General features: G+C 31.3%; 5 protein-coding genes across 7 annotated transcripts in view; 2 read left to right on the top strand and 3 right to left on the bottom strand.

The window, feature by feature from the left end:
- Positions 1 to 12,053, bottom strand: part of LOC134721230 (bestrophin-4-like) — a 19,969-nt gene extending 7,916 nt beyond the window's left edge. Inside the window, exons 1-8 of one of the 2 annotated variants that reach the window (XM_063584043.1) lie at positions 11,965 to 12,053; positions 10,867 to 11,129; positions 8,316 to 8,450; positions 5,181 to 5,347; positions 3,570 to 3,724; positions 2,626 to 2,703; positions 1,730 to 1,882; positions 864 to 944 (exon numbers count right to left, since the gene is read on the bottom strand). In XM_063584043.1, coding sequence (XP_063440113.1) covers positions 864 to 944; positions 1,730 to 1,882; positions 2,626 to 2,703; positions 3,570 to 3,724; positions 5,181 to 5,347; positions 8,316 to 8,450; positions 10,867 to 11,045 — 948 coding nt within the window. In that variant the 5' untranslated portion in view covers positions 11,046 to 11,129; positions 11,965 to 12,053. Of the gene's footprint in view, positions 1 to 863; positions 945 to 1,729; positions 1,883 to 2,625; positions 2,704 to 3,569; positions 3,725 to 5,180; positions 5,348 to 8,315; positions 8,451 to 10,866; positions 11,130 to 11,964 lie in introns of those variants that run through there. The other variant, XM_063584044.1, reaches the window with a different exon arrangement.
- A 13,992-nt stretch (positions 12,054 to 26,045) lies between these two features.
- On the bottom strand, positions 26,046 to 26,489 carry LOC134722684 (helix-loop-helix protein 1-like). Its single transcript, XM_063586304.1, has one exon. It carries the CDS (start codon positions 26,487 to 26,489, stop codon positions 26,046 to 26,048), a length of 444 nt encoding a protein of 147 aa, XP_063442374.1.
- Positions 26,490 to 45,323: 18,834 nt separating this feature from the next.
- On the top strand, positions 45,324 to 51,375 carry LOC134721229 (radial spoke head 1 homolog). The gene is made up of 7 exons (XM_063584042.1): positions 45,324 to 45,554; positions 45,874 to 45,998; positions 46,887 to 46,981; positions 47,658 to 47,884; positions 48,175 to 48,246; positions 48,790 to 48,919; positions 50,938 to 51,375. Exons 1-7 carry the CDS (start codon positions 45,501 to 45,503, stop codon positions 51,156 to 51,158), a joined length of 924 nt encoding a protein of 307 aa, XP_063440112.1. The 5' UTR covers positions 45,324 to 45,500; the 3' UTR covers positions 51,159 to 51,375.
- Positions 51,376 to 54,299: 2,924 nt separating this feature from the next.
- Positions 54,300 to 64,947, bottom strand: LOC134721228 (uncharacterized protein NKAPD1-like). Its single transcript, XM_063584040.1, has 5 exons — positions 64,870 to 64,947; positions 58,326 to 58,412; positions 57,346 to 57,560; positions 56,332 to 56,424; positions 54,300 to 55,854 (listed from the first exon to the last, which is right to left on the bottom strand). Exons 2-5 carry the CDS (start codon positions 58,389 to 58,391, stop codon positions 55,203 to 55,205), a joined length of 1,026 nt encoding a protein of 341 aa, XP_063440110.1. The 5' UTR covers positions 58,392 to 58,412; positions 64,870 to 64,947; the 3' UTR covers positions 54,300 to 55,202.
- On the top strand, positions 64,690 to 70,164 carry LOC134721227 (PIH1 domain-containing protein 2-like). 2 transcript variants are annotated; one of them, XM_063584039.1, is made up of 5 exons: positions 64,690 to 64,802; positions 66,287 to 66,477; positions 67,673 to 67,796; positions 68,821 to 69,404; positions 70,011 to 70,164. In XM_063584039.1, exons 2-5 carry the CDS (start codon positions 66,289 to 66,291, stop codon positions 70,146 to 70,148), a joined length of 1,035 nt encoding a protein of 344 aa, XP_063440109.1. In that variant the 5' UTR covers positions 64,690 to 64,802; positions 66,287 to 66,288; the 3' UTR covers positions 70,149 to 70,164. The 2 variants fall into 2 exon arrangements, with proteins under 2 accessions (XP_063440109.1, XP_063440108.1); XM_063584038.1 differs by lacking the exon at positions 64,690 to 64,802 and adding an exon at positions 64,915 to 65,022.
- The last annotated feature ends 1,925 nt before the right edge of the window (positions 70,165 to 72,089 follow it).

Here is a 72,089-nt window from a genome sequence, read left to right as displayed (position 1 = left end):
GTTTACTTAATGTATAACTTTCTTTTAGTAACGGGTTTATGTTTTCAGTATTTAATCTAGCCCAATAAAGAATTGCTTGTGTTTTTATATATTTTTCTATTGTTAATGAATACTAAAACAAGTCCTCTATAATTTTATAATTTACCAAAACATATGGTAAACAATTCAACAACTTAAATAAAATATTGAAAACAGGAAAATGTTTTTTGAAGGGACATATCTCTAAACAGAGGTCATTAACAGAGAAACCACGCCCAAGTGGTCATTAACAGATGGCAACCACACCACGCACCAACGGTCAAAAACAGCAGGAAACCACGCCCCATCGGTCATTATCATGGGAAAATCCGTTAACGACCGGTTTTCTAGTCCGTTTCGTTCTGTTAATGACCGATGGAATTTATTACTGAAGAATAATGAATGTCATGTGGTCCCTTTTTATCCAATAAGAGAAGCTTATTATCAACCGATATAAAATTATCAATATTAACACCATTTTATAATTATATCAACTGTTTAGTTTTCCTATGCTAAAAAGTAAAATCACAAAAATACTGAACTCAGAGGAAAATCAATTTGGAAAGTCCATAATCACATGGCAAAATCAAAAAACAAAACGCATCAAAAACGAATGGACAAGAACTGTCATATTCCTGACTTGGTACAGGCATTTTCAAATGTAGAAAATGGTGGATTAAACCTGGTTCTATAGCGCTAACCCTCTCACTTTAATAACAACCCGTCTTTTTTATGCTTTAACTTGAAAATCTACTGACGCCTGTAAAATTCAGAAACTACATTTGTGAGCCAAAAATAACTACAGCTCATGGAAACAACGAGAAATAGAAAGTAGCATTACATACAGCAGCGTGTCTATCAATCAACCAGTTTATATCAAAGTCATCGTCATCTTCTCCAAACGGATTAATTAACTGTTCTGCTACCTCAAAAGAAAGAAATAATAATCTACGAATAATCTATATTCATTCTCCTATGTGGTGAATTTTACATGAAATAAAAATCACTCCATTATTTTCATTGGTAGAGACAATCGCGTATTTTGTAAGTGGTAAAGGTCCATATGAAAGGCATGACCTCCATAATTAATTCATAACAAAGCATATATAGCGTTAATCTTTCGAGAAAAAAAATATCCAACTTATTTTTAAAAGTTATAAACTTACGCTGTACTTTGATATTCGAATTATGTCTTTATCTGTTCTAAAATGGATTCTATTTTCAGTAGTCTTCTATTTTGGCATTTCACAAGATCATGCTTTTTCACAGACATCTTACAGATTTGGTTCTATAAGTCCGTATGGTGACATTTATTTGTTTTCATTCGTGTGTTTTGGACTTCATTTGGGTATTAGTATCATTGGCTGTCACATCAAAGCTCATTGGTTTTATATAGGAATGCCAAATTTTGAATTTCCTGGTTTTAGCATAACAAGGTTAAAATAGTTAAATGCTTTTTATTTGTGTGCTTAATACAAAAGTTTTTACACCTAATAAAAGACAAACACAAAAATCAGTCTAATTTTCTTCATTACTTGTACATAAGTAATGAGACTATGGTAACATTGAGTCTGTCTCCTGGCAAATTACGAATTTTTGGACCGTCTTTCAAATATTTTATTAATTTACAATGAAAACAAGAAATTCAAATGTCAATTTTTTTTTATTTACGATAAAACTTATATAATAACAGTCTGTATCAACAACTTACCTTTAGCCACCCCATATAGAAGAAAAATTGCAGCAATGTGAATATAGGAATATAAAAATCCATTCCATATCCTTTGTAGTTCTTCGAAGGATCAAGGAACTGTTGACTTATCAATGTTGTTGCAAAAAATGTGTACACGGCTAACGTTACAACCTATAATATAGTAATGATAAACTAATTCCTTTACATAATACAATCGTAGAATTAATTCCACAAGAAAAGAGGAACACGACACGTTTAAGAATTGCATGCGGTGTTGCATGTACAACACTTGTGTGTTTTGTTATCTATAATACCGTTATTTAAGTGATACGTTAATTTTCTGTACATTTTTCCTTGTTTTTTTACAATTTTTTTTTAGGAGATTGAAGTATTGAAGGTAGTTTTTGTTTTGTGTATGAACATTTTAGAACGTGGGACAATGTAGGGCTTGTACAGAAACCTTTCCATTGTCGAGGACTTTTGTTGTTCTCCTGATGTAATTTTGTCGATAAGATGCTATCTCGTTTTACGTTATCCCAAATACTTACATTTTTCTCACACTTTAACTCTATCCACACTTGGAATTTAATTGGTTCATAATATTTCATTTGTATTTAACACTTACTGTTTGGGCCTCGGTTTACAAACATAGGAATTCCACATTTTTAAAATGCTTTACAACAATAGAATAGGAGGGTTCCAGATGAAGGTAAATCCAGAAAAGCACTACGGACGCAAGTTTAGTTATATTTGTTTTCATTGTTTTCAAGACAATATAAGTATTAGTCTGAGGCAATGTAAGATGCCATGCATGTATAATTAATTTCAAAATGTAAAACAAGAGACAACCCTTATGAACATGAATAATGAAGGATTTAAATGTCGGACTAACGCTAACTGAGTAATATAGTCACCTGGGTGTATACCAAAGGTATTGTTATCCAGTCGTATACAAAACACTTCGAACAAGTATCTCTAATGTCTGCAAGAGGCTGAAACAGAAAGTTTGCCATAAAAACATCTGGGATTACAATGGTAATCTCTCATTAGTTTAAACATATTTATTTATAGTGGATTGGGAAACAAGGAATCGAACCAGGAACCATTGTGTTAGTAGTCCGATGCACTAACCACTACACCACGGGCAACGTTGCACGAGACAATGAAATTAAAGTCCTAACATAGACTGGACATGGCTTCGTATTCATACAGCCAAACCAACGCCCTTTGTACTATGGGTTTATATTTTTTGCCCGAATCAAGAGTTGTTGCGAGGGCCCTTGTGCATCTTTACAGCATGTTTTATTCCCACACATTTGTATAATTATATTCTCCGAATTTGAATGTAAATGACCGGTATTTATTCACGATCATTTATCCCTAAGTAGTCTAAAACGAAAGCTTCATGGCAAAATATGTTGCTTATTTTGTGTTGATATCAATGTATTTAGGCGTCCCTGTTTGTTTACCTCACCAGCTAACGAAACTCTATTTTTTCATTGCATTTACCATGTGCTGCATAAATCATAATCCAACTTACTGACTTTACTACCTCAGCCATAGATTACTTAAACTAGCGGTATTTTGCAAAACTTTTAGGAATTTTGGTCATCAATCCTCTTCAACTTCGTACTTTTTTTGGCATTTTAAACTTTTTTGGATTCGAGCGTCACTGCGCGGTGAGTCTTTTTTAGACGAAACGCGCGTCTGGCGTATATATTAAATTTAGTCCTGGTATCTATGATGAGTTTATTTACCCACATCATTGTTTTATTTATAGTTCTGACACAGTACTATGTACCTGTTATACTATTAAGTGTTTTATTTAAGTGGTAAAGACTATCATTATATAACATACCTCTATTATCATTCTGAGTCCCCATTCAGTTTGTATAAGACCTTCTTTTCTTGCGGTTACAAGAACACTATTGATCCACATGAAGGGAACCCAAAACTTGTTGTATCTGCAATCAATGTTTTCATACATCATTGCTTCCTCTTTTGTAATGAATCCTAAAGAAGTAAACAAAAATACAGATTGCTGACGTATAAAGGATACAGACCAACCATTTTGGAGCAATTTAAGTCTTTTTCTATTTTCGGTACATAAATGTGTTCCATTGTTCTTTATAGTACTTATTGTTTGTTGCTTATTTATATCAACCTTTATATTATCTTCTTTCTTTTTTTTATATAATCAAGAGGGTTTGTGTTACTTTGTGTCTGGTTTTCTAGGTTGTGTTTTGTATACTATTGATTTTCTGTTTGCCTTTTTCTTTTATACCAATAGCATTGTCAGTTTATTTTCATATCGTAGAATAAATTTGTCTACACAACTATATTTGACTGATGAATCTACTAGTATTTGATTGTTCTTTGCTTTTTTTCCAGGAAAAAATAGTTCATACATCCTCAAGTCGAAACAAGTATTCGCAAATGATTCTGCTAAAATCTTCACTAGGAAATTGATATAATAGTATAAGAAAAATGCAAACTGATCGGAGTCTGATAGCGTATCAATTTGGTATAGTATGTGCCATTTAATTGAATCAAATATATTTGATGCGTTTCCCTCATTTTTTGTTTGTAACCCGGATTTGTTTTATTCTCAATCGATTTATGAGTTTCGAACAGCGGTATACTACTGTTGTCTTTATTGGAACCTGCTATAAAGGATCTGAACATGTTTTAAGCATTTTCAATTACCCAGTGCTAATGGTGAGTAGGAGTTATCTCTCTTTCACCTCGTAGAGATGACCAGAAATAATATACATACTCGTTAGTTACAAGAATGTACAAAACTATGTTTTATTCATTAACAAACTGATTCATTCAGTTATGAATGATATTATTGTACTGCACTTATCAATACACCAACACGTGCACGATTGGAATAATAAAATATGCTAAGTTTATTTCACCATGCACGAACTTCACCCATTCGTAAAAAACAGCCATTTTAGACTTTAGTTTGATTGTGTGGGATGTATAAATACGCAAGCACGTCACGTCGATAGAGGCCAGGTGCTAATAGCTAAGCTCATCTTACGTTCGAGAACTCCTGCAACAAATTATTTGCCACTTGACGGTTAAACAATCGACAGTCAATCAATCTTAATTACTATGTAAAGTTTGAAAAGTATTCGTTTGTCTTTTATAAAATTAAATAAATTAAACAAGGTTATGTTAATAGTACAATAAAATTATCATGTTTCTATGTTCAGTGGACCGGTGTTTTTTTTGGGTCAAAACTATAATTGGGCATTAAAATTAGAAAGATCATATCGTAGGGAACATGTGTACTAAGTTTTAGGTTGATTGGAATTCAACTTATTCAAAAACTACCTTGACCAAAATTCTATACTTGAACCGGGACAGACGGACTAACGGACGCACACACCGCAATACATAATGTTCCTAGGTGGAGCACAGAAACTTTTTCTTTTTATAATAAGAACTTGTTTGTTACCTGCTTCTACTATGTGGTCCAGCGTAGGAAATCTTTTCATGACAGCTACACTTATTGAACGAGCTATTAGTATAATTCCAAACATCAGATATCTTGCAACAGTTCTTCTGAGTACCCGCTTCCTGTCTGTTTGTCCGGGAAGATAACAACACAACATGAATACGGTCCTATAATTGTTTTTCAAAAGCTGTTACACATAATTCTTGACCACTAATCACTAGTAATGAGTCTTAAAATATCAAATTAGACGAGAATTAAGCAAAGCGGTTTTCTGAATTTTCTCTCTCGTAGTAATGAGTTATATATATATAAAAAAAGAAGATGAGGTACGATTGTCAATGAGACAACTCTCCACAAGAGACCAAAATGACACAGAAATTAACAACTTGAGTCACCGTACGGACTTTAACAATGAGCAAAGCCCATACCGCAGTCAGCTATAAAAGGCCCCGAAATGACAATGTTAAACAATTTAAACGTGAAAAATAACAGTCTTACTTATTTTAAGAAAAAAATAAACGAAAAACAAATATGTAACTCATAAACAAACGACAACCACTGAATTTACTGTTTACAATTTTTTGATTTTTTTGAAATACTTAGGCTTTTCTACCTCGGGCATAGATTACCTTAAGTTAGCTATATATGGCAAAACTTTTAGGAATTTGCTCTTCAACTTCGTACTTTATTTGGCCTTTTTAACTTTTTTGGATTCGAGCGTCACTGATAAGTCTTTTGTAGAAAAAAAACGCGCGTCTGATGTATACTAAATTTAGTCGGGGTATCTATGATGAGTTTATTTACAGGCACATACATACACAATGTGGCGGGGTCCCAACTCTCTCGCTAACCTGAGACAGTGGTATAACAGTACAAAATAAGACCGAACGAGAAAACTCAGTTGAAAAAAAATACAAGTGGACGTGGCCGGGTACTTCTACATCCCAACATCAAAAAGACACTATGGACAGATCTGAGAGTACTCGCAGTTAGCTGACAGCTAGTTCAAAGCCACTACCAACTGATAAAAAAATATGCATCTAAGACCAAATTTTCAATCCGTACACTTCCAACATACAATGGATTTAGTGTAAGGACGTCCTAAACGGTCAGAGAAAAACATGACTTTGTACAATGCCAAGATACAGCGTTCGACATATTGTAGGTCCATGAATGTGTTTATGTACATGTATATAACATACTAGTAATATTTAGTTTGCTTTTAATTTACTGATAACAAAATCAATATTTATACCAATGAAAACAATTTTCAATGATCTTATTACAGTGTCGAATTGTTAACCTTTCAGAATAAGTTTTTTTTTTAAAGGAACGATAAGTTTACAAGGATCATCTCTAAATTTCCGGGCACGTTTAATAATATTTCCGGGAAAATGAGGTTTCTACAGGTACAATCAAACTTGAAAACCAAATCTTTAAATGTATGGACAAATTTAGTAAAAGGTTTGAGTAATTTATGGTAACGATATCCCTGGTTTAATAATCTACCAGTAATACATAGATTACGTTCGTTAAAATCGAAAACGTCACAACAGAAACGGGCATAGTGAACGAGATGTGAAATATAAACACCATAAGATGGTGCCAAAGGAACATCACCATCTAAAAATGGAAAATAAACAATTTGAACGAAAAAATGTCCCTTTTGTCGTTAATTTTGTTTGTGGAGTTTCCCGTTTAAAACCGAAATATCTAAATCTAGAAAAGGACAGTTATTACCGTTTTAATTTGATTTATTTAAAGTAAGTTCATTGGGTTAAATAATCAAGAATATTTTTAATAAAGTGCTGAAATTTACCCCAATGAGCGTTGTTGAATTTATCAATCAAATGCGATTTCGACGAGTCTCTCTGAGTTTAGTCATAAACTATACATATTGAAATATGAATTAAAATGTCTGCAAGAAGGTTTCTTCAGGTACATCAAAACTTCGAAACTATTAATCTAACTATGAATTAATAAACTCTGGTTTTTAAGTAATTGGTGGAAACGATATCCCCGACTAGTTTACCATTGGTACAGACAAAGCCTTATTGAACGAGTTTGAATATATAAACATCGTAAGATTGGACCAAACAAAGAGCAAAATTATTGGAAATTGTGGATATATATAGCATTTCATTCAAAACTAAATTCAGGAACATTTGTTATAAAGAGGCGCATTTGGTGTCAATGGTAATCCATACAACCTCTATATACAGTTTTAGGCAGACATTGGTGTTGTCAAGGAGAAAACAATACAACTTTAATTTCTCATAACATTTGATTTCAAGTCAGTTTATTTACCATATTCATGAATCTGTTATCAACACTAATACCCATACATCCTATCAATACTCTAGTTTTGGAATTTCACTGACTGATTATGATGTCTTTATACTTAATTCCTTGGAGGTATTCTGGTTGACAGTCCAACTGATTTTTATGGTTTGTTCTTATGTTGTACTGTCACACCTCTGTCCTAGGTTAGGGATGGATGTGTGTCCCGATAACATGATTAAACAACATGTATGTGTTTGTCCCAAGTCAGGAGCCTGTAATTCAGTGGTTGTCGTTTGTTGATGTGTTACATATTTGTTTTTTTTGTTCATTTTTTGTACGTTAATTATGCCGTTAGTTTTCTCGTTTGAATTGTTCTACATTTTTTCATTTCGGGGCCTATAACAGCCGACTATGCGGTATGGGGTTTGTTCCTTGTTGAAGGTTGTACGACGACATATAGTTTATTTTTGTGTCATTTGGTCTGTTACTGAGTGTTGTCTCATTGGCAATCATACCTTAACTTCTTTTTAAATTAAGTATTGGAAGAAATTGTTTCTGAACAAGTGCGAGGCCGAAGTTTTTCCTTTGAAATGCTTCACATTTTTTAATGCTGGAAACTTTTAAATATATAGCTGACTAATTTTGTTTTGTCCTTTAGGGTTTAAGGATATCTTTATCATTAACAATCAAACCACATCTCCTTAAACAAGTATAGTGATGCTCAACCATCCCGGATATAATTTTGTTTAAAGTATTATGTCATCAAATTGTATTTACATATGTATCACTTAAATATGCGAAATATTCTTTTTTTTATGAAAGCAGTAAAAACAACTTATGTTATAGAATTACCTGTCTGGCCAAGGAAAATTCTGGAATTGTCTCCACCATCTTGAAACTACCATGGAAACATAAAATCCGAGAACAAATGACAGAGGAATATAGGAAGTATACTGATTACATGATATCACAACCTTTTCAAATAATCTGACAGAAAAGAAAAGGAAACATTTTAGTTACTATATATTTCTGTTCATTATATAACATTATAATGTTTAACAAAACAAAAAAAGTAATGTCGTAATCAGGATTTTAACTGCGGAATAAAAATATTATCACTTTGGTCTTCTTTCGAGAGGCAGTAAAACCATCACCAAAGTAGAAAGCTGTTTCACTGTATAGGATGTAAAAGTACGCTGCCACGTTCGACTAGAATTGTGACGTTAAATCGAGTGCCTCGTATAATGATAGCGTCAGGCTCTCTGCACTGTAAGAACTCTTTCAAAATATCTATTAGAGATCCGCGTATCTGGCCTCTTGCAAAGCAAAATTTCTGTCCCTTGTCAAATTACCCTTTTTTCAAGTGGCAGCCAAAATTTCCCAACCATATATGCCGGACAGGCTTCATACCACTAGCTAATGGTTATATGCATTGTTAATTTGTTCTCATCTTTAAAAAGGAACAAAATATTTGCCACTGGACGGAAATCAACCAATAATTAACCATATATGTATATTGTGCAATGTCCCCAAGGACACACATATTTAAAATGGTTCATGATCCTCGGTCTTTTTTTTTTGTCGGTGCTATTTGTTTGTTTCGTGAACTATGTTTTTGCCCCCTAATACATATCTACAGCATCTGTATTTCCATTTTATGCTCAAAAGATTTTTCTAAAATTTAAGATATATATTCTTATTATTTTAGCTCCATCCAGATAACGTATATGAACAACTTGACATATTTGAAATATTTCACTCATATACGCCATATACTTGCATAAGACTTTCACTTTAACAGTACAAATCTACTGTGTTTACGTATGTTAATAGAAGATGTCAAAAAATGAAGCATATACTAGGTCAGTAAGTTTGACAAGTTATTAATAAAACCGACAGTATGTTTTTTTTATACTTATAAATATAACTGACTTAATAAATATAATGTTAAAAAGATATTTTAGGTAAAATATTAAAGTAGCATACACGTGTTTAAACATTTCACTTATAAGCTATAAAATAGACAACGATTGCAAAGTTTAAGGTAGTTGTACGAATTCTAAGCTTTTTGGGTCAACGACAATAACATAGAAAACAAGTAATAATGTCAGATTGACACATTGAACGAAGACATCATAAGATTTGTAACAAGATTTAGTATATTACGAGTTTAAACCCGGTAATGAGTCTAATTCGGTAGGTCACATTGGAAAAGAGGAAGTAATTTTAGTTACGACATTAAGAACATGCACATCCACTATCACCTGTGAGACGGATATTTCGAAATGTTCTATAGCAAATCTTGATGGCGTCCGTAAAATTTACGAAGTTGTAATTTCAACTTCGGGACTTGGAACTCTTGGATTTCACCCCAGCGAGACGAAGTTTCCCAACGTTTAGATGCTATATCAGTCGATATGGATAGAAGTCTTAATCTGATTGCAAATGGTACTGTTGCTTGTCAAGAGTGTGAACTTGACAATAGGAAAACTGATTATAGTTAATAAATAATCCTAGTGAAGTGGGGTCTTGAATTTTTTTCCCGCTGACAAACCGTGCCTTGATAAATTACATGCTCTTTATGCCAATTGGTCTAAGAATCTGAATATAAAGCATTAGTAATCTTCAATAACAGAACACATCCATAGTGCTAAGGTAATAGGTATATGATGTCCAAAAATATTAGGTCAAATTTCAAGAATTCCAAATAGCGACAAAGATCTACAGTGTCAATATAGAGAACCAAAGATCCTACTGTAAACCAGATATTAAAATAAAAACCCAGTGACAACCCATTAAGAGTTATCATTTTAATAATGGTTACACAATGATGTGGCGGGGTTTTACTTATTATGTGTAGACTCAACCTGTACCTTGTATCTGGATCAATTTATACGGGGTGGGGTAGGGTGAAAAATGAATACCTTTCTAATAGAGCGGAATATTCCGTCTATGGGCGACAATTTATTTGACAAGAGAAGTCGGAGTTCCCCATATGTAAAATCTATAAACAGTTATATTTGTATCACCAAAAAGTCTACTGCATATATTGACATACATATGCACATTGACAACATGGTCGTTCTGGAAATTAAATGTCACGGTATTACATTATCCGTCCGATTTTTCTCGACTGTTTTTTAAAATCCCTAAAGTATCATCTTATTGATACTTGCCATGAGAAACAATGAGATGCTACGAATGGAGCAGGAATTGCTTACCCTCCCGGAGTACTCGAGTTCGTCCTCATAGTTATGTTTAAGGGGTTTGTGTTGCTTTTGGTTTAGTATAATTTGCTCATTAATTTATCAATATTTCCGATGTTTCTGTTGGTATTAATCTTCTCAAAATTATTATTCTCATTTAAAATCATATTTAAATTCATTAGGTTTAAAGTACTTACGTTCTCTGGTCATCATTTAGTACCAACCGATAAATTAAAGCGATAACGGTATAAAGAGCGGAATATATTAGCATTTCTTTATATAGTAACTTATACACACTACCCCTCCATCTTGCTAACAGTTTTGTAAATGTTCCTAGTCCAGTAGTTGCTACTTTATATTGATAAATTATTGTCATGGTAACACAATTTTGTTTAAATCCGTGTATTCCTGTTATAAAGATATGATGCTTCTTGTAACTTTGCAATGTCTGCTAAATTCTCTAAAAAGTAAAATTCAAATGTTAGACGACAGTATTGTGAAAGCATATTAAATAATTCCATTTACTTCGTAGTTACTACTCGAAAATTCGTTTCCCTTATAATTATGTCTACTTAATTATGAGAATCTTTTTGTACGAAGAAACAAATCATTTGCAGCATTACGGAATCGATCAATTAGATTGGATGATAAATACCAAATAAGGTGTTGGTCCTATTTTTATTTCAGTGTTTTTTTATTTAGATTATATATCTCCAGAATAAACACGGCATAATTCTATCTCAGATATTTGTTCAATCAATAAGGAAAAAAATATACTGTACTCTCTGAAACCTTTTACTCAATAATTTTCATTTTAAAAATGAAAGAATGAAAGAAAACATATTCTGGAAACAGTTGTCCGCATCAATAGAGAGAAAAGGGAACTTAAAAATCGTAAGTACAATAGGAATGAAGAATAAAATACTTAGTTGAATTTTAGGTAATCCTATGAATAGACTAAAGCATGATCGTGGAAATGAATACTATATGGTAAAAATTGTGCAACTAAAATACAGTCTTCCTATTTGTAAACTTTAAAAATGTTTATTTTCTTTTTCGTAGAAAGATTTTATCTGATATATTTTCAAGTAGTAGCCACGTACTAGTTTATGACAGATTACCAATTTCTATGCATACTTGCGTTAACTTAAAGTTGACATAGGGGTAGTATAGAACACATGCGTAGTATTACGTTTCATAAACTATACAACTTTGATTCAACAAAACAATTGCAAAAAAGTAAAAATGCTTAGAATTTTAATAAGACTTTTAAATCTATCATTTAAAACACTTACCTGTAAAATTTTCCTTTGATAGATCTAGTAATAACAACAGGTTGACAAATGGAGCTGTTAAAATATTAACTATGACGCTAGCTGATTTGTCATTTGACAGGAAAAGATTGTAAAACACGTCCTTTACCTGTCCTACGTCTTAAAACTAGTAAGACCCAGTTCTAAAAAATCAACATACAAAAAAAAATAATGTAAAAAATATGAATTAAAATGTTATTTAAAGTTTTTTAATTATTTATTTTTAAAGAAGACTTCACAAAGCATAACCTTGTCTTACCGGGCTATGAGAGATTTTGCTACATTCCTCTTTTAGCCTTATCCGGAAATCATGTGCTCTGAAATTTATATAATATTAGAACACACCCGTGATATCGCGGGTCCGTGACTGAATTAATGTATATAACTATGCGCAAGCCTTATTTTAGTATAAGTATTGTCATCTGATAAAGTCATGCCGATTATAAGATACACAGTTTTTCTCTGCTTTCAAATCTTTCTGTTCGAACCCGTCAAACTGGAACTTGTCAAGTATTGGTAATATTAATTATATGGAAAACAAAAGGTCCTGGAATGGAGTATTTTTTAATCAACAACATTGTCCTATATTAGTTATAAATAAAGATGAATTCTTTGATTCGCTGTTTTACGTCATGTATGCCCACTAACAAATTGAAAACTGTTCCTCATTTTTAGTCTTGTATCTTAGAAAGTCTTACTGATTAAAATACTACAATAGGTAGCTTTTTGACAATCTAGTAGTGTCAACCCTGTGATTATGACCCGTGTATATAACATATTAACCCTGAATACACCGTTTGGTGGTGAGCCTGTCAGATGCTGATGGTACAGATTAGGTAATAGGTAACAGGTGAATATACTTTTGGTATCGGTATCGGACTCGACCCGGAACTTCTTTATTATTGGCAATATTAATTACGTGGAAAACGAAAGGGCCTGGAGTGGTGTAATTTTCAATATGCACCTTTGTACTATATTAGTGATATATAAAGTTGAATTCTTTGATTCGTCGTTTTTACGTGATGACGGCGGAAAAATTGGACTTCGTAATTTTAGTATTATAGATACATTTGTATATAATATATGATATTATAACCATTGGTTAATTGACTGTCAGTTCTGCCAGTTTTCGTCCGGTAATCAACGCATGGCATGTGATATAATTAAGAAAGTACCATTCACACAAGTAGCGAGTGCTACAGTGGCTAGACAAAAATCTGAGGTTCCTTAGGACTGGTTAGCTGGATTTTTTTTATCTCAATTTTTAATGTATTTTTTTTCAACTTTTCACTTGACTCTAATCTTAATTGGCTAGGATTGTCAGTTTTTTCTGCAGATGGTTCTCTTTTTGGCACTCCGTCATCCTCCACAAATATCACTGGCCGCGAAAAATGTCACAATAGTGTTGAAAGTGGCGTTACGCACCTAACAAGTTTTTGACCAAGATTTCGAGGTTTCAACACTGAGGGGTTAACAAATTTTGTTTTATATAGGTTAATGTTTGGTTGATGGCAGTATACCATGAAGTTGTAGTCATACTAACTTTAAACTCAGCGAAAATCTATACTATTAAACGAGAAGACCTCATTTGTGGTGTCGCTTCTCTTCCTTCCACAATAAATCAATCATCATGCCTCTGTGTCCAATAGGTAACATGCATAGTCGCATTTGTCATCTATTCTTATGATTATTCAGATTGAGTTATTTTGGGAGAAAAACGACAAAAAAGGAGTCCGGATATGATTCCGTCATCAGACTGACTTTTAGTCATAGATAAGACTTCCTGTTTGAAACATGCACACATACAACCAATCGTATGATAGATAACAAAAATGAAAAATAGATAAGCCAATAAGTGCGTTCTCCATATCATGGTGTTTAGATCGCAAGAACCACAACTATTATACCTCCTTAGAGAGGACAATTATTTGTCGCGTTTACCTACATGTAAACAACGATTATACTACTTTAATATATAGAGACTCTCTGTATTCTGTCTACTGTTTTTCTTTAAATGTTTACTATTTAAGGGGTCATACCAGTTGCATTTATATTAAAAAAAGTAAAACATGTGACACAAGTACGTTCTCCATATCATGGTGTTTAGATCGCAAAAATACTTCCTTTGAGAGAACAAATATTTTTGGCGTTTATCTACATGTAAACTACGATTATACTACTTAAATATATGGAGACTCTCTGTATTCTGTTAGGGAATTTCTATGTTAGTATAGAAAGTCCCTGATTCTGTTTACTGTTTTCTTTGAAATGTTTTTTATTTAAGGGGTCATGCCACTTGCATATATATTAAAGTAAACAAAACATGCTCAACTTCATCTAAATCTACCTCGACCAAAAACTTTTACCTGAAGTGGGACAGACGGAAGGACGACCGAACAAACGAAAACGAACGCACGGATGCACAGACTAGAAAACATAATGCCCATAATTGGGGCATAACAATTTATTGTTAAAAGTTAAAATAGTGATTTGGCAAAAATAAAAGTAATGTAGAGATTAGAGGGAGGGAGGACCTTTATCGGGTCGTCGGGATCGGGTGTTTTTAAGCTCGGGATTTGGGGATTGATCATTACGAGATCCGGGAATATATTTTTCGATTTCGGTATATTAATTTCTTTAAATTCTGCATCTCGTGATTTCATGGTTTTAAGTCCGGGATTTCGGGATCAGGACCCCACCGATCGACAACCCCTCAAATTAGCCTTAGTCGGTATTAGTCATTTATACATGATTCAAATCCTACCATTGGCATGTTAATAAGGCTCTCCAAAAAAAAGTACTGATGGATTGTCATAGACGCATATTTTTTTTAGACTAATTAGGGTATATATATATAAGCAGTTACATTTATTTCATGTTTGAAACGGTGCAAATTTTTAATTTGATTTGACTTTTACCAAAAGAAGCATTGTTGCAAAGGAGAAGAATTGTGGTCGTAGGCCAGAAACACGAATATAATTGAATTTAAAAGAAAGGAAACAAATATCGGACTTTGGAAAAAGGGAGATTCTCCATACATAATATCTTTTACAAAAAATCATCCTACAACAGTTCACAAGTTCCCTGTATATGCCCGCGATTTCGCGGGTGTGTTCTAGTGCTTATTATGGTGCGATATTTGAAAATTATATGCCAAATTGATTTGTGGACACATCCTTCCGGTTCACAGAAAAACAGAAATACGATGATTGGAGCTGAACACGGAGTTCTCAGAACACGTAGCAGGGGCGTAGCTAAACTAAGATGATATGTATGCTGGAATAGTGTCGAGCGGAGCGAGACTAAATATATGTTTGACCTCGTATATTTCTTCAGGTATTTTTACGGTTTTCGGTCACAGAAGGGTTAATAAAGGTGCTACATAGGAATTATAGACTATTTAGACAATTCATGAACGCAAAACTCTTCAGAATTCTTTTGAAAAGGTTAAATCATGATCAATTGAATACACTTGTAACAAATTTTTTTCGAGACAGAATTAATAGTACATATGTTTTCAACCGACGTAGTAAACTGAATGACCCTCCAGTGTGTAGCATTTGTTACAGACATTTACTCAAAATAGTATCTACAGAAGGATACAGCTTGCACTGGGCTTCCTGCGTCGAGAGTCTCACACAGCGAAGTTGACATCTGTTGCGCATTGTTAACATATAATGTGTTTCCTTTAAACATGGTATTCGTATTAATTTTTTGTTTACCTTTTTTCAGAATGCAGTTGCTGGTGTACACATCCCTGTTGTTTCATGTTTACAGAACAGAACACGAATTATTTAATTGTATTTATCAAAACTTCACGCTGCAAAAGTTGACCTTAGACATTTTCCTAACCCTGTTAGGGCCCATTTGATTTTGATGCACCTAGTTAAGACTCTATGATACGTTTATATACATGTATATAGAAATGTGAAACAACCGCTGCTTGTGAACTGTAAGGCGCTTCCTATCCACCAGTTACCGGGTTGTTTAGCATAATTTGAATAATACTTTTGATTTTGAATCGTCAGTCCGACAAATAGTATTTTGATTCTCCTTTTTTTACTTTTTCGTTTATTTAGATTTCGAAACTGGTTCGATCTGGGGCTAACTTCCTCAATGGTTTTAAGATGTTTAGAAATATTGTCACCCATTGACTTCCCCTCAGCCGGAAGTAAAATCTTTGTTTAAAAGAAAGGTCCGTTTGTAAAGTGTTGTTTGTATGAAATGTAGAGACTAAATTAGTTTACCAATTATATTTATTCATATCCATGGTGTATAAGCAGAATAAACGTTACTTTGCTTTTTTACAGGCAAAATATGAAATCATTTTAATTATTTCCATGTGGAACTAGAGAATTATAAAAACAACACCCACCGCTTCCTCTGCTTCATTTTTATACTTATACCTCAGTATTTGACACAAACGGTCATCTCTGTTCCAGAATCTATGACCACCGGGACGGTTTTAGTTTTGAAATTATCAATTTTCTCACAAATTCAGCTGCAAATGGAATATGCTTTTCCCCGACTCAATCTATAGTCAAGACCTACTCAGACTTTGTAAAACGCCACCAGTGTGTGAGCAGAAAGTTGATGAACCAGGGGTATGTCAAAGAAAATCTCGTATTTTTTTCTCAAAAATTTTATCGGAAGATAATCAGACCTTGTTGATAAGTATTCCCTTTTAACTTCACAAATAATACATAATGGTCTTGGAGTAAAGATTATATGGACTGACGTTGTTAATCATCTGAATAACGTGTTATAGTATTCTTTTGTTTGTCTTTGTAAATCATTATTTTCATTGTTTAGTCATTTTGGTAATATCCATTTGAAGTGGCTCCTGTCATTGTGTTACGGTTATTTTTTGTATTCTTTTCGTTGGTTTTTTCTATATGTCTTTTTGTTTTTCTTTGTTGACATATTTGTTTGTTTTTTATCTTTATTAAGATTATTACACAACGTTGACTTCTGTACCCCTGAATTTGACATTTCTATCTATTATGTCTGTTTGTTTTGTTCACACATCGTTGTCAAAATACTAGTAATGGAATTTTAAGCGAATTTCATACAAGTGAGAGGTTTAGCCAGCTATAAATACAGGTTTAATTTTTGCAAGCAGTTAATCGGCTTTGCACTGACTAATCTAGTACTTGGTTCTTCATTTGTTAACTATCAATGTGTGGTTTCGTGAAAAATCGCGCAATTGTATAGTTCACTTGGCCGTTGAAAAACTGCATTGCTCCTTTAAATTAAAAGAAAAATGATAACTGAAAATAGAGTTAGCAAATTCATTACACAACAAAATTGATTAAAGTTTTTTTTATTGGGAACGGACAGTCGAATTTGAATCCGAAAAGCAATAGGAAAATATCGTTGGTGAACGTATGTTCTTCTTAAAGAGATTTTTAAAATACAAGTCGTTCGAGAATTCATTGTTTTAAGCTTAAGAAAAGTCTAATGGATTTTTTAAAAGCACAAAGAGTTGACTAGAGTATAAGAATTTAGTCATCCTTAACCTTGGACTTCTCCCATCCGATAGTAAAACTATTACGATTGGTTGCTCATCAACACAGCAGGGCTAAAGTTAAAGGGAGGGGTGTCAAAGAACGGTTTGCAAGCACTATCTGAGGGATGCGTAGGTCGCATGTTGCAAGGAAAGGTTTCTGTTCATTTCCTACCTACCCTCATTTTCTTATGGCTTCTTTAACTTTCCGCTCTTTGTCCTATTCCTGTCTTGTAGATCCTACCTTGTATTGATTGTTGATTTGTTCTTTTCTGAAAATTCATAACATACTGGCCACTGGTTGTTTAACAAGCGACAGTCAATCAATCAACAAATTAATCAATAATATAATAATGCATACGATGGAAAGCTTCAAAATATACAATTGGTACATGCATTGCATAACAGAACGCAAGAATTTATTTGCTTTTTCTTGATCTGATTTTTACTAATCGGTTTGCATGTTCATACTTTACTGTTTATTTGTGTTTCAAATTGAGCCCTGCTAGGGACATGCAAAGAAAAAAAAATATATTGTGCGCACAACTTAAATAAATTGTGCGCACAAAATAATATAGTGTGCGCACAATATAATATATTGTGCGCACAACTTAAATATATTGTGCGCACAACTTAAATATATTGTGCACACAAAATAATATAGTGTGCGTTAAATTCTTTGACCTTACACATGGTACAGGTATTCAATGTCTCCTTTTTAAAGTGACAGAATGGAGAAATGCATAACTTTTTCTTTTGAAATGGGGCTAGAATATATGGAAATATTCATCACTGCATTTGTATCAACTCCTGACAGGAATACTGAAGAAGTAACGGTTATTTCGTCTGACACTTGGTTTACCAACAAGTGCGTTGATAGCCTCCACTTTATATCAGAGTTTATTGGAACGGTTTGAAACAGATTTGGTAAAAGAGCGAGGAAACTATCGAACTTATGTACACTTTGATACTATAGCTTTACCTGTTTTCTTGTAACAAATATGAAAACAAGTACTTTTTGCACTTATACTCAATTCATGACTTTGATTTTGTTACCCTGTTCGACGACAGAGATGGTCATTACATTGTGTATATTTAAAAGTCTTTACGTCTATTCATCCGTCCGTCTCTGTTTATTGTAAATGTTTTGGTGATAGTTTATGATGAAGTTTTAGTGTCACCAACTTCAATGCGGTTTCTAAGAAGGTATCATTGTAAAAGTGTAGAGTAAGTCAAATCCACTGAAAACTGAATACACGTACAAGATGTTTTGTTGTTGTTGTTGTTTTTTTGTTTTTTTTTTTATCAAAGATGACTATGTTTGATCATGGTTAAGTAAGGTTCTCATCCAAAATGTACTGTTCGTTATTGAAATATGACGGTGTGTTCAGTCTACGAAATTCACCATGAAGTTGTGATCAAATAAAGATAAAACTGGGTACACATATAAAGCAGAAGATGCAATATGAGTGCCAATGAGACAGCTCTCCATCCAAGTCATAATTTATTAAAGGTTAACAATTATTGGTTATAATACGGTCTTCATCATGGAGCGTTGGCTCACACCAAACCGCAAACTTTACGGCCCAAAATGACTATAACAAAACGATAAACAGATATGAACCACACCAATAAACGACAATCACTGAATAACAAGCTCCCGACATTGAACAGTATGCTTATTATGATTTAAATTTTTAAGCGTTGAATACAAATGTTTCAGGTCAAGTTATAGTTTCATTCTGTTTAATGGTCTTTAATAAAAGAGAGGGTAAGAGGTCACTTATAGTATCTATTTTTGATCGATTTCATTATAAAATTTTACAGTATGTTGTTCGTATTCATTTTGAAACAAAAATGTTACAAAACAATTTAGGAATAGCCAATGAAATTCCTCAGTGGAATATTTTGAAAATAAACGAAACAGTTATGTTTCATTTTTTCCAAATATGGTCCGTTTTTGGGGTATCATTTATTCAAAACTTTGTGACCCTCGATGCGATTGCCAAAGAGACAACTATATATATACAACATAGCTCACACAAATACGGGTTATATTCTTCTCATATATTTTTATGATGGCATGATACTCAACCCCTAACGGTAAGGATTTTGCTTGATATTCATATGATTGAAACATAATCTTTCAATCAGTTTAGTTGAGGTGTGGAGCTGGCATGTCAGTAACTGCTACATGTGCTAGTAGTCCTTGTTATTTTATGTATCATTGTCATTTTGTTAAGGTTCATTTGTTACCTATTCTGACAACGGACACGTGCTTCTTTACTGTCGGTATTGCTGTGTGGTTTTTTTTAATCTGCATTGGCAAGAGGTATAAAAGGAGGGTTGAGATCTCACAAAACATGTTTAACTCAGCCGCATTTTTGTGCCTGTCCAAGGTCAGGAGCCTCTGGCCTTTATTGATTTTGTTGGATTTTTTATTTAAGTTTTTTGTATACACTAAGGATAGATAAAGGAGGAGATAGTATGAGTGCAGATGAGACAACTCTCCATCTAAGTCACAATTTATAAAAGTAAACCATTATAGGTCAAGGTACGGTCTTCACAAGTCTCTTAGGCTCACAACAAACAGTAAGCTATAAAGGATCCCCAAAATTACTAGTGTAAAACCTTTCAAACGGGAAAACCAACGGTCTAATCTATATACAAAACGAGAAACGAGAAACAACTGTAAAGTTTAGTATGACGTCCATTTTCAATGAACTAGTCCATATTTTTGTTTATAAGCCAGCTGAAGCACGCATTTGGGTGCAGGATTTTTTCTTGTTGTATTGAAGAACCAAATATATCTGAGAAACAACCCTTATATGATTTGCGCGCCTTATAATTATTTTGTACATTAATTCCAGTTTAACTGTACCATGTATACCTTTAAAAAAATAGACCAATTCTGAGATATGACGATACCGACCAGCCAAATATATATACATTACAATCATTCTATAAAACAAATATTGTTAATTTATTCCTTATAGTATCTGAAAATCATACCAAACAAGAATCAAATAACATGCACCAATGAACCATGAATATAAAATCAAGGTCATATTAATATAATTGCAAGATAGACAATTTCACCATACAAACATTCCATATTCCAAAAATACATCTGACTAAATGCTTAAAGTATCCGAGAAATACACCAAAACACAAACATTTTACTGTGCCGGACCACTTAACCCTGAAAATGATGTCAAGGTCAGATGACACCTGTGAAGTGGACATTTAGACATTAAAATCGTTCAATACAACCAACTTGTAAAAACCATTGCATTTGGTACCTTAGATTTTGTCTAAACCACGAACACATAACACGAACACGTAAAATGAGGTCATGGTCAAGTGAAAACTGTTTTCCTAATGTTGGGAGCACACCATACTATTTAAGTGCGCACGGTATATTATAATGTGCGTACAATATGTTTAAGTTGTGCGCACAATATATTTAAGTTGTGCGCACAACATATTTAAGTTGTGCGCACAATATATTTAAGTTGTGCGCACAATATATTTAAGTTGTGCGCACAATATATTATTTTGTGCGCACAATATATTTAAGTTGTGCGCACAATATATTTAAGTTGTGCGCACAATATATTATTTTGTGCGCACAATATATTTTTTTTTCTTGCATGTCCCTAGCGGGGCTCCGTTGTAACATGCATAGAGAAACATTGCATGTATAATTGACCATATGACTGATTTTTACTTAAATTACGCATGTAAGGAGACCACCTACATATCTAACCGGTTGTCGCTTGATAATGTTTATCAAATTTATTTTTCGTTTATCGTTATATACATTAACCAGTCCGTTAGTTTTCTCGTATGAGTTGTCATTTCAAACCTTATAGGTTGCTATGCGATCGTAGGGAGTTGCCTTATTGGCAATTATACCAAATCTTCTTATTTGTATGATTTTTTCTTTCAATAAACTTTTCTATGCAGTACTTACAATCCTTTTCTCGTGGAATTTCTAAGTGCAACCCAGATGATTTATTTTTCAAACTTGAATTTCACAAAAGAAGCTATTATATAACATGATAATCAATTCATGTTATTCATAACTTTTATTGATGACATGAATATTTGCATACATGTACATGTATATCAGTCATTTTTTTTTTTGCTTTAACATACAGTTTTAATGTTTATAATTCGTTCCATATGTTATCTGATATTTATTTTCATAAAATTGACTTTTAAAATTTTACAAATATCCTACATCTATATTTAATGGGAAATTTTTTTACTTATCATCTTATTATGTTCGTCTTAACATAAAAAACACATTTGCAAAGTTTTAAATTTATATTCCTTTTAGTAACGGAGAAAATCAAGTATTTGTAACTTTTTTGGTTGACCTTCTCAAGTGGGTTGTGACGTTTTAGCCCGATTTGTTGAATTCTGGGAATAAAAATAAATCTGTTTAATGATATTTTACAAATGAAATTGATGTGTTTTATTGTGAAATGTTTAAAGACTATCTGTGCAATAGTACCATATATAGTTAATGTTTCCCTTTGATGGGCGCCTATAAAAAGGGGGAAGTGTTATATTAAAATTTTGTCTTTTGCAATTCATAATTGTGTTTTAGTAAAATTATGAATTATCAAAGACAAAATTTTAATAGAACATAAGTTAGAAGATGTGGTATATTTGCCTATGAGACAACGTAGAACCGGAATTACGTAAAAGTTAACCACTATAGGTCACCATATGGTATTCAATGAGTAAACCCATACCACATAGTTATTAAGTTATAAATGGCCCGAAATAAAAAAAAAAAAAAAGGTAAAAATAATCAATCTAGAAAATATATATTTTTTCGAGATTCATCTATGAACTTCAGACTTGAATTTCATATAAATACTGTTTTATTTCTGTTGGAATCCAAATATTTCAATGTTGGTATCATCAATCATAAGGGCACATGTTATATAATGTGTTATGGCACTCTTTTTAAAAACAACAAACCGCCAATCATTGTTGAAAGCCGTACGATGACCTTTAGTTGTTAATAGCTGTGTAATTTTGTTCTCAGAGCGGTCCTGTGGAGAGTCTCATTGGCAATCATACCACATCTTCTTTTTTTTTAAATATACGTTTATCCTTTCATAATTGCTTGAAAATCAATGTTCTTGTATAGTGGTTTTATAAATAGCCTAATAAGATACTATAATCAGCAATATGACGCACAACTACAAAGAAATATCAAATCTGGAGCTGTGGGTAGTAAACTGATGCTTTTCAGTAATAGTTTTTATTCCAATTGTGTTTCCTTCTATCTTCAAATCTTACCAAAAAAAATAACAACTAAATTACACAACTACATGTACGTAATAGTGCTCATCGTTTAAATATAGAACGGAGAAGATATATTTATCTCTACATTCCAAGAGAAGGACTTTTTAAGTCTGCGCTGAAGTAATCTGAAGAACCATAATCATTATTTTTCAGTTTTTAAACTTATAAATTCACACAGTATTGTTGAATATAATTATTTATACAAATTTATTACAGATGAATTTAAAAATAAGAAAAAAATCTTTAGATTATCTGTAGGCCTACAATCATATTATTATATACTACACGTAAAGTTTTGAAATGTTGTTTTGGGCGTATGACATTTGCGCCGATTTTTGAAATCATTTCATTCTTTCATTTGCGCCGATTTTATAATTGCTCCGAATTGCATTTACAGTTTAACATAGATGTATAAATACTGGCCATACATATAGGAAGGTCAGTCCAAATGATAGCGAGAAATGTATACTTATTTTTTCTACACACCTCAATCTTCAATGTCTTTGCAATGATATAGCTCTAATATTTATAGATGAGACGTTTAAGTACAGCTGTCCGAAATACTTTTTTGATATCATTTATTTACTTTACACGGAAGTAAAATTGGAAACTGCCGTACCTCTAATTTACGCCCTCTTCCACGCACATTTTGTTATGAAGTTGTTGAAAAATAATTTGCGATCTCGATCTGCCGTCAAAAACATCTTTCCTTTGTGGCCGAGGTTATGCAGGCTCAGAACTTGAGAAGAAAAATCCAGTCTGTTGGGCTGAGCACAGAGTATATTCATTGGTTTCTTTTATAAATAAGGCAGTTAGTTTCTCGGATTAATTGTTTTACATTGTCGTTTCGTGGCATTTTATAGCTGACTATGCGGTATGGGATTTGCTCATTGTTGAAGGCCGTACAGTTACCTATAATTGTTAATTTCTGTGTCATGTTTGTCTCTTGTGGAGAGTTGTCCCATTGGCAATCATATACCACATCTTCTTTTTTATTAAGTGACATTGGTAAAAGGCTATCCGAATTGACTGACAAATCATAACATTTGTACAATTGCTAACGGAAGAGGTTATGATGATACATGAAAAATAGCATTCATCAGTAATTTACCTAGAAAAAAATCGGCGCAATTGAAAGAAAAAATCGGCGCAAATGCTAAACGCCGTTTGTTTTGTATTATTATCATATGATTTGTAATGTCTACGAACACTTATGTACTTTTAGTTATCTAAATAATAATCTGGATCTTTATAAAATAGCAAAACGGGTAATTAAATTTGCAACATTCATACCGTTAAAAGTTTCTTAATATACTAAAGAATAAGAACACATTAAGAAGTAATGTTTTTGCTTTCAACACGAATAAAAATAGTAATTATATTTCCTTTCATCTTTGCAAAGTTCAACGTGTATTTCATTTACCCATAACTATTGTGTTTATCTAAACCATTAAATGGTCGCAATAAGATTTGTTTGTCTGATTAGCTTTCATTATAGGATTACAAATTTGTGGCACACGCACCGACAAATTGCCATCTTTGGAATTGAAATAACGGAAATATGATATTTTCCGTCAAGCTTAACGAGGAATAAATATCCGCTACGGTAAAATGTTTCTAAATAAAAGAAAGGACATTGAAAATCATTTCAGTGAAATCGACCATATGGTCGCCCAAATGTATCATTACTATAAAACTAATTAATAGCTGTAGTTGTGAGAATTAAATGAAACAAGTGAAAATCTTAAACCAGCTTATTTGGAGATAATTGCTAGTCTTGAGTTTCAGCTTCTTATAAGAATTCGGTTTTATAGTAATACTATAAATTTATATATCTCAAAACGAACTTCTGTTTGGTTAAATATCACATTTATTTCAACAAGGATTGTCAGAGTAGCATATATAACATACAATATATTACATTGGATTAATCTGAAATATAATAAAATTGTGAACAAAATAATGTCATGGTCCATAAGGGAGCTACCATTTGATTTTTATGGGGGGGGATACAAAAATAAAAAGGCAGGACAGAGATTACAAAAAATAGCAGGACCGGATAGAGTGAAGAATAAAAAGGCAGGACAGAGATTACAACTAAAAAAAATGCAGGACAATTTTTTTCATCATAGCCCCCCCCCCATAAAAATCAAATGGTAGCTCCCTAAACGAGGATCTGGACCTCCACTTCTATAGTCTTTATTTTTTTAAGCCGTTATCTCTTCTTTATGAATTGTGCTGTAATTTTCTATTCTTTTTTTTTTATTCTTTTTTTTTCTTTTGCCTTTGCGGTTCTTCATTCTTTATATTTTGGTTTTTTTATTCTTCACATTTGGTATAAAAATTATCTATACTTGATAAACACCTTCCAGACCCTCGTAAGCATGTACACATTTGTACAATACAAGACAATCATTCGGTTGCCCTACAAATAAGTTGACCGAATTGTATAAACATTAAACTACAAAATCATTATGATTGAGTACACGTCCTCAATTTTTTATTCGCAATCATGTTATCATTTATGCATAATAAGTAAACTTTATTTGAAATATTGAGATTCATATGTAAACGACAAAGAAAGAAAGAAAAACAGTTTAACGTGTAATTAACGCAGCATTTCTTTCTATTAATGTGTAACAACGATTAAATCTCACACTCATTTTTTTATAAAATGACTAAACCGAGTTCCTTTTCAAAAGAATACAAAAAATCAAGTCCACTAAAAATAAAACCACGAAAATCTGTACTTGGTAAATTAGGCAATAATGTAAGTTCACTATTGAGGCATTTTAAATAATACACCAAACGAGCGAATTTTCAAATAAGTACAAATAACAAACACCCTATACATACATTAATTTTTTTTTAGGGGGCGGGGGGTAAATAATTTTAGCTAATTATTATTCATATAAGAATCTTCAATTTTTTTTTTTTATTTCATAAAGTGAGGTTTTTGATATTTATTATAGTTACGTGCGCGTATTCCAGAATTCTGTTGGAAGCTAAACGGTATGGAATGTCTAAATTAAAAAGACGAGATCTAAACTTAACATTTTATCAAATGCAAATAAGAATATAACGGATATGAAGTAACTAATTAAAATTAATAAATAAAAGTATGTAAAAAATAAGGAATAAATAATATTTCATAATGCAATGCTTGACTATCAATTTGTTAGGTGTACATGTAGTATTAAAGTCCATGGATATAAAAAAAAAAAATCTTTCACCCTAGGTCTAAAACGTGAGTCATATAAGATATATAACAAATAGCTAATCTTAAAATTTCAATTTTAGATAATTTTTTATCTGGAGGTAGTGTTGGTAATAATTTTCGGAGCTCAGAAAATGCTACATTAAAAGCCTCTACACGAATCCTTTCCCTAGTAGCATGAGCCGTTCTGTATTTTTGTGTTGCCCTTCTCCTGCGTCTGCGCTCTTCTCGGCTTAAACCTTGTTCATGTGACCCGTCGCCATTTTGATCATGATTATCGAGTCCGTCCGTACAACTCGAATTCTTCATAAAACAAAAATCGTCCATGCTTTTCTCTTCCATATTAGGTGTTATTCCACAGTCTGATTCGTGGAAATCTGATTTTGGTGATAAGTTGTCAAAATTATGTTCTTTGATATATCCATATTCAAACATTTCTCTTTGGTAGTTCTTCATATTTTCTGTAAGTAAACGATAATTTTGTAATTAAAAGCATCCATTATTCTAATGATAACTCCATAGTTCTACATTAATTTTGTTTCCCTAGCTATAGATTTTTCCAAAATGGTACACCTAAAAGGACTTTTGTACATTAGTCGACAAAGGTATTGATACATATATCTGAACTCAAAATTATGATCAAATTTGATATTGATAAATATGAAAAACTGTTATTTCATCAAAAATAAAACACCCTTTCGCAAACTTGGCAAACACAACAAGTTGGATAGGGAAAAAATATAGTAAATTTATGGAAACATTGGGATCAAAACTAGTATGTTGATGACAAAATATATACCCAATTTCAAAGATGAGAATTCTTTATTCAAATACCTGTGAAGTCTGTGAAGGCATTCAAAAGTTGAATCAGACCTTGCATATATGTTCCAAATTTTTAGTTTAAATTTTTTAAATAGCACTGACCATCGCGCTGTAGCGTATGCCATCGCGTTTAGAGTCATATAAAATATATTTTTTACTCTTTCGGAACGAACAAATAGATATTTTACTTCCACAAGGTCGGAAACCTATAAACTCGATAGTACAATCAGCCCAATAGATAGTACTTCGATCCTGGCAGGATTTTGTCAGGAACTTTCCAGGAAAAAATAATCGGTCAATTGTATATACAAAAGAAATAAATTTGAAAGTTGACTTTGGACGGTTTTAGCTCGTAAATATGTAGCATTTTGGTTTTCCTGAATGTAGTCTCCAGTATATCTGTATAATAAAGGTATTTATCGAGCAGTTTTTATCCACACAGAAATTAGTATGGCATAGTCTAATTGAAGCAGACGAGAGGGAAAAGACAAATAAAAAGCCTGTTCGATCACATTTTAATTTAAAAAAAAACCCTTATCGTCTATTAACTTTGATGGAAAAGAACAGATTTGTTGTTTATTGGTTTTTTTTTCATTTTATTTGATTTGTCATAAATCAGACCGTTTGTTTTTTCGTTTGGACTGATCACATTTTGTCATGTCGGTGACGTTTATATTGTATGTAATGTTGACGACCGTACGTTTGGTGACCTCTAGTCTCTGACATCATCGTCGTTTAGTGTTGAAGGATAATAGTCTCATTGGAAATCATATCAAGTTCTATGGTTTGCCGATGAACCCGTACGGATCCGTTCAGGTCTAGTAAATCTATAGGGTTCAGGCCGTAGGACCATGCCTGTACCAAGTCAGGAGTATGTCAGTTGTTGTCCATTCGTTGATGTGTTTTCTCGTTTGATTTATACTAGGAGTAAATAGAATGTTTAGCACATTTGTGAGCTGGGATTTTGATTTATGGTTATTCTGAAACTAAATTAAACACAAAAATTTCAATTGTAAATCCTTAATTAAAATTTTATATATGTTAAATTTAAATGATTTTTCACTTTTGAATCAGGCCGTGTATTTTAAAATAAACCATGCATATGTTACCCGAAATGTAACTTTTATAGTATGAAAAGGCAGTTTCTATTAACATTCGTTGATAATTCGATTTGCTGAATTTCAATTTTAAAGCATGGTATATCTAATCTTGTTTCTGTACCAGCTGAGCTATTCCTAGTGATATATTAGAAGAGTTTCACTTTTGTTTCCCAATATCTAGTATTTTCTATCTGACATAATTACTAGTAGTTCCCTAGTCAGGAATTCCTAGATTAAGAAAAGTTGGAAAAGCAAAGGCTCTATAAAAGTCAAAAATACTTAGAAAGGTCAAACTTTCATGTTTGTACAGTGCATTTTTATTGTTGTCTCTTTATTCGGCAATACTAACTATAATAACACACAAAGCTCTATAGCACCCTGTTGTCTCAGTCTGTACGAAATTTCCATGCAATATGATTTGCGGAAAATTCAGTGGAGTAAAGATAATATACGGTCAATGAATTGCCACGTGTACATAAAGGTATAGTATACTATAAAACTCCTATTTGATAAGAAGTAAAGGATAAAAGATATCGCGGTGAACATCCTGGGAAAAAAGATCGGTTGGAAAAGTAATTGTCCAAAAAGGGAATATTTTCGAGGAACACAGTCAACCAGAGGTGATGTCAAGTTAATGTAACAAATCATGACATTCGTACGAACCATGCTTAGTTTGAAGCGAATAACACCAGACAGTTGTTTTAGTTTTTAATTATGGAAATACAAGCAATTTTGAAGGTCCAGATACATTTTAAAAAGAGGGGGAAAAAAAGATAAACGAGGGAGTGGGTGTTCACTGGTCAGTGTTTACATACTTGTCCTGTGTTTATGTGTCCCATTAAGGGGCATTATGCTTTTCAGTCCGTTTGTGTGTCTGTTCATCTGTGCATCTGTCCTGCTTCATGCTAAATCTCATGACCGTCAAGGCCGCTTTAGTTTACAGTTTTTGGTCAAGGTACTTTTTGATGGAGTTGAAGTCCAATCAACTTGAAACTTAGTACACATGTTCCCTGTGATATGATCTTTCGAATTGTGATGTTAAATATGTGTTTTGAGACCCACTTTCAAGGTCCACTGAGCATAGAATATGTAAGTGCAAGTGGGGCATCCATGTAATACAGACGGATTCTTGTTTATGATTTTATTTTCTCTTATTTCAATATTTACTAAAAGTTTTTATAAGTTTAAACTTAAGTTTTTTTTTGTGTGAGTTATATCCTACATGCATATAATTCTAATTTTAAATCTCTAATGTAATTTGTAATTAGTAAATTATGCTGGCGTTTCAAATAACTGAAAAGTTTTATTTTTTACCCTCATATTTCAAATAGATGAAATATAAAATGAAGATGACGGCCAGTGTGTGTATAACGAATCTTCATTGTAATTTTATTATTTCATGAGAAACCTACCACGATATAATTCCCTAAATGAACTCATTTAGATGTAAAAAGACATCATTTTCTGTCTTTTCATCAAGTCTTATCAATGACTGAAGGAAATAAATTCCTCTATTATTGCGTTAAAGGGAACCACTTTGGAAATGTTAGATGTGTTAACGGGGGAATAATTCGATTATTGAAATAGTCATACCCATTAATATCCCTACGCCGACCTCGCGTGTTTATTGAATACGACAGGTCTCGTGAGAATGTACGTTAATTCAATGACAGGCAAAATAATTCCTTAACAAGATGTTAACTGGTTATATATGTTTAGAGATGAGGGTACTTCTACAAATATTTTATTACACTAGACTAAAGGATGTTAATTTTGGTACGATAGGGTTTTGCGACGAAACATATTGTTATATGTCAATAAAAGCGACACAATAATTTCCCGTCACGAATAAAGTTAAATTATTGCAATTGATAACTTTGCAAAGTTTGTGTTCGTATTGGATTAGAATAATATCCCTATATGGTTCCAATGAAAATTGTTGAAGCTATCATGCCGTTTGTTATACTTTTAAGAAACATCAAATGCACAGCTGAAGTGGTCTCTTTAACAGGATCTATACCTATTGTACTTACTGTTAATTTGTGTCTGTTCTGAACACCTGTACATGCATGAAATATTCGCCACTGGATTTTAAGCAACCAACAGTCAATCAACTGTTTTCGTTGTAGCTTATATTTTGCATTAAGATACATTTATATTATTTTGGTTTTGTATTTGTATAGTTACTTATATAGGAGTCGCAACACAACATGCGAACGAAACGTTAAATTGCTTTTGATGTAAACTTAAAAATATATAATAAAACAAATAAAGGTTGTGACCTAAAATGTGTGGTTCACTGAACACAGAAATGGTAATATGATAGTGCGATGTTGTCGTATTGGCATATATTCTTGTTAATATGTAATTCTATGATTGTTATTTCTCTAATTGCTTTGTATGTGTTATGAATCTTTATGGTTTTTGGATTTGTAAAATGTTGAAGTTTTAAGATTATTATACTTTTTGTCTCATTATAAACAATTTGCGGTATATATACACGAAAACAAACTGATAGACAGATTAACCATATTAACTGTAATATTTCAATTAAACTGAAATTATATTTATTTATATATTTGCACTTGAGTCACACGAACACAAAGTTTAGAAAAAATAAGACAATGCATATGTCGCTTTAAACTCTAGAGGCTTACCTTACAATATCATGCAAAGTCTGACAAAATATTAAGAAAAGTACTTAAATTTATATAAAACTAAATAGTTCTTAAGCATGCTACCATAACACATTATATTCTCAGTTAATCTCTTATTTCAACAATCCTATTAACTTTTCTTGATATCTGCTTAAACCTTATACCATTGTTTTCAGTAGCAATTACTGTTCAAATGACCACCAGATATACCGCTTGGAGATGTTTAAGGCTCTTGTAAAATTTTTATTTCGTTTATAAGCTGTTTATTCCCCGGGAAAGAAGAAGATTAAATGGAATTCCAGAATGTCTTGCCTTAAAGCTTTGTTCATTATTAGACATTCTATGCCAAAAGCAGATATAATTTTGAACAAAGCTTCGTTTTGCTCCTTTGTTTGTCTTTTACAATGAGAATGATACATTAGTTATTAACTGTACATTAAACGACTTATTTAGTGTTTCCAATTTCAAAAGACTTTAGTTGTAATAAAGGAAAAGATATAATTCCAGAAAGCTGCATCTTCTAATATTCTCTAGGTTGTAGAAGAAAAGTTAAGCAAATAATCTTCATGAACTGTTTGCATAAATGTCACTATTAGAACTTTTCGCTTATTCCTGTATTTTTATTTTTATGAAGTAAGAACGAAATTGTGTGTATATTTCTTTTACAATAATTGCATTTTCATATAATTTAAAAAGTATAACAAACGCTCTGAAGACACATTTCATGATGTTCCAATGTTGTCAAGAAATCATTTTAGGAAATTACTACTGGTATTTATATATTCTCTGTGAAATTGGAAACTACTCCGTTGAGCTTTGTTATACCCGTAAAAATCTGAATAAATAAACAATACAACGAAATATAATAAGGCCGTGCATAACAGTACGAAAAGTAATCTTAATTAAAGATTGCACGATACATAATCCTGTAAAACATGGACTCATGTAAATGTCTGACCGGTAGACTCTACAGTAGTTCTACCAAAACTTGAAACAATATAGGCCAAGACCTTCAACAATGAGAAAAATCGATATCGTAATTATAGGCTTGTACATTCAAAATATGAAACAATTCAATTGACACACCTATCGATCTAATTCATTACATAACAATTTACTTAAAACAACTATGATAGACATGCACCAATGACAACTACTGAACTACATTCTTACATGGGTGTATTTTATGTGCTATGTTTGACCCTTATGGGTGTAATTTGTAATAAAGATTATTATTTTTATGTCAAAAGAGCCAACTGCATGTCGTATATTACTTTCTGTAATAACGCATGTAATGACTAACCTTTGTGCATAGACTGAAAGAATCATGATCCCTTTGACAGTTGTACTGCTTTTTAAAGATATATTTAATACCAAAAAAAACCTTCATAAAAAAAGTTAAAAAAGAATGCCATTACATTGATGTGTCTTTTTACAAATAGGATGTCAACGTAATCGACCATTTGAAAAAGACGTGCTTCAAGAAATCCTAATTGAAATAAGCCTTTTTTTAACGTTTTTCTTGAAGGTTTTTATATAAATTAAAACTTCATATTATTCCTTAAATTATCAGAAAAAAAATGAAGAATTTCAAAACATAAATAACTATTTCTACTAGCATAATATTGCGAAACATTTTCTTTGGATTATAGATCAACTAAACAGATGGAGACTCTCGTGTAGCAGAGAAGTGATGAATTAAAGAAGAAAATTGAATTTACAAGGCAAATGAAACATCTAGATCCGTAGGGATAAATCAACTTATTAGTCTTGCGATGCCAAAGATCAGCATTAGACGACTTTCTAATTTGTCAACAACCTGACCTGTCAATCTTGATGTGGTATAGCTGGTAAAAGGCCACCATTTATTAATATATTTTATTCTCCATTCATTAACAATATGATGTTTACGTAGAGACATGTGGATGATGTTTGTGTTTGATTTAAATAAAAGGAAATACAATTATTTCATTTTATTAGCATACACTTCAGCAAGAAGTCTATCAAAGGGTTCGAGGTCTCTACAAAAAAATGATGTGACATTATTCGCTTCACCTTAGTACACAAATTTGTTCTCATGTGTAAGGACTTTTTGTTGTTTTTATGAAGTAATCCAGACAAGCACTTAATGGTGCCCTAACACTTATGCAACTATAGGGTCATTTAGTAAAACGTTATTTCAAGAATAAGGACTAAAGATGCCTTATACCTTATAGACAATGCAATTAGATACTAAAACACAATAAAGCATTTTAAAATAAATTCAACATGTCTCATGAAATCTGAATCGAAGGAGGCATTATGCATTTGAGTCAAATTCTACAAGCCCTCTAGTGCACATCGAACATAATAATTTGTTTTTATAACTTTCTGGATAGGGCGATATCTTAAGGACAGGACAGTATCTTTGATTAGGGCAGTATCTTTGGATAGTACAATATGTTTTGGATAGTACAATATGTTTTGGATAGGACAGTATCTTTGAATAGTACAATATGTTTTGGATAGGGCAGTATCTTTGGATTGTACAATATGTTTTGAATAGTACAATATGTTTTGGATAGGGCAGTATCTTTGAATAGTACAATATGTTTTGGATAGGGCAGTATCTTTGGATTGTACAATATGTTTTCGATAGGACAGTATCTTTGGATAGTACAATATGTTTTGGATAGTACAATATGTTTTGGATAGTACCATATGTTTTGGATAGGGCAGTATCTTTGAATAGTACAATATGTTTTGGATAGGGCAGTATCTTTGGATAGTACAATATGTTCTGGTTAGATCCATATCTTCTGGAAAGGGCAATATCTTCTGGATAGGGCAATATCTTCTGGATATAGCCATATCGTCTGGATATAGCCATATCTTCTGGATATAGCCATATCTTCTGGATAGATCCATATTTTCTGGGTAGGGCAGAATCATTCTGGATAGATCCATGTCTTCTAGAGAGGACAATCTTTTTTTCTGCAAATGACTTAAATGTGGATTTAGTATGACGGGTGTCGTAAAACGCGTATCCTACCACACTCATATTTATCGTGCAGTGACATCAACAATTTATCGTCACTTTAAAAATTTTATGTTTATAAAAGTTTGAACCTAAACATAAAGTCGAAGTTTTATAAATTCGGTTCCTTTAGTTTTTTTTCAAATGGAACAACCTGTGATTAATGTATCATAGTAGGTTATTTTCTAATGGAAGTAATTAATTACTTGACATTTGCAAATATATTATTTTGTTATATTAAGAAATTCAAGTAATGTTTCGCCACTAAGACTAATCTGATCAAAGTAATCCTTTAAAATAGACAAAATTAAAGATTTATCAATGTATGTGATACGTTGATGGATTGTGGATAAAGACTTATTTTTATTTTTTTTTTAGAAATTCCTTTCTGTACGCTAAAATATATTTTCAAACAGTAAAACTTTAATTCTAACTGATAAAATGGAGAAAGAAAATGGGGAATGTTTTAAAGCGAATGTTAACAACCCGACCATAGAGCAGAAAACAGCCGACGGCCACCAATGTGCCTTCAATGTAGCGAGAAACTCCCGCACCCGTAGGTGTCCTTAAGCTGGCCATTTAAGAGCTCATTCGTATTTAAAAAAAATAAGGATATGACAAATCTTTAAACGTAGTTAAAGCGCATTCATTCATATTTATTTTGTGTTTTTAAGTTATAAGGAAATCATAATATCAAACAACGCTGGTTTTATTCTCACCGAAAAAAATCTTTGAAGAAACTATACCTAAACGACTATATTCGGATCGTTCTCTGTATGTTCATTAGAAGCGTATAGAACCACACAATTGAAAAAGCAAGAAACAGTAGCTGCATAATAATAAAAAGAAGAATAAATTGCCCCCTTTTTGGCATCATTAAAAGCCTTATAAGATCCCAAGCCCCACCCGCAATTATTTTATAAACGGGCGCATTACAATAGCGTGTACATTAACGATAGTGCGCAATATATTATTACACTAGAATTTAAATGTGACATACATGTACATGGAAATTAACATTGGAAGGGGAGATAACTCTTGCATAAATGAGTCTTTTTTGATGGGGTAATAAGTTTGTATTTGACTAAATTATACATGTATAATCTTCTGCTCATAAAATGTTCAAAACCGAAGTGTTATGGGTATTTTTATTTTTTCGTGCATTTTTCATTCAAGAAAGTGCAAATTTGAAGCTTTGTAACCATTTTGAAAAAAAATAATGTGAAAATTTGGTATTGTTTATATCTGTATATTTTATTTTTTCAGCAACTTACTTATCTATAGAAACTTTAAACCACAAAAAGAAGAATAAATGCTTAATTATTTTTATTAAATTTTAGATTCTTTACCTTAACATGTGGAAAAATTCAATAAATGGTCAAATAATAAAATACGAATTCTAAATTATAGCTTGATAAAATATATGAAAACACCTTTAGAGTTGTTTCTTATACTCTAAAGACTGCTAAAAATTCAAAAATCAATACATTCTGATGAATAGAAGCGGTAAAGTTACTATTTTGTTTCAATTTTTATTGATATTTTTGCCTTTTTTGCAAGAGTTATCTCCCTTTTCAATGCTAATCTCCATAGGAATTTTAAATAGAGATTTTTTTTAGTCTTCCTCAAGTTAGATTTTATGAAACTTTTTTCTGTGTATATTTGAAGTATAATGCTAAAGATTAAAACTTAAAAATCTTCTGTTGCAATTACTTTCGGGTTAGGGTCAAATTTATGCTAGATTGACTGGACTAATATTTATTCTAATATGACGTCCTTATTACGCTTTGTAAACAAATCCGTATTCTAATGAGCATAAAAAACATGTTTGACACATGCGCACGACCTATAAAAATACTGCATTTGTCCTATTAGAATCGAAATAATGCTAACGCTCATTGTAAAATATCGACAAATATAATGCATACCCATGTTAAAATGAGTATAGAGCATGACATGAAGGAATTATTTCTTAAATATTAAATAAATTGTGTTTAATAATCTACATATAAATCAGCATCATTTGATTAATTAGATCATAAAGTTTCAGATCATAATGCATGACACATGTAAGTTAATTTTGAATATTGAAGAATGAACAATTACATGTTTCTTCAGAATTTTATTCAGGACACCCATCATCAGCTTCTTACTTTCTTTACACAATCGTGATTTTGTTTTGACAAACTCTTATATGTTAAATAAATAGAGGGCTTGAAACACCATGTATAGGAAATTATACGAAGTGTGAAGGAGAAAATGAGTAAACTTGTTGGAACAGTTTCGAAAACTTCGAAAATGAGTGCGCTCAAATGTACATTTTGTAATGCAACGTTAGAAAATATGATAGTGATTCCATATACATTTAATATATTTGCGGTAAATGCAGTATGGAATTTAATCTCAATAATAATTGCCAGCACGAATTCCGGATAAGGGTGCAAAAGAACATCTCATTTGTTTTTCTCTTTAGTTTGCTAATTGCTTCTCGGTGTTGAGGTGACTTAATTAATTCATTATAAACACTATTGAAATTATTCAGTCTTTGTATAACCTGTTTTTATATTCAGTTCCATTTTCATTAAAATTATTCTTTTCATTTTTTTTTCGTTTTCGCTTTCATTTCTTTGTTTTGTTTTCTTATACCTTTGGTTCGCTCTGATGAAGGATTGTCAAGGGCTTGATTTTGTCTAATCTTACCGGGTTACCATATCAATGCTTTTATGTTTCTTCAAAACATAAAATTATTTATTTTATGTACTTTTATATAATATATATGTAATTTTGACGCATACGCATTTAGTTAACGAAAATATTTTCCTCGTATAATAGTAAAATCAAGAGGAAGTAAGGCCAATGTCCACCTAAAACTATTTCACACAAGTGACATTTGTGAAATTCTTTCATTTTACTTATCTTCACAGTATCACAACCCATTGTGCACTTCAAGCTTTTAAACAATTTTTTTTTTAAAGATTTCTACATCAAGTATGAACGTCAGAAATAGCCAATGCGGGTGCAGCCTAAATCTGTCCAAAGTTAAGTTGTTGTCCCAAAATAAAAAAAATAAAATACATCGTCATACAAAACCAAAGAACTTTTGGTAGTATTGATATCATTTATGTATTAGTCTTTCGAGTTAAAACTTTTAGTGAAATTTGGTTAGCGACGACGTTCTTGGAAATGCAAATTTGAAAAGGATATACTAGTATTTAAAATTTGCAGTTTTGTACCATGCAGAATGCCTTCAACAGCTTGAAACACATTCACGCCAATTTTGAGGATTGAGGGGCAACTATCTGTTCATAGTGTCTTTTTTATGTCGGGATGTACAAGTACCCGGCCACGTCAACTTGCATTTTTGTCCATCTGATGAGTTAAGCCTTTTTCAACTGATTTTTATAGTTCGTTCTTATGTTGTACTGTTGTACCACTGTCCCAGGTTAGGGGGAGGGTTGGGATCCCGCTAACATGTTTAACTCCGCCACATTATTTATGTAGGAGCCTGTAATTCAGTGGTTGTAGTTTGTTTATGTGTAACATATTTGTTTTTCGTTCATTTTTTTTTTACATAAATGAGGCCGTTAGTTTTATCGTTTGGATAGTTTTACATTGTTTTATCGGGGCCTTTTATAGCTGACTATGCGGTATAGGCTTTGCTCATTCTTGAAGTCCGTACGGTTACCTATAGTTGTTAATGTCTGTGTCATTTTGATCTTTTATGGATAGTTGTCTCATTGGCAATCATGCCACATCTTCTTTTTTTATATATAAGAAAAAATTTAAAGCACTTCACATAGTTGCCTACATCGTTTAAAGTATCTATTTCCGAGAATCCTGGAACTAATTGAACAATTAATGTGATTTTTAAATTGGCAAAGAAAAAAAGAAACTGTTTCGTTTTGAGAGATATTCATATAAAATAAGTCTCCGTCTTAAATATGGTTCAATGTTGGACTTGCGTGCATATGCATTCGTATTCTAATTTACTTGTTATGGTTTTGCATCTTTTCATGAATAACCTCCGAGTCTTACATATTATCATTACTTACCAAAATTAGTCAAAGTTGCAATTGCCAAAATGACATAAAGAATTAGTTCCTTAAAGTAAGCACTTTATATATCGCCTGTTGACTTGTTCTGCTTTAAATATCAAATTTAAGGTTTCCTGGCGCTGTTACACAGTTTGGTCCTCATAGAACTTTGAAGCATCCCAGATACTTAAACCATCCTCATTCAAGTAAAGTTTGAAATTTTTCCCGACTTTTTGATAATTTGCAGAATATATGATGATAATTGTAATGATAGAGCTGCTGAAACAAAATTTCTTAATTATAGGGGAAAGTTTTTCTATATTTGTCTTGTTACTGATTGGTGCGCCATCTGTCAACTCTGTTATTTCTGTGACAATGTCTTCATCGATCTTAGAAATCTGCCAATCCGGATTAATCTTTTGAAAATAAAAAAAAGTTTTGAAAAAGATATTACAGAATAATTTATATACAATTTGAGTACGTAAATGTTCATGTATATAATACATATACATGTATATGTATATAATTTAAAAGTATAGTAAACAAAATATATATGGAAAGTGACGGTAAGATCGGAGAAGACAAAAAAAAAGAAAATCTGAAAAATAAAATAAAATATAGATAATAAAAGGGATAAAGATAAATCAAGTTATACTTGTATTTTCCAAACCTCAAGTCATTGTAAAATGTAAAATGTTGAAAGAGTAGTATAATAATGATATTTGTAAATATTTGTTCATATAGATAAGGCATGCGGGATCGAAATTAAGTGTTTAATAAGTTAGAAAGATAGTAGGACTTATTATTGAAATTTTAAAAAAGCGTAAGGGCAAATCAAGTTTGTAACATTTCAAATATAACACTGACGTCCCTGCTTTACATTTATAAAGATTTTATTCCCAACAACCCATGCAGGCACATGTGTGCAACATAAGCAAACGCACACCAAAAAAATATTATATTTCTGACAAAGAGTAAATATACAAGTTACAAGACTTTGGAAAACATATTTCATTTTTGATTTTATTATATGATCAATTCTATGATACTGAAAGATTTTATTATTTGTCAGCCTTTTTTTTATTGACTATATGTGTCTTCCTACCTTCTTACGTACAATCTCCTCAACATGGCCGAATAAGACACTAGGTTTCTACAAGAGTATGAAAGTATAAGACATATAAGGGTCAAACCGAACAGGACAGCCAGAAGTTAAGTTTTGGCTGCTGGAGTTAACATCTTTGTTCAACCGTACATAAAAATAATACACGTTATATTATGTATGTCATCATTGTTTTATTTTGACTCGTGTGCATTAATTAAATGGATTTGTTCTTCTCATATTATTATAAAATACAATAAAAAGGCCAGTTTCCCCTGAATTTATTTCACATCAGGACCATTTTCATTTTTGTTTTAATCTTTACTTTTAGATTCACAAACCATTGTTCATATTTTGCAGGGTACCACATGTTGAACAGGATTTCGGCACACCTGATATCCGTGACCCCAGTTATGGCGTGTTCGTGTCTTTTAGTTTTCTAACTTGTGTTTTGTGTGCATGCTGTCGTTTCTCTGCTTGTCTTCCTTTTTTACCATGTTGTTGTCACTTTATTTTTGAGTAATATGTTTGGATGTCTCTTTGGTATCTTTCGCATCTCCTTTATCGGAAACTTCAATGTAAGTTACAGTCTTAACATGACCCTATGACAACAACATTAGAAACATGACAGTTGCTGTTCGCTGAAACAAAAGTAAAAAAAAAAAAAAGAAGAGTAGAACTAATAATCGGCAAAACAAATCTTCTTCAGACAATTTACAGTTAAATTAATACTAAAATTTAAAGAAAGTGACAAAACTCAATCCAAAGTCTTAATGTCTGCATTTTATTATAATAGCCACCTTGAACTTGCTATGGCTGTAATTTGTGCTTATTATATAGGTCACTTCGATTAACCGAAAAAGGTGTAGTTTGTCCGGAACTAAATTCAAACGTCGGTTTTCCTTGGTCCCGATAAATGTAACAAAAAAATGCAGAAGTTGCAATTGTGTGCCAAAATTCATTCAACAGCAACATGTGTATCCATGAAGAAATTTTTAATGTTTAAGAAGTATATAAAATTATGAAACATATTTTAAGTACTAGTATATATAATAGTTCTCAATGTTTCCAGTAGGGCTTGATATGTTTTAGATTTATATTCATGGTGTCAAACAAAAAGGGAAATAATAAAGTTTATTAATTCCATTCATTCTGTGATATTTCTTTTTTTTAAGCAATACTTTATACACATTGCTTCTGTTAATATATTCTTATTTTTTCATTTAATGTTTTACTTCAATATAAAAAACTTTGTTTATATAATTCATATAATTCAGGAATACTTTTTCAAAATTATATCCATCGAAGTGGAACAAAATCATTAATGGGTGATTTTCCCGGCATTAGAATGGTTCATCCGTTTTTCATTTAATTTTAAATAATGGAAAATCTTTTAAGTATTTTTAGACTCTTTAACCCTACAATTCTACTGGGTTCGATAAATTTATATTATCCATACTGACGCTGCAAGTGTAAGAATAGCAATAAAAAGTAGGGATATTTTTTAAAATAATGATAATGTAAAGGGTAATAAAAAGAAGAAACAAATAAAATTGGAGATGTCAAAATGTCTTTTGGTAGAGGCTTATTTAAATCCGCGGTCAAATTACACTCTATTCTTTATACAATAACTTTTAACTTGTCAGACAATTAAACGGAATTTCTTGTATCAAATAGATAATCCAAACATAACGGCTAATTCTGAAATGGATCAATGTCTTTTGGTCGCGTGACCTACCGGAGTAATGACCTTTAGCACGTGTCGAGTTTATGCCATTTATTAACTCTTAACAAAATGTTCAAATTATTAATCATGACTATTTTCACACAATAACAAAACCATACGGTGACTTCGTCTTGTAATTGTCTGTCGGCTGTATTCAATTTCCATATTTGTAAAACGGAAAGCATAACAATTCCATTTTCAATGAAAGGGGCGTGGTATCTTTTGTAAACGAATGGTAACGTCTTTCGCCATAATTAGCGTTGAATTACAAATTAATAAGAAGCACAATCTGCCAAGTTTGAGCTATTAGAACATTGATTTACAATTAATTTATTTCACCAAAGAAACAATTTCATATTTAAAATGCTTTTAAATGTATATAATTCAGATAGATTTGCACAGTGCAATTATATATTGTCATAGATTGTTCAGTGCACATTGTTTTGGACTCCAATCCTAGATTTTCTTATATTTATGCTGCAGAAATATACCTTTATTTTGAAATAAAACAAAATTGCAGCACTCCTGCATATGTGTATTTGTCTATATTTTCCTTAAATCGTTCGACTCTTATTAAGTCGTGCAATTGTATCTTATCACTCATAATTATTGTAGTTTCAGATTCAATATTTAATTTACGTCGGCTGAAATTATTCGAATACTTATACAGACAAGACAATATTTTATTAAAGTATTTATATAACAAAACCAAAACAAGTGTCATTATGTTAATAATCACGAGAGACCATCACAGAACCTAGAGTCAAAACAAAAATATTCGATCTATAACAATGTAAATACTTTGCAATTTTTAATCAACAAGGGATTTGAATTTAAAATATAATCAAACTGTAAGACATGTTCAGTTAAGCTTATTGTGAGCCATGTATATATGTATACCTATTTGTTCTTATGAGTCTGGCAAGTATAGGTTGGAAGAGGGGATTTACGGAAACGAACGGCTGTTAAATGTTCATTTCAAAATTAAATATATTTTCAGAACAATGATATATTATATAACATGCTTAATGCACAATGAATATAAACCATGTTTTGTATAAATATACTAGACGGACACGGCGAGCTGGATTACTACCAAGCTTGGTTATAAGTTGACAGTCATCAGGGATCATCAGGAAGAGTAGACACATAAGTCCGATACAATATTCTGACTCCGTGTCGACCAGTTGTTGGTTCTTAGAGAATCAGTAAATGCTTTTGAATTGATAAGGCTTTGGTTTTACCCGACTGGATATGATATCATCACTCTACCACTCTACAAAGGAGGTAATAGTTACATTGACCACATACAAAAATGATAATAATTATAAAAAATATCAAAAATGTTCTTGCATCAGATTAAAGAAATTTGTAGTTGCAAATGAGACATAGATTAACTCAATTATTCACTATAAAAAGAAATAAAGAAAGAAATATAGAAAAAGAAAACTAGAGACGTCTAGCGGTTAATGTACAGTATTCAACAATAAACAAGTTAACTCATACCATGTCAAGCTCTCAGTCTAGAAAGAAATATAAGAGACCACAAATCTTACATATATGATTAACAACACATACCAAAGAAAGAAAAACTAGACAGCCTTGGATAAATTGCTGGTATGTGACTGGCATATGACCACATGGCGATGTCAAGATAGTCTGAGTGTTTAGGTATTTTTTAGTCCAATCATCCCTTGTTGATCTATGGATCAATGGAATCAAACAGTTGTACAGAAAAATATCAAAAATATCAAGAATGCTTGTATTTATTGAAAGCAGGCTCAAATTCTAGCTATATAATTCATGATAATGGACACAAGCACTTAAATTGTGTAGTAGCTGGACTACCGTAATAGGTATACGTATACACCGTACGCGTACACATACTAACCCAGTTTTAATCAGACTTATAAAATGAAGAAAAAAAATTAATTGTTTGAAAACAAAAATAATCGCTTTTGCCAAGGAGACATTTTGTTTAAACATCAAAGGTGTACGTCAAGATATGAAACAGACCATCAATCATTAAAAACAATCACGTCTTCGATTTATATTAAAAAGAAATATTAAAATAATTACCATAAAGTCTCAGACACGTCTGTCTTTGCAATACAGAACAAATGTAAAAAGAAAATTTATATACTTTAATACTATTGTGAGACTCAGGTGGCTGAACTAGACTTGTTAATGTTAAGAAATACCTTTAATACACAGAACACCTGCTAACGGCTGTGTTTTCAGATTTCTAGTAACGAATCAATATTGTATACAAAAACACAAAAATATTTTTCTTTTTCCAAGAATATGGATATAGAGGACAGTCATGAACTCTATCCGTGTAAAAGTTATACATTGCAAAATATTTTCGAGTTATTTATATTTTTCTTTCAAAATAATAGACAAAAGTTATGTGCGGTCATGAAAAAAATAATATTTTTTTTACAATTGTTTTTCTTAAATTTAAAATGAAAAAAGATACAAGATACCTAGCGGCATCATTCTCGTCCGTAGTATTTTAAGAGGTTGTCAGAGAACGAAATGTCTTCCGAGTCGCGGATGTTCCTTTAGCATCGGTGCTTTACTAATTAACTCCCCTGAGTGTCTTATAAGGATTAGAGAACCATATGCTACCATCTTTAATGAATTAACAATATTCATTGAAGTTATAGCTCGATTTTAATTAGCTAGTTGACAAATTGGGTGTCATTCTTGGTAATCGGAATATCTGAAAAATTGTTATATTCATATTTATTTGTCATGACTATTTGACAACATTGGCTATGTGTTTCAAACAGAATGATTATAAATGACGAAATTTTCATTTAGTAAAGACGGACTAGACGAGTTAAAAATAAAGCGTGAAAGCAATAGATATATTGCTGAGAATTGCATTATGTACACGAGTCCTTTCGAGTTTGATGATGGCTTTACAGAAAATTTACTATTTGCTTAATTTTTATCGAGTACCTATTATTTTACTGTTCCCTGTTATTCTATCAGATCTAATGAAATTCAGATTACACTTTATTTACACCACTATTAAAAGGGCAACAAACTTTAACATTTTATCACAATGCTATCAAAGATTGGAAATAAATGCCAAATTGCAGCCAAAAAAAATAACCTTTTAAATCTGATGTCAAAGATTTTCTGTCAGAAAAGCGGGAAAGCAGCTTTTTATTTTTATTTATTTTTTAAGTTAAATGTTCAAGGTAATGTCAGTGTCAACTACTTTCTGAATATAACAATATATTTAAATAATGCAACATTTTGGGGGAAACCCCGAAAGGCTTTAATGGACAATAATGGGCGAGCCTTTAAGTATTAACACTTAGTTTTGAATTTTATGATTTTAGCATGTTTTAGCTAGCATAGCTTATATTGTTTTATAGCATTGCCTACACGAAATTATAAGGTTGATATTTGTTTGAATTTATCTTTTTATATTTGTCTACAGAACGCAACACAGTATATTCCAAGCACCCTTTTGTCTATTTTTGAATAAAAAAAACCTAAAATTTATGTCAATGTATTTTTCTAACATTCGGTTTCAAAAAAAAGTAATTTTGATCAAACTTTTAATTACACGGTAGCATATAACTTTAAAAATGACAATAATTGATGACTGTTAAACGTCCAGTGGCCAATTAAATGCACATTCAAGATGAGAACATGGTAATGCCATATGATTTTCATAGTGTACATAACCCTTGTTTGTACTAAACCGACTCCTAGCCGGCTTTAACGTGTTTGTTTACAGGAAGATATGTCCTACCAATACACATTTTCTGACTTGGAGCCTATATCATACTTTTTTGTTAATCCTTAAAGAAAACCGGTACTACATGCTTAGCGAAGAAGCAACAGACACACATTTCTAAGCCTTTGGTTTGATTCGACCCAGTGGAGATCAATTAACCCAAATCTTCCGCACTCAAGTCGAACATAATATTAAATGGAACATGAAGGTGATCGAGACTGAGTGCCAATGGAAACGACACTTTTGCTCATTATTTTCCATCTATACATGTAATAAAAAATCAAACTGACAGATCTTTGGGACTCTATAATTGACAATCGGTCTTGAATTTTGAAAACGCTTAAGAATACAGAGAATTTTCACAGCTTCGCCAATTTCAGAATGTAACGTTTTTAAATGTTACATATTTTCAACAACAAAATATAAATATACAATTTGAATAGAATATTTCCACGTATCCCAGGTCATCAGAGGTACGTGTAATGCAGATTTTTAGTTTTCTCTTATTTGAGTTTAGTCATTATTGGCAACAAATAATAGACATAAAACATTACATCTCCAATTTCACTGAATTTTTGGTGGGGTTGGTTTTGCTTATACTTTAGTTTTCTATGTTGTGTTGTTTTATTTGTTTTGTTTTCAGCCATGGCGTTGTCTTCATAATTTCGATCTATGCGTTTGAATGTTTGAATGTCCTCTGGCATCTTTCTTTTTAGGCAAAACTTTTAGGAATTTTGGTCCTTAATGCTCTTCAACTTTGTTCTTTATTTGCCCTTTTTAACTTTTTGGATTCGAGCGTCACTGATGAGTCTTTTGTAGACGAAACGCGCGTCTGGCGTTTATACAAAATTTAGTCCTAGTATCTATGATGAGTTTATTCTCATACTAAATAACTATCAAAATAATGTGTTCCAAGGGGAGTAAGTCTAGTATAATAAAAAGAAATTTTAAGACAAGTTAAGCATCGATATTTAACGAGTGAACTGTTCAATCTGCAAATGTTATAATTTCAGTTCAATACAAAAATGAATTGTGATATTTACACACACACTAAAATAAAGGGACGGTTAATCACTGCACTTTACGGTTCAATGAATGTAGCAAGTCAGTGCGTGAAAATGGGGAGATAATTTCCGCTAGGTGGCACCTCCTTGGCAACAACTGTTTACTTCCGTTTTAGCTGCGTTTGGAGAACAACACATTTGGTCGCATTTATTTTATTCTTACACCTGCTAATAGAAACCAACAAGATGTCAGACTTAGGATCAGATGAAATGGAGGATGAGCAGCACCCATATATTGGGGTTTGTACATTTCCGATTTCGAATGATGCAAAAATACCATTTGTTCATTAAATTAATCGAAAATATTATTTTGTACTGATCTGATCTTCTTGTACTTGGCGAAAATTTTATTCAAGTTAAGTACACAAAATTCCTGCCCCAATACTGTATATGAAAAGATGATTACATTGTTACATATTTTGTGTAGTTAGAATAAAAATAGAATAAGCAGAAAATATGTGTTTACAAAAATAAACAATACGCAAGACAAGTCTGTCAAGAGTTATAATATAAAAAGTAGTAGGGTAATATTTATAAGAATTTTTAACATTTCTTCCAGGAGTATGAGGGAGGACGAAATGAAAATGATGAACGTCATGGATTTGGTAAAGCCACTCTAGCAAATCAAGACACATATGAAGGAATGTATGAAAAAGGAAAACGAAATGGACAGGGAACATACAGGTATTATATCATAAAAAAATTATTATTGGCAGTTTTACTAGAGTAGGGATTGGTAGTTTTCTTAATACATGTACATATGTACCATCACAGTGACCATGTTGTCGTTGACAAATCACAACCTGCTTGTTGACTTTAAACGAAACTTAAGCATGTTAAGAAGACAACTAGTTCAGGACAAAATTACATTTTCATGGCCATGGTAGAAGCTAAAGCTGCTTTACTTAAACACTAAATAAAATAATAAAGACAACAACACCTATCAATTACCGCATGGTTAGACTTTATTTGGGTTGACGTGTTTCGCCAACAAGTGTGGCGTCTTCAGGACAATATAACACATGGAATCAGACAGTGATATACAAATTTTGCAGTTGTGTGGTTCGCTGAACAACAGAGGTTGTCATGACGAAGTTGTACATTTGTAGATATAAATAGAAAGTGAAAGTAAAATAAGAATATTATAGTATAGTTAAAAGTATAAGTAAGTCAATAAAGTTATTAACGATGTGGTTAGCTGCTATTCTTACACATCTGTGCAGTTGGGTCATTTCACCGTCATGTGGTAATATTGCAGAAATGATGAAAGTAGATCATTAAATGTCAGTTCATTTCCAAATTGAACAATACTCCACTGGCCAAACACTAAATGTCAAACATATTCCTGGCTGTATATATATGTCTTAAGGTTGCTGTCAGTCTCATTTACAAACATGAAGGCTTTAATCTAATAACATTTCTTCTTATATTGAATACATTTTGTAATTTAAAAATTCCTGACTCTTTTCATCATGTATTTTGTGTTTGATTTTTGTTATAAATTTCTTTTTGATAAAGCTAATTAGTTGAAGAGACTATGTATGTATTTAAATTAAATAAAATCTTTTTCAGATTTAGAAACGGTGCAAGATATATTGGTGAATATGCACAGAATCAAAAACATGGCCAGGGAACATTTATTTATCCAGATGGTTCAAAATATGAAGGTAGGTCAGGGTTTTAATTTATTGGTTTCTTAACAACTAGCAAAAAAGAGAGACTACGACATGCTTTCTCCAATACTATATCAAACAGTCACATTGTCATCAACAATGTATTAGTTTGTGATAAGGTCAGTTTGAAGTGGAACCACTAATGGTAACTTATTGCTATTTGTTGGGCAGTTGTATTAGCATAAATTTGTACATTTATATCAATGTCATGAATGTGGGTTATTCCTTTTTAAGACATGTAATATTTATATATATAAAATTTTGCATACTGTAAATTCAGAAATTATTGTGAAAATTATGTATTAAAGGGTTATAATTTAAACTCACATTTAAAAAAAAAATTATATGACTTAATAGGATTTTTCTCAATATCACAAAAAATTCAAATAACATTTTAGTCTGTTAAAACAAAATCACAAAAAAATCTGAATTTACAGTAGTTGAAATGTTCAAGTTCATGAAGTTGTGAAGCACTCAAGATCAGAAATTTGAAAAGCTTAAATATAAAACATTTCAGGGTCTTTAGGGGTGGATGAAATAATAAAAGTTAAGAGTACTGTTTACTGTACATTTACAAGAAGATCAAAATGTTATTTCTATTATATGTCATGTGATGTTTTCATGGTGTAGTAATATTACTTCATCATATTAATTATACTTTTTCTTGCAGGAAATTGGGTTAAAGATCAAAGGTGTGGTTTTGGTAAATACACATACGTAAATGCTGATACTTATGAAGGAGAATGGCAAGATCATTTACGACATGGTCAAGGAACTTATACATATGCTCAAACTGGAACAAAATATGTTGGCCGATGGGTGAGAGGAAAGCGGGAAGGACATGGAGAACTTATTCATGCAAATCATAAATATGTTGGTGTGTTTAAAGAAGACAAGGTAACATACATTTTATTTACCAGTTTTTGAGTTTGGCTATATGGTTAATTTCTTGTCATGATGTATTTGAATGAGGTGTGAAACCTATAAATGCCATTTTGTATTTTATCATCTGTCTTTCAAATTTTTTTCAATGAATATGAGAATAACCAGATCCTTTATTTTGCATACTTGTTTCTTTGTTTAGAAATTAAATAATACATTAATTTATACCATTGTGAAATTTTAATATCTTTTTATACCATCTAGTTATATATAAAAATAAAAAAATATTTTATTTTGAATTTCAGCCACTAGGAAAAGGAAAATATGTTTTTGATATTGGCTGTGAACAACATGGAGAATACATACACATTGAACAGGTAATTAATTGTGACTAGAGTTATCTCCCTGGATAATCGACTACCCTCATCCCTAAAAAATGAAAAATTTATTATCTCCACTAAAAAAAGTCCTTCAAAAGAAATATAATCATTTTCTGTATTCAAATGGATGAGTTTTTCATACCTAGTAATAACAAAGATGTTTAATAGCAGATACAAGTACATTTTGTTATACCATATTTTACACGATATAAACAAACTAATACTAGATGTTCCTCTGATTTACACATGCTTAATTTCAATTTTGACAGGTTGCACATTTTTAAAACTGCACATAGTACAAAAATATTTCATCTAAGAGTTTCAGTAAATAAAGTAAAAATCAAATTTTACATTGTAATTTCTGGGTCTTTTACAGCTGACTATGTGGTATGGGTTTTGCTCATTGTTGAAGATTGTACAATGACCTATATTTGTTAATTTCTGTGTTATTTTGGTCTCTTGTGGAGAGTTGTCTCATTGGCAATCATACCACATCTTCTTTTTTTTTTATATTTGCAATGTTGTTTTCTTTTTTTTCAGGAAAAAGAAGACAAGGCAGCTGATGATGAGGAAGCATCACCTAATGTTACACCTAAATGGAATGCTGGTCAGGTTACAGCTATCCATCTACAGACAGAGGAGGAAGAGAGAGCTGAGGAAGAATCACAAGGTAATAACAGTAAACCAGACTTTGTTATTAACTGTATACTAAAGTCAAACAAAATAAATCTTAAGCTTCTCGGATCAACTCTAACAAAATATTGATATTGGTATTGAATTGGATAACACTGTACACATTTATTTTCTTAATCTATTGAGTACTAAACAGTTGAGTTAGTACTCAATGAATCAGTTTTTAATTTGAGTTTTATATACAAGATTTATTAGACAGGTTGTCATTAGATGAGATAAGTCTTGAGAAGCTTGAGCATTTAATTTTTGGCTTTCTACTAGATTTTATAACAAATAGTACTAGACAAATATTAGCTATTAATTTTAGTGATTACGGAACTTTAAAAATTCAAATGAGAAAAGAGAAAGGGATTGTAAAGATCTTGGACTGTTGTTGAAATTCTATTTTTGATTATAAAAAAAGAAATTTTGAATGATTTTCTAAGGCATGCAATATTCATAAGGAGACATTTTGGTGAAATTATTATTTGAAGAAAACAATAAAAGCCCAAGATAGTATATGTAGCCATAGAAAAATATTTGCACATATATATTTTATTTTATTTCGTATGCTAATTAAAATAAAAAAAAAAAAATCTTTTTTTAATAATCTAAACTTACCATTAAAATAATTCATAAAATGTTGAAGAAAATTAAAAAGAAAATCTATCCAATAGCCACAATAAAAAAATGTTTAGAAATCTATTACACACTTTTTTTAGGTTTAATATGGAAAGCTATTTATGATATTATCAATCCTTGAAAGGGAGATAATCACTTGTATTGTGAGATAACATAGCACTAATAATAATAATAATGATATCACTCACATAATTGTCAGTTTGTATATATATTATTGCACTTTTTTGTTCACAGTATCATAACAAAGTTAGATTTTAAGGTAACATTTTCATTCTTTAAGATGAAAAAAAGAACAGCTAAAAGCATGGTTGATGTCTGCATGGCTTGTTGAAGTTGTTCCTGTTTATTTTGTTGTTATGTTTCAGAGTGTTTATTGAACGCAGCATTTTTGGTTATTTGCCAACAAGTGAAAACATTGAATTATATTTGCGTTTTCAAGTTTAAATTTCATGATTTATACCTGGGAAAATATGTACAAAAAAAATTCACTATGAGCATGGTAATGGCAGAGAATGATATTAGAATTCTGCACCCTAACTGCACATTCATGACATTTTACTTTGGCTAGATGCCAGCTTTGGTCTGATATTGTTTAAAATGAATTTAAATTTGTTCAGTTTAATAAAGTTAATATCGAAATTACATTTCAAATTCAATATTTTTAATAATCAATATTTTTTTAAAAAGTTAAAAAAGAATCCTGTATGAATTTGGAACATTTTTATATATTCGTTAAAATTTATGTCTTCAGAAATAAGTTTCTTTTAGTTGTTTCTTGTTGGTTACAATTATTTCCTAATGTTCCAGTCAATCAATTTATTTATTCTTCTTTATCCTGCCTTATAACCTATTTTTCGTTAATTTAAATCATTTGGAATTTGTTTGGTAGTTCTAACTTACAGGATTAACTTGTTAGATATCAATCATTCCACATGTTTAACTGTTGTGTCAGTTGCATGCTTTTCAAGTTTGTATCAAATTGTATAAAACCCTATTTAAATTTTCCATTCCCTTTCCCAAATTTACCATCATTTTGTTCCTTAGTACATGTAGTTCATTCAATGTATTTTATTCAAAGTTTAAAAAAAAACTTATGACAGTATTTTTAAGATGAAAAAAAGAATAAATAAAGACATAAAAAGAGAATTTTACATTTCTTTTTTATTTCAGTCATTGAAAAATCAAATTGTCTACAAAATGCCAAAATGGACATGTTTTGTTTATACATCAATGATTTTTGACATAAAAATATAAGCTAACCTTCTTATTTTTATATTGATTGAATATTAATATATATATATATATATTTTAAATTATTACTTATTCCACTTTTAAAAAGCCTATGTTAACAAAGTTATGAACTTTTTTTTGTAGGAGAACAACAATCTGAAGAACAACAGGGAGAAACACAAGGAGAACAACAAAGTGAACAACCATCAGAACAACAACAAGAACCAACAACAGAAAGTAAAGAAGAAAAGCCTGCAGAAGAACAACAGGAAGGACAAAACGAAGAAAAGGAAGCAGAACCTGAACAAACACAAGAGGAAGAAAAAACCGAAGAAACAACTCAGGAACAAGCTGATGAAGATTGATTTAAATCTATCCTATAGTATTCATTTAAATATTGACATTATTACTCATTTTGGTGAAAATGACAACAAATTATACGTGAAATGGACCAAGCGTGCTCTTTACAAAGAAATGTGATAACAAATTGTTGTTCTCCTTAGGCATCTCAATTATACTTTGTAAATTTATCATTGAATTTATTATATTATTTTATTAAGAATAAATGTTATACATCCATTACTGGAATGTTGTTGTTTTTATCATTAAGGATGTTTGCTTGTCATGTTTTGGAATTTTTGTCAGATTTTCAGAATCCTCTATTTTTTTCCATTTGAATGCCTTAAAATTTGCCCATTAACCCCATTTTTCTTTTCATAATTATTTTACATGTTTTATTATAAGCCATCTGTAAAAGTCTTATAAAATTTGTTATTTTTAATAGGTTTTGAGAACTCAATGACAAAGCTATGAACAATCAATAGAAAATATTTTCCTGCCAAAATTTCAAAGGCTAATATCTCGAAAACAAGCACATTCCATTTTATTTTTGCTCTTTTGGTTCCTTGATTAACATATACCAGTGTTATGAAAAGTTGTTATTTATAAACTGAGTAGCGAACTACCTGTAGCTTTTAAATGAAACGAAACTAGACAAAACCTGACAGACAAACATATTTAAAATCATACACTGAATATAGTTAGCCTTATTGATTACTACATACTACACAGTATCTGAGAGACTGAGAAACAGTCTGATTATGAAATTTAAGCATTGACCAATAAACCAGAAAAATGAGCTAAAAGTCAAATAATTTCCTGGCAGACAACTTTAGTCATTATGCAATCATTCAATATACCAAATTTAGTTGGCTATAGTAGCTGAGAAATAAGACCAATCCATGAACTTAATATAGATTAGTGAACTATGAAACAAACATAGATATAGGAAGATGTGGTGTGAGTGCCAATGAGACAACTCTCCATCCAAATAAACTTGCATGGAAATAATATAATCATTCCAAACACCAAATATTGTTGGCCTATTGCTGTACTGGACAAAACCATGGAAACATAGCACACATAGTAATGAACCAAGCAAATGAGGTGAATGTCAGACAGACATGTAACCATATTATCATTCCATACACCAAATATAGGGGCCACATCACTTATAGTTTATCTTGGAAAAAGGGCAAATCACAAAATTTGAACTATAAAAATGAAGTCCAGGTCAGATGGAACCTGCCAGTCTGAAATGAACACCTTACAATTATTTCCTGTCTGGCAGACAATTAGACTTTGCATTAATGATCCCATTTACCAAATACAGTTATCCTGTTGTGTATAAGTGAGACGCTAGTAATTCACATGACAAACTAGCTACACATTTTTTAGGCAGTCACTGAACCATGCAAATGATGAAAAATGGTATTCTATGTACCTACATTTATGTCCGAGTTCCAAAACAGACATGGCAACTGAAAACTCTTCCTAGGCATTATTGGTCCTTTTGTTACAAAGGAGGGACCTGGTTTATGAGACACATGCCTAAATGCAAACTTTGATACTTTGTACTACCACCTTGAGGGAAATGTGCCCTCTCATTGTGGGTGGTTTTATGGTTAAGAATAGTCTGCTGGTTTAATTAAACAAACTCTTAGTGATATGTTCGGATTCTCCAACAAGCATTCAACATAAAGGCAAAATAGCTAAAGCAGCTTGGATTGATAACAAGAGATTGTGTACAGTCTTCCTGGTAACGTTACTTTACAAATTAGCCCATTAAAATATCAGCTCAGTGCATGGGACAGTACAAACGTATTTCATCACAGTAAAAAAATCTAAAAACTGCTCCAGCCATGATGTTTTAACCTTACAAAAATTAAAAGGTAGCAGGATTGCAGTAGACAACTATCCACCAGCAAATGATGTAAATGTATGCAGCTATAGGACATTGTACAACCTTCAATAATGAGTAAATCAAATACTACTTACTAGGCTCATACAACTGCTTCACTTGCTTGAGTTGTTATAGATTTTGTGATTATGTTGTCTTTTATTGATTAAATATGTGGTATGCTCATTGTTGAAAGCTGTACCTTTCATTTTTCACATCCTTATATAATGTCCTGTTGAATTTTCTGAAAATTTCTCTTATTGGCATTCATACAACACATGTTTTCCTCAACTTACAGTAAAGTTATTCAACCTTAATTGATTCTCACAATACGAATTGTACACTTCATTTTTAGCTCACCTGGCCCGAAGGGCCAAGTGAGCTTTTCTCATCACTTGGCGTCCGTCGTCGTCGTTTACTTTTACAAAAATCTTCTCCTCTGAAACTACTGAGCCAAATTAAACCAAACTTGGCCACAATCATCATTGGGGTATGAAGTTTAAAAAATGTGTGGCGTGACCCGCCAAACAAACCAAGATGGCCACCATGGCTAAAAATAGAACATAGGGGTAAAATGCAGTTTTTGGCTTATAACTCAAAAACCAAACCATTTAGAGCAAATCTGACATGGGGTCAAATTGTTTATCAGGTCAAGATCTATCTGCCCTGAAATTTTCAGATGAATCGGACAACCCGTTGTTGGGTTGCTGCCACTGAATTGGTAATTTTAGGGAAATTTTGCTGTTTTTGGTTATTATCTTGAATATTATTATAGATAGAGATAAACTGTAAACAGCAATAATGTTAAGCAAAGTAAGATTTACAAATAAGTCAACATATCCAAAATGGTCAATTGACCCCCTAAGGAGTAATTGTCCTTTATAGTCAATTTTAAACAATTTTCATAAAATTTGTAAATTTTTACTACCGGTAACATTTTCCACAGAAACTACTGGGCCAAGTTCATTATAGATAGTGATAATTGTAAGCAGCAGGAATGTTCAGTAAAGTAAGATGTACAAACATATCACCATCACCAAAACACAATTTTGTCATGAATCCATCTGCTTCCTTTGTTTAATATTCACATAGACCAAGGTGAGCGACACAGGCTCTTTAGAGCCTCTAGTTTATTTGAAAAACTGATTCTCACAGTCCATTTTTATCAAGAAAAAAGCAGATTGTGTATAGTGATCAATGCCATCTAAACTAGTATTCAATTTTTCAAATAATAAATAAAAACATCACAATATTTTCTGAACCTACCCTATACTGGATTCATTGGACTTTCATGCTAAGTTTGTAAGTAGCAAGACCATGGCCAGTTAACATGTTAACCATAACATAAACTCATATGAAATAATGTGTAATCCATTTTATTGCATTGATTTCTATCACTCATTTCATATATATTTTAACTAATTCATATGCTTATCATAAAGAAACAAATACAATCAACTTCCTTTCAAAATTGATAAGTAAGCATTTAAGTAATGTGGAGTCATTATTTATGGTGGGATACCAGTTTTCATTGGTAAATGTTGACAACATATTTAGATACTTAATGAAGAACAAATTATCTATGTTATTGTATGAAAACTTTAGCAAAACCATGAAATCAAATATCCATGATTATAAATGAATCCATATATTATAAAACTGTGATTGAGTACAATGTGCGTCAAATTGAGATTCTGTATCCACATTTTGTTTTGTTTATGTTCTAATAATAATTACTTCTACAACTAAAATTTCTGCTCCTAAACATTTTGATGGAATTAATGTAACATTTTAACTAAACTAATATTTTGAATAATTTATTTTTCTTACCCACTTATGAAATCATACTTCTAACAATATACAATGAGCCAATCATTATATTTAAGAGAACTTTTTTATTTTTTTTTAAATAGAAAGCATTATAAAATATGCAAATAGGATAAAATTATTTAAATACAATTTTGTTTGTATCCTGAATCATTATGGTACTTAAAATAGAATAACCCAGTTATAAAACATTAGTTAATGCTAAGACTTGCATAAAAAATCTGATAGTCTGCATCATACATGTATGCTTTTATAATTAAAATACTGTAGCTATTGCACAAACTGATATCGTTTGTTTTTTAAAAATCAGCTGCCACACTATGTTTTCCTGAAAATCATAAGATTAATCTGAATCAGACGATTCTGAACTAGAATAACTCCTAAATCTCTTGCGATGTTTTCTTTCTTTTGATCTCTCTTTATTTATTTGACGAGCATCTGGACTATGGTCATCTCGACTATCTGATTCACTCCTTTCAAATTTTCTGTCTGATAACCTGTCTCTCCTTAATCTTTTATCAGATCTAAGTTCAGAAGAACCGTTATTGTCATACACATCAGAATCTACTTTCCTTTTCTTTCTCTTAAAGTTTTGATGAGATTCCGAATCGGAAGATTCACTTTCGCTACTTACATGAGCTTTCTTCTTATGTTTTTTATGTGAGTTTTTGTTCACGCTAAGATGTTTTTCAGACTGCTTATGTTTGGTTCTCTTTGAATGGGACTCTGATTGATTGTCATATTTATCATTTTTCGAACTATGAATTTCTGAATGCTTCCTTTTTCTTGATGAATTTTCAGAATCTTTTAGCTTATTGCTTTGTTCATCTGATTTTCTATCACTGCTATAGTTTGAAGCCTTTGTCTTTTTTCGTTTTGAATGCTTTTTATGTTTTTTGGTTCTTTTATTCCTACTCTCTGATTCAGATTCTGAAGTGATGTGTTTTTTACTTTTTTTTCTCTTTTCTTTTCTCTTATGTTTCCCTTTCTTTTTCCTGCAAAAATAAATTATTGTACTGTTTGAAATCAAACAAAAATAAAAAAAATATTTCAAAATTAGAAATGTAAATTAAGTAACAAGCACATGGCCTGCCAAATATAATTTAACTATGGAGACAATGAAGGGATTTTGATAAAAATTCATAAAATCTTTTAAAACTTGACTTATTTCATTTAATATAAACTATTAGTATTATATGTCCATTCGTAAATATTAAAAGAATAAAACACATCAACTGATTGTACCTTTTGTCCAGCCATGAACAATACTATTTTGGCTATTTTGGTTGGTAGGCAACGTCATCAGACACATTTTTATACTTTGGTTATATTTGGCCCAGTAGTTTCGGTTTTTTGTAAAAGTTTTATGGCAAGATGATGAAAAATGTAAAAAAGAGTGATGAGAAAAACCCACTTGGTCTTTCAGCTAGGTGAGATAAAGAAGGAAACAGAATGTTGTGACTCTATCTTACGTTTTCTTCGGTTTCCTGTATGTTGTTTCTTCCTCAGACCTGTCACTGTCAAAATGTTTAGGATACATTTCTTTAAAACCACTATGCCCCCATCTGAAATAATACAAAAAATACACTTTTGTCATTCTAAAACTATTTACTATGCATATAAAAAGTGTTTCCCATTGTATTTTCAATTCTAATACTTGAAACAGTGAAGTCCTCAACTCTTTTCCAAAAAAAATCTTAAACAAGAAAACTTATGCAAGTTATGGTAATCTACATGATCTATAATGAAATGAATAACTTTCCTTATTTTTTTAAATATGAAATGATAATGATTTGCTACATTTTGATTTTTGTAGTTTAAAGAACATGATATTTTAATTAAAGATCAAAGAATTGAGAAAATAACACAAAAATACGCATCAGGGATTGCATAAAAATAAAATAAAATTGTCAAAATTTAATCACAAAAAAATACCAAAATGGGAGATAACTCTAACTATACCTGGTAGTATAAACTGTTTGCAGTTGCATTACTGCTCTCCTTACGCTACATTCAGTAATGAGTACAAAATTTGTTCTATGATTTATTATTATTAGCATTTAGAAAATATGGCAGAAATTCAAAAGCAAACTAAAAATACAATGAAAATTTGTATTCTGCAGGACACTGTGTCTTGCCATCTATTATTGTTGTCATAGTAAAAAAGTAATAAAAATAATTATTGACTCTCAAAAATTAAGTTTATCATGTCACGCATGTTTAAAGGTTCATTTATCAGTAAACATGGCTTATTAATAAATAGGTTCATATTACGCCATCAAATACTACATTTTATCTCTTAATCTTGAAAAAAGCTTCTGTTTTACATGAAATCTAACAAAATGGCTTCAAAGAAAAGTCAAAAGAAAAAGCAAAAAAAAAAAAGCTACCATAATCATTTAAACTTGCTGACATTTGCTCAATTAGTAGCTGACCAATATTTACAGATACACTAAATGCAAGAAGTAACATCAATGTTAGAGTACCTATCAGGGTCATTTTCTTCTGCTTTGTAAAGTTGTCTTAGACAAAAGGTGCTCCCAGGTTCTTCATCCATATGAGCTCTTTTACTTTTTCGACTGGAAAATTCATCATTCATATCTTCTCTTTTGTCCTGAAGAAAGGAATATTTATTGTCTTTCTCAAAATCTTTTTTTAAATATCGCTGATGTTTCTTCCACATGTCAGCTTCCTCAACAATCTAAAAAGGAAAACAAATATATTTTCATAATTTCAAAATTTATCTCCCATGGATGTTTTAAGAATTTAAATCTAGAAAAATTATTAAAACCATTATTTCTACAACCAAGAAACAAATTATGTTCATCTTCAACAGTATTATAAGGTCTAAATATTTAATACTATTTGCTAAATAAAATAACCTATCCATATAGAAAATAACTGTTACTGGTACACAACTTTTAGAAAATCTAGTGTTGAAGGCATATGTATGACATTTTCTGTTCTCAATTATATTATTTTAAGACTATACAAGCAATTTAGAGCAGGACATACATTAATGAACAGAAATATTTTTTTTTCATTCATTGTTTTATATAAATAAGGCCGTTAATTTTCTTGTATGAATTGTTTTACATTGTCTCATCAGGGCCTTTTATAGCTGACTATGCAGTATGGGCTGTGTTCATTGTTGAAGGCTGTATGGTGACCTATAGTTGTTAATGTCTGTGTCATTTTGGTCTTTTGTGGATAGTTGTCTCATTGGCATTCATACCACATCTTCTTTTTTTATAGACACTTTGGTATTGCTAAAGACTGCATGTACATTGACTGACATGTCTTTTCTTGTATTATATTGTTTCTGAGACATTGGCCTGGGTGGATGCCTCTACCATGTATCCCATAATATTTTTTCTATGACAGACACTGACAGACATTCTCTAGAGTGGCCCTGTTGGGGTATAAACATTGTATGCTGTAAAAATAATTAGAAATTATATCTCACCTTGTTGTGACTACCAACATGACGAATGTAATTCCTTAACAATGTTTTTGCTGCAGAATTTGTCATCTTTTTATGGTATAATGACTACTGAAAAAGAATGAGATTTTGTTTTATTTCAAGGCATACATAGCAAAGTATACATGGCCTTTGTTAGTCTTGTATTATTTTAATTTTAGTTTCTTGTGTACAATTTGGAAATTAGTATGGCGTTCATTATCACTGAACTAGTATATATTTGTTTAGGGGCCAGCTGAAGGACGCCTCTGGGTGCGGGAATTTCTCGCTACATTGAAGACCTGTTGGTGACCTTCTGCTGTTGTTTTTTATTTGGTTGGGTTGTTGTCTCTTTGACACATTCCCCATTTCCATTCTCAATTTTATGATATGAACATTTACATTGGACAATATTTCAAAATTTTGAAAAAATCTAAATGCATTTGGAACTTGCTGATCTTCATCTGAATATCAAATTAAATGCTATGTATATGTAGCTGTTTTATTTTAATACATGTTGACAGACTAAGAGGCAATCAAAACTTGAGATAAAGGTATGTATTGAATTTCTATAAAACCTTTATAATATATATATGCATTATCTAATGTTTATTAGTGTTTTCTTAAAATCAGTGTTAAGAATTTTTATTTAAAACAATATGTTATAACTGAATATATGAAGGCCATTGTTGAAGGCCGTACCTTGACCTGTAATGGTTTACTTTTATAAATTGTTATTTGGATAGAGAGTTGTCTCATTCATGTCATTGGCACTCATACCACATCTTCCTGTATCTATATACATTGTAAGAGTAAAAAAAAAATATTAGTAATTATTATTTTTCAGGTCAGCGTAAGTTTGAGTGATGCTTGACCATGTTGACATTTTGGCCACACCAGTTATCATGGTTATTGTTTTCTCCAGTCGAAATATACAATAGGCCAGTTCCAGGATACAGTCTTGAGATGAATCTGTCATTTAACTTCCATCACCATGTGACAAAAACATATGCATCATCATTTCCAACACATGTAGAGCAAATGGGTGAAAATGTTTTATGTTATACTGCACAAAATTTAAATCTATTAAAATGGTCACCCTCCCTCAGTTGTAAGGCAATCAAAATTACATACTTACAGAATATAAATTATTTCTATACTAACCTACAGAATGCAGTGGCGGATTCAGAAGGGGGCCCCTTTGCTCTGACTCTTTTTAGGGGGGGGGGGGGGGGGTAAAAATGATTAATCAGACTAAACTTCGTGAACTTTTCCATTTTCCGAGTATTTAATTTTAATAAGATAATTCTTTACTTATAAAGATATTTTTTCCAGGTATTTACTGATTGTCAAAGTCATGTGATTTGCTATGGTGGAGTTGACCAGTGCGTTGAAAAAACGGCACTCAGTCATTTTAAAATTCAAATTACAGTAATACACATTGCTTGGGCTGAGAATGTCATGACAATCAGGAAACCTTCAAAGCGACACAGGATTGAGCAAGAAAGTATTGACTTCTATGTCACTATTCCACCAAACAGAAAGTAATAGTAAATACTCTATAGACTATTACACTCTCATGTAAAAAATGTTCCACAATATTATTTACCTACGAAAACATATTTAATCCCAAATGCCCCAGCCTATTTTATAAATAACAAAGTTGAATAATGATCCTCAGTCAGTATAAGCTCTAGAAAGATTTCAAGTCTCATGCATGAACCATTTGATTTGAGGAGGCAGTCTGAGATATTTGAGAGAAAAAATAAATGACTGATTCTTGCCTTAAACAAAAATTCTGGCAGTATCTGGATTGAAAACAATAGTCTTGTCCACATTTTTGCTATTAAAAACGAAAATTTCCAACAAAATTATTTAGCATGAAATGAACATAATGAATAAAGACGGGCGTTTTTTTGTGACCGGGGTTTGTATCATGTATGTCTGACTTGAATGTCTGTTTCACCGGACTTATACATATTGAATACTTTGTTCAAGACATATATTCAATACTTTTTTCAAGACAAGATGTAACCTGCCTGCTAGGTGTGATCTTTATGTCATTCACAACTTCGTTGTCATTTCAGACACTTTCATAGTCTATGATGGATTTGGAACCCCTCACTTCGGTTACCTATAAAGTTATGTTGAGTTAAACAATTTTTTAATCAATCAAATATTTTGATAATAACCATGATAACTGCTTGTTTGTCTTTTTTAACTCGTGTCGGTCGTATTGTAAGTTTCATCGAATTTCCATGTCTATTTTTTACTGACATCAAATATATCAGTAGATAGCTTTGGATCAATAAGTACTATCATTTTATGATAGACAATTAATAGGGAAAGAATACAGCATAAAAATTGTCCAACCCATACACTTTACAGCAACTATAAAATATACATGCCCAAAGCCATGAACCGTTTAAATAGTGCATATTACATATATGTTTTTTAGCCCAAAAAAGGTCCCAAATATTTTATTAATAACAGACTGAGACTTATAAATAGTATAACTAATCGCTGTATTTGAATATAAAAAATAAGACAACTTGTGACCGAACACCGCTATGGATTAAACTCGTGCTGCGCACTCCTTTAATCCACATGATCCATGCGTTGTTTGGTCAAGCGTTGTCTTATTTTTGATTCAAATACGGCGATTAGTTATACTATAAGTCTCAGTCTGTTATTAATAAAATATATTATAATCAAACCAAATTCAAAAGACCTTATTTTTATGTCACAAATTAAAGGTCATGTATGTGTGTCATAAGATAAGAAAGTCTTGTGTCCTCTCCAATGCTTTTGTTTCACAGCAAATACAAATTTCAGTCACACCAAAAATTAGCATTTTCTGTGGAAAAAAGATACACTTTAAATGCTTATTACTATTTGTCAGCCAATAGGGGCATTACAGAACATCACACAGTAAAAAATATTCAATGCCACAATGGAAAAGTGATTGTTGTATGACGTCAAAAGTTCAAGCGGTATTCTCTGGTCAGCTGGGAATAGCGATAAGGTGTATTGGTTCAGTATGTTCAAAGACACTTATTTTATAAGATAAGATAACTTTATTAGCACTAACACATTGACAATAAATGGTTATGGCAACAAATTAAAGACTAACTACAATAACATATATACAATGAAGGAGTGACAGTGGATAATTATGAGAGAAATATATTAAAAAAATAAATGAGAAGCATATACATTATTACAGAAATCAAGTACTGTGAAAGTACTTTAATTCGTGGGTATCAATTTTCGTGGTTAAAGCAATATTTACTTGTTCGTGGGTTTTTAAATTCGTGGATTTTCTCTTTCTTAAAAAAATATAATTGAAATATTATAGAAACGAAAGTGACAAATAGTCTGGATTGAAGGAAATTGCAAAGTAAACATTGGCCGAGTAAATCGTTGTGAAAACACTAACTTATCTAAGATAAAGTGATCAACAGATAAAAGACCATCAAAGGTGTTAATTAGGCCATAAAGATGTCACCTTAAGAATACAGAGACATAAACAAATACTATAAACGTATCTTGAATTGTTAAATAATTCTTGTCAAAATCAAGCCCAGCATGAAATTATTATTTCCCATAGTGTACGAGAACTATGAGGATATAAAATGAACACTTTATCAAAAACATTTTTTATCAGAATTAAAAGATCATATCAGTAGTCAAAACACCGATGAGGATCTTTCCATGTCTTGATGTTGACATTGGTTGTTTTATTTCGTTTGACACTTAAATTCGTGGATAGAGTCACCCACGAAAACCACGAAAATTGGTACCCCACGAATAAAAGTACTTTCACAGTACCTTTTAATAATGAGTTTCTCACCAACAAGCATTCATTCAAATAGTTGACAACAATTTTTAATATTGTTTGGGAATTACTATTTAGAATTGATATAAGCAAGTTATATGATAAGGAAGGAAATTTGTTGTTCAATAAAACATTATTTAATTTTTTAATAAGGTTATCTCTCACATATTTATAGGAGGAACATTTTAAAAGAAAGTGAAGTTCATCTTCAATGTCTCCATTGTTGCAGCAAAGACATACCCTACTCTGCTTTGGTATTTTTAGATATCGCTCTCTTTCAATAGATAAAGTATGAGCACTTAACCTCAATTTACATAATGTTGATCTATCACTTTTGGATTTGCATTGATCAACATACCAGGGTCTTTTATTTGGTTTATAAAGTATATTAAAAAAGTTCAATTTTTTATTTTGATTGATGTCAGTCTCTTGCTTTTGGAAGGCTATATCATTGATTCTCTCTTGAATGGGTTTTAAATACATCTTAATATCAATAGGATTTAGATTAATAAAATGAAATCCAAGTCATGAAATGAGATTTTTCATATTTAATATCCAAGAGTTATTTTTTTCAGTTGCTTTATATATTTTTAGGGCAAGTGAATTATTTGATTCAAGTATATGAAGCCAATATTTTATTGCTGAAAATTCTATTCTGGTATATAAAGGCAATCTATTTAGCTCGGCTAAATATGCAGCATTTGATGCTTTACAATGTATTCCTAGAATTTCTTTTATAAATTTATACTGCAAGTGTTCAAAGGGATCTGAATCCCTGTGTTGTTTGCCTATTCCCCAAACTTCACTACCGTAAAGAGCAATAGGCCCAACTAGGGTGTCAAATAATTTTTCTAATAGCTTGCATTGGTTATTTAGTCCAATTGTTTTTTTTATTTTAAATATATTTTATTTTATATACAGTCTAGTCACCTAATTTCGTGGATACATAAGTTCGTGGACTTCCGGAAATCCTAAATATCTCGCATGCGTGTTATTGTTATGACGTCATCAATGGCATGATTTGATTGCTAAAGGATATCCTACAACAACATCATACAAAAATGAATCGCAACGTTTCAAGCAAGGTAAGACTTATTACTTATTTATTTAATAAACAAAATGGCTGATTTTACTTATTTCTTTATTTGTGTTATTTCCAACGACCTCAATAACTTTATTCCCAAGCTATAATCCCAAATCCACGTGTTGTATGATTACGCTACTTTCTAATGAACAATATCACGTGATAAACAAGGAGATTCCCTGTCAGCCAAAAAAATCTATGGAATGCAATCAGTGTCATATTCTTATATGTTTTAGATGAATTTTAACAATAAAAGATGACTTTTGGTTAATCAAATGAACTTCAAAAAGGAGTTATTTAGCACAATTCTTGTAAATTAAGTTCAACTAACGTTGATAACTTGAGTTTTAAAGAGGATTTGTATAAACAGTTTTAACTAATGGTGTATTTATTTGTTTTGTTTGAAAAAAAAATAGAAGATTTGTGTATCACAAAATAATTAATTTTCATTTTTTAATATTTACAGGTTCAACTTAAATGGCAGAAAAATAAGCAGAAAGAAACTGAAAATAGCAATTATGATATATACATTTGTAAATTATTGGACTGTGTTTTCAGTTTTATTTATATTTACCATTTACTATTTACTATTGACAGTTCTGTATTAACAGTTGGACTACTTTTGAGTAGTGAACATTTGCTCGATTTTAATAAATATGAACTTTATCTTCTGGGAGGAAAATAATCATGATTCCAAAGGGGAAAAATGACTGTAGCCTAAGATTATTTTTTTTTTTTATAATTAATGGGAAGTTACTTACTTACTTATAAATCTGTTACTTATAATTATTTTAATAATATTTAAAAAGTTGAAGAAAAAAATCATTTTTTGGTGTTTCAATTTTTTTTTTATTTTTTAAGATTTTCAGGCTCAATAAAATAAAATAAAATACTTTGTCTTTAAACAATGTTTTATTTAGTTTCACTGATCTGAAAATGTACAAAAATATGCTTGTATGAAATTACAATTATATGCTCACCACTGGGCTTCCATACTGTGTGTTCTTCTTGTGTTATTTTTAGAACGAACTTTTTCCACGAAAATAGGTGACGTACTTGGCATCATATGCCGATTTGTGTACACTAGAAATGTAGGTCATATTAAAAAAACTAGCTAACGGAAAGAATCAAACTAACTTGTATTATTTTAATGAAGTTCTAAGGTTTTAAACATTATCGACATATAAAACAAATTGTTGTTTTTTAGTTTTACCGCATTCTGTGTGAATAGTCTTATATCCACGAATATAGGTGACACTACCGTACTAACATTTCCAGCTTTATATGGTTTCAGAGGAATTGCAGTTCAATGAAATCGGTCTCTTCCTTTAGTAGAATCGATATTGAATAGAGTATGACCGAATCGACTGAGGCCGAAACGACAGAGAACGAAATGTTAGTTTGACCGAATCGACTGAGGCCGAAACGACAGAGGACGAAATGTTAGTTTGGCCGAAACGACCTGTGGACGAACTGGTAATGTGGCCGAAACGTCTGGACAGCATTTTTAGCCAATAGTCAACATAAGAACAATTGTATTTGTAAAAGAATGGAATAGTAGGTACATAAATACGTTGTAAAGGGATTTGGATGTCCCGTAAAGCGAAAGGAATCAAGTTTTTACTTACGAAAAAATTCGTTTGTGTAGAAAATAGTTGTCCCCCTTTTACACACTTTCTGATGACGTAGTGCGCTGTCTAAGGACGCATTTTACAAGCAGAAACAGGTGCTTGTGAATATTTATTTCATACGTGAAACTTATAGAGTTAATATACAACCAGGTAGTTTTTAATTTACATTATATTACTGAAATATAACTAATTTGAAATGACATGTTGTCGTTTTGAAATAGAAAAGGACCAGAATTGTGTCAAAACTTGATTGAGTTATACGAAATCTAAAATTTAAACAAATATGGTTACCAATAGGTAACCCACTGAACTTTCCCAGACAGCATGTTTTCATTTGACAATGATTTGGACAAATACATGAATTATGTTATTTTTCAGGTTGAGAGGGCAGGGTTATAAATTTTATGCTCCCATCGTAGTCTAAATAATTATGAGGTCTTGAAAGACTATTTTAAATGTTTGCTTTGACCCTTCCTGCGACGATGTAAGGCGTCAAAGAAAAAAAATATTATAGCCTTTCAAGATGATATAATTATTTGGACTACTCCCCCTGTAGCAGAGGAGGCATTATACACTAGTCCGTCTGAATGTTTGTACATCCCAAAATTTGTTTCCATTCTCTAACTTGAGTTTTCCTCAACCAAATGTTATAAACCCTTTAGAATTTTGGTAGTGTCACTCTATCCGTTTTAGAGTTATGCCCCTTTATAAATGGAAAATTATATTTTTTTAGTTTCCGTTCTCTAACTTAAGTTTGCCTCCACAAAATGTTTTGAAACTTATAAAAAAATGCTTATTACCACAAAATAAAGAATAGATTTGAATTTAAATGGGATCACTCTAACCATTCTCGAGTTATGCCCCTTTAAAAATGAAAAAAAGAATTGCAATTTTTTTAGTTTTCGCTCTCTGACGTAAGTTATTTCAACCAAATGTTATGAAACTTATACAAAATGCTTATAACCACAAGAAATTTACAGATCAAGTTGAAATTTGTGGTGTTACTTTAACCATTATCGAGTAATTTTATAAATTGAAAAATTGCAAAAATTTTAGTTTCCATTCTGTAACTCAAGTTTGCCCAAACCAAACATTATGAAACCTATACACCACACTTACATTGACTTATTACTGCAAAACTGAGCAGATCAAGTACAAATTTGGATAGCATCACTTTTATCTTTTTTGAGTTTTGTCCCTTTAAATTGGCTTTATAATGTATACATGTATGCAAGCAGGGGCATCATCTGTGTCCATAGGGACACATTCTCCATTAATTTTTTGTAGATCTTTATAGATGTGTTTTCACAAATTGTATTTTAAATATCTTATTACATGTATATGTTGATCATGTGCTAAGTTCTGGCTTTAATAATAAAAACATATATACAATTTTCTTCTTTTTTTTACATAGGTATGGCAAACATAGGTGATTTCAGTAAGGAATCATTGTTAAATCAAGCACAGAATGTATGGTCAATGTTGGATGAGATGGCGGAAAGTAGTCCAGAAAAGTACAAAGAATTTATCGATAAACAGATGAAAGAGGCCAAGGAGTATATGAAACCACCAGAACCAAATATGTGTGTGCAGAGTAGTTTACAGGTACATATGTGCACTTTAGAAAAACATTCTCATACTGTGGATTCATTATTATTCGTGGGATACCAATTTTCGTGGTTTTCTTTGCAACAAGTGAACCACCAATTTAAATCTTCAACGAATCATAAATCTACTATTGGGTTGTATACAAACTTAGACGAAACCACGAAATCAAATATCCACGAAGATGAAACATTTCCGGGATCCACGAAAATTGATACCCACGAAAATAAATGAATCCACAGTACATGAAAATATGAATTTAAATTTTATCGAGACTGAAACCTAACAAAAAATAGAGAATGGAGAGTAAAGGTTATTTGTGGACATCAGTGGTTTGTTTTGTTTCTTTTGAAGTTACCTTCTTTTTCCATAAATTGTAATACTATTTTTGTTTTGTTTTTTGTGAAAGAAAGGATAAACATGATATGCAACAATTCTTAGTGAAAATATAATTTACACACTTGTCAGAATCATTATTCATCTCATCATGGAAATTGCTTGAATTTAACAATAGTTTTATTGTTTATATGTGAAACATCATGTTAATTTCAAAGATGAATTAACCTGCAATTTTCAAAATGATATAGCAGGCTTGGGGTCCTTCCACATCTAAGGGTAATTGTTAACACCTAACCTTTCATTTACTAAGATGGACCTTTTATTTAAAAATCCAAAAGAACCCCAAGGCTGTCTATCTGGACCATATATTGTTCAATATTTTAGTCTATGAATTTATGTCTATTTTAAGGGGAGGAATACCTAAATAAAGGCAGCAGTAGTATACCACTGTTCAAAACTCACAAATCCATGGACAAAAAACAAAATTGGCGCAACAAACTAAAACCGAGGGAAACGCATTAAATATAAGAGGAGAACAAAAACATAACACTAAAATGTAACACACACAGAAAGGGACCGAGCATCAGACATAATCCCACGAGAATAACAAATATAATACATGAATTTGGGATAGGCAAGTACCGTGACACGTCTTATCGTAATGTGAATTTACACTCAAAAATAAGAGAAAACTTAAATATAATGCCTGTGGTAAGTTGACCATGGGTGATTGTTGTTTATTGTATACTGTCTTATATTTAATAGATATTCCACATTCTTCTTTATGTAATGTTTGAAACAAAAAATACTTACATTGGTTTTTGTTATTCTGACATGTGTTCCGATAAAATTACAGGCACCAAAGCAATGGAAACTGTATATTAATTTCTGCAGTTGGCAGCGAGTTCCAGAACCTAAGACCACAGATGATCCTATACCAGTTATTGGAACTGATCTTCAGAAAGAAAAAGATAGTTCAGGTATTATATTCTCATTAGTTGTTTTTAAAAATTCATCCCCATGCACACTGTTATTGTTGAAGTATATATTCTGTAATCTTAAACATAAAAAAAGAAATCTTTTAAAAAGATATTACTAGAAAAAAGTAAAAATACTGAACTCGGAAGAAAATTTAATACAGAAAGTATGTCATCATATGGCAAAATTAAAAGCTCAAACCCATAAAAAAAATCAATAACAAAAGTCATATACCAGACTTGGTACAGACATTTGCCAATGTAGAAAATGGTGGTTATAAAACTGGTTTTATAGCTAGCTAAACCTCTCACTTACATGCAGAACTGTCTGTTTGCAGAGGATCTTAGGATAAATTATATCCCTGAATATTTGTTATACTGTTATCCATATTTAGTAATTGAAAAAAAGTTAACCAACTGTTTTTCAGTTTTAAAAGTGTAAAATGTAATTGCTTTAAAACATGTGTTACAAATTAGTTACATGCTTTTAGAGGTGAATCAAGTACAACATGTTATTAAATACAACAAAGACACAAATATTAAATATTTTAAAAAAATATATGTTTTTTACAACATATCTAAGTACGACATGTTAATTTGCAACATTTTTAATTGAAATTACAGGAATTTTTGATTATGTGTAAACTAACATAATTTTAAAATTTCTAGTGCAGAATTGCTTGACATGTTTTTAGGCCTAAGTAACTTTTTGTTCAATATTGACAAAAATGTGCATAATTTCAGTGCCCATCTTACCCGGTAGATATATATTTTTTTTTAGTAAACTATTTAGAAATTGATTCCACTGTAGCACTATCTATACAAATTTTGGTAAAAAAAATATATTTTCTTAAAATTACGATTAAGAATGTCCATATTACTGATGTTTATTGTTTGGTTAAATTTTCTAGAAGCTTAACCCATATGGACACCATGGCCACAAGATAGGATTTAAATTAGATTGAAGATATCAATAATAAGATAATTTTTGGCTAATGGATTTTTAACTTTTGTATGTATTTTCCAGGTACCGTGATTATTACTTCTGTTGCATTTAATCCAAAGATAATCGAAGAATGTGGCAAACAAAACACAACAGAAAGAGATTTGTTAATTAAACTAGCAATCAAATATGTTGAAAATCAGCATGACGTTCAGGTGTCTAGCAATTATCAGATACTTGGTGGAAATGTTGTGTTCAAAGGAAATATGGAGAAATTCGTTCAAGCATTTAACAAAAAGACTGAAAAAAGTGATAAAGAATTTGACGAAAATATGTCAGAGCTTCAAAAAAACTTTGCTCCTCTCCCGTCGGATGCAAAAGATACAATATTAAATAAATTTGCTAATATTGCTGTTAGTGAGGACACGGGTAAATGTGATCCTGTTACAACATCACAAAATAGTTTTGATTTTAAAATGCCCTCATCAGATAGTGGAAAGAAAAAGAAAGGTTTAATCGAAGAAATTTCAACATCAACTGTGAAAACTGCATGCCCTAAATATACTTTAGAATGTGTGAAAGGAAATAATAATATTGAAGAGATAAAAGTCAGAGTGACTTTAGATGGTGTTTCTAGTGTTAAAGAATGTTGTTTAGATATATCAAAGGTAAATATTGAAAATTTATGAGAAGCAGACCGATACAAATTAAAAATGAATGACATGTACACCACATGTTAAAAAATCATGTTTAATTTTTATATGTTGTGTATGAATCATGTAGTTTAAATTTTTGATATCAAGGAGAAAATGTTTGAAATTAAAACATATGGTTATTGTAGCATATTGCCACTGAGAACTTTTTTTATTCCTTATAACTACACATGTATCATACATGTATGTAGATATATAAACCCATCTATGCCTATATAAAATCCCCCTTATTTGTCAGACAACTTTTTCAATATTCAGTATGACATTTTTATAACTTTACATAAATATGTATACTTTTAACTGATTAATGCTGAAATTTTCACACCAATTCTTCTATACAAAATATGACCACATTGCTATTGAAATACAGCTGTAAGGGAGATAATTTTCAAAATACAAACCTTGTAATGATCATTTTGTTTTATAGGTAATCATTGTAATTGCTTTTCCTGAGTCTATACTTGACATTTTTACAATGAATGTATTTTAGATGTTAAAAATTTACTGCAGTATATCTTGTTTATTTTTCATGTATGTTTTAATTTTTTTTTAATATTTTAGGATGATATGAAATTAGAAGTAGATGACAGATACAGTTTACATATAAACTTTCCACATCACGTTTTAGATGATGAAGCATCAGCTAAATTTAGTAAAAAGACATCTGTTTTAACTATTACTGTACCAACAGTAAAATAAAACTATAAAATCAGAATTTGCACTTTCTGCAGTGGATTAATTTATTTTCAATGAACTTTTGCCAGGCCCAATGATTTAATATGGTCACTGTTGTTTTGAAATGTCTTTTTAATGTCACTACAATGGCGTAATTTAGCCAGACCATGTCTTATACAACATGAGTGCACACAATGAAATGTGTCGCCTTCTTTACTAACCATTGATATAATGATGTCAATGTCATATAAACGAGAAAAACATGTACACCTTTCAATCATTCAATACACTAAATATATAGTTGACCTATAATTGCTTATAGTTTCTAAGAAAAAGACATAATCAAGAAAACTAAGTATTGACCAATTAACCATTAAAACGAGGTCAAGGTCAGATGAACCATTCCAGGCAGACATGTACAGCTTACAATACTTCCATACAACAAATTTTGTTCACCTATTGATTAAACATTGTAGTTTAAGAAAAACAGACTGAAACACAAAAACTTTACAGTGACCACTGAACCATGACACCTGCCAGTTGGACATGAACACCTTACAATCATTCCATACAACAAATATAGTTGACCTATTGCATACAGTATAGGAAAAAAACACCAAAACATAAAAATATACCTTTAACCCCTGAACCATGAAACTAATCAAGGTCAGATGACACTTGCAGTTGATTATGAACACCTTACAGTCCTTCCATACACCAAATATACTATACCATTAGCTAATTGTATCTGAGATATGGACTTCAACAAAACTTAACCTTGTTTACTGATCCATGAAATAAGGTTGAGGTCAAGTGAAAGCTGTGACTGGCATAAAGACCTTGCAAGCTATGCACATACCAAATATCATTAGCATACTACTCATAATAAGAGGGAAGTTACCATTTCAAAAAATCTTCATTTTTTTTTCAAAGTAGTCCCTGAACCATGAAAATAAGGTCAAGGACATGTGGCAGACAGAACTTCTTAACATAAGGCTTCTATATACAAAGTAAGAAGCATCCAGGTCTTCCACCTCCTTAAATATAAAGCTTTTAAGAAGTTAGCTAACACAGTTGCTGGATCACTATCCCTATATCCAGCTTTCTGGGACAAAAGTTGCAGGCTCAACAAAAATCACTGATTCAAACAAGAAATTCTCTGAAACTGACATGATGCTTAATTTCTTGATAGACAACATAATTTGTTACGTTTGGAGGACATGTTTTTCAACAATTTTTTGCATTCCCATGGGAACCCACTGTGGCCCTATTCTGATTTTTTTCTTATTAGGCCGACTTCATACAGGAACTTCTTAAAAAGAAAGAAAAGAAGTAAGCAGTCCTTTAACTTCACTTTTTTCTATATAGTAAATGTTCTCACTAAATAATTCAAAATTGAGTGACTTAAAAGATCTATCCCATCGAACTAGAGATAAAGGATACAACAGATACAGTTAGGTCTGGGTTATATTTGAATAACATGTAGAAATTGTAAATAAGGGTCAGTTAAAAACAAAAAATTATGCAAAAAGAGAAGATTTTAGCTTCCCAATTGTGAACTTTCCATTTATATGTACTGACATTCCAGCAGTGCCTGGATACATAGTATATATTCTCAGGGTTGTTTTTCCAATCAGGATTTTCTTGATAGAGGCTTGCTGCTCACAAGGAAGCTATTTAACCAAGAGTTCCAAAAGGTGACGCTGAAATCATCCCTTTGTAAATTTTACAGACACCATCAGAAGTTGGTTGACTATTGTGGAATAACCGTTTCACAGAATGAGATGATAGAGGATATGTTCCCTATGGCGTAACTACAATCTCGTTTCCTTTCTGATGAATGTGACCTACCGAAAAAACATGTATTATCCGGTGTGTTCTTACATGAGCAACACAACAGGTGCCACATATGGACTGGAGCAGGATCTGCTGGGTAACTACCCTTCTAGAGCACATGAGATCACC

The sequence above is a fragment of the Mytilus trossulus genome, chromosome 6 (genome assembly GCF_036588685.1).
Source record: "Mytilus trossulus isolate FHL-02 chromosome 6, PNRI_Mtr1.1.1.hap1, whole genome shotgun sequence".
Taxonomy (NCBI): domain Eukaryota; kingdom Metazoa; phylum Mollusca; class Bivalvia; order Mytilida; family Mytilidae; genus Mytilus; species Mytilus trossulus.
The sequence above is the reverse complement of the archived record's forward strand: the minus strand, read 5'-3'. Positions and strand labels throughout refer to the sequence as shown.

Coding starts and splice junctions, on each gene's coding strand:
- LOC134722684 (XM_063586304.1), bottom strand. CDS start 26,489: ATGAAGAACTACCAAAGAGAAATGTTTGAATATGGATATATCAAAGAA.
- LOC134721229 (XM_063584042.1), top strand. CDS start 45,501: ATGTCAGACTTAGGATCAGATGAAATGGAGGATGAGCAGCACCCATAT. Junction 45,999..46,886: donor AATGGACAGGGAACATACAG/GTATTATATCAT, acceptor AATCTTTTTCAG/ATTTAGAAACGGTGCAAGAT. Junction 47,885..48,174: donor GTGTGTTTAAAGAAGACAAG/GTAACATACATT, acceptor TTTGAATTTCAG/CCACTAGGAAAAGGAAAATA.
- LOC134721228 (XM_063584040.1), bottom strand. CDS start 58,391: ATGACAAATTCTGCAGCAAAAACATTGTTAAGGAATTACATTCGTCAT. Junction 57,561..58,325: donor ATGTTGGTAGTCACAACAAG/GTGAGATATAAT, acceptor TTTCCTTTTTAG/ATTGTTGAGGAAGCTGACAT. Junction 56,425..57,345: donor GAAGAAAATGACCCTGATAG/GTACTCTAACAT, acceptor GTATTATTTCAG/ATGGGGGCATAGTGGTTTTA.
- LOC134721227 (XM_063584039.1), top strand. CDS start 66,289: ATGGCAAACATAGGTGATTTCAGTAAGGAATCATTGTTAAATCAAGCA. Junction 66,478..67,672: donor GTGTGCAGAGTAGTTTACAG/GTACATATGTGC, acceptor ATAAAATTACAG/GCACCAAAGCAATGGAAACT. Junction 67,797..68,820: donor GAAAGAAAAAGATAGTTCAG/GTATTATATTCT, acceptor TGTATTTTCCAG/GTACCGTGATTATTACTTCT.